Genomic DNA, 70,493 nt, shown 5'->3' on the forward strand with positions numbered 1-70,493 from the left:
GGGCATTGGGGTTTTATCCTGAAGAGAACGGCCATTACTGGTGAAGGGGCAGGGACAGTACCGTGTCAGCCTTGCACTTCGAGGGACTGTTGATGGGGTCATCCGCCAACAGAGACCACGGGGAGAGAAGGGGTTTGGAAGAATTCCAGATAGCAAAATGGACAGGGCTGGTGACTGATGGGGGGTGACAGGTGGGGTGACGGCAGTGTCGGGGAGGAGCCTGCGGCCGGTGACTCTGCGTGGGAGGCGGACCAGAGCACCAGGGTGGTCCCTGGCAGGGGCCGGACCTCGGGATGCCCGCCTGCCTGCGGGTGGCCGAGGAGGAGGGGAAGCCTCCGAGGGGCTCCAGGCCACCTGGGCGGGGGTGCAGGGCCACTGGAGGCTGGCGGGGGGGGGGAGAGCAAGGGGTGCCGTTCACAGTGAGGGAGTGGCCGAGGCTGGAGGTACCAATGGCCAAGGTGTGTGTGCTCCTGGGGCCTCAGTGTGCCGCGGTGTGGAGTTTCCCTAGGCTGGTGGGCTAAATGTGGGTGGAACTGCTATTAGCTTTGTGTTGTTTTACGGCATCCCAGGGGCAACGGAATCCTGCGACGTCAGATGACGCGAACCACGGCAATAACAGTATCTGATGAATATTTGCAATGAACGAATAAATAATGAGTGAATATTTAGTCCCAGAAATTCTTTAGGAGTTGTCTCCAACTTTAAAAAACACACTTCACATGCCATGAACTAATTAAGTGAGCACGAAGCGTCAAGGACCCAGAAATAATCCGCTTTAGAAGCAATGCTTGGTTACGGGGCGCCTGGGGGCTTGGCCGGTTGAGCGTCTGGCTTTTGATCTCAGCTCAGGTCATGATCTTAGGGTCCTGGGATGGAACCCCCCATCGTGCTCTGCGCTGGGTGTGGAGCCTGCTTGGGATTCTCTCTCTCGCTGCCCCTTCCCCGCACACTCTCTCTCTCTCTAAAATAATATTAAATAAATAAACAAAATAAAAGCAATGCTCAGTTAGACTCATATATCAACCACAGAGTCAAACCACAGGGGAGATTTTATTTATTTAATTTTGTCTGTTTGTTTATTTATTTTTGGGAGAGAGAGAGAGAGAGACAGAGCACGAGCAGGGGAGGGGCAGAGAGAGGGGGAGACACAGAATCGGAAGCAGGCTCCAGGCTCCGAGCTGTCAGCGCAGAGACGGACGCGGGGCTCGAACCCAGGGACTGCGAGATCATGACCTGAGCCGAGGTCGGTGGCTTAGCCTACTGAGCCCCCCAAGCGCCCCGTCACAGGGGGAGCCTTTAAAACTGCTGGTACCCGGGCTCCACCCCGGACCGCCTGAAGTCAGGCCCCCGCGCTGGGGCCCGGGCACCCGAGAAGGACTTAGTGCCTTTGGGTCAGAGGTCAGGGAAGACCAAGCCGGATGCCCACGAGTCAGGAGGTCGCGAAATGAGGTCACGCACGTGGAAGGCTTGCGGGGGGTCAGGCGCTCGGGGCGCTGGTAGCACTGATCCTGAGGCTGGGGGCCTGCCCTGCCACTCACGGGACACCCGTGCTGCATGGTGCCCTCCCACTGCGCTGGGTTCCGGGGGTGCCTGGTGGGGGTCTGGAGGCCAGCAGACTCGGGAGAGTGAGGCGCCTCCCTCTCTGGTCATCTCACCAGAGCACGCGTGCACGGAGACTCCGGGTTTAGCTGGGGTGAGGCGATTGGGACGCACTCCGTGACGAGGCCCACATCGCGTATATTTTATGCCGACGTCGGAAAGAGAAGGCCAGGCCTCGTGGGTCTGTGAGCTGGAGAGGAAGTGATTCAGCAAGGCAGCGGTGAGCGCCCAGGGACGCAGGGCTTGGGGACATTAGCATGCTGTGGGCCAGGGTCGGGGGGAGGGGGACAAACGGTCACGGGGTCGGGAAGGGGGCGCAGGGGCTTCTGGGAGGACTCGAGTTGGGGCCAGTGGCCAGAAGTGGGCCTGGAAAGAGGCCCCGGAGGAAGGAGACTCTCTGGGTTTGATTTCGACGTGAGGCCGGAAGTGGTGAAGTCCCTTGGTACTTCCTCTCTGACTCGGTCACTTGCTGACCAGTGAAATGGCTTGTGTGCGGTGACTCCCTGAATAACCCAGGTTGGAGCGGACCCCGATCCAGCCCCTGTCAGGGATAGGGTAGGATCTCCGAAGGCCCTGGGCCCAGGCTCTGGAGGAGAAGGCTCTAGGCTCCCGCAGCAGAAAGTGACCCAGCCGTCCCCGAAGCCCGCGCCCTGGGCGTGCTGGCTCCCCGAGCCACCTGGGCACAGGACCCCCTTCGGACTGTAGGCCCTCTGCTCTGTCAAGGGTCACGGCGATCAAACCGCCATAAAACACACGCGGAGGTCCGTCAGACCGCGTCTGCCGTGCCTGCCCCCGGTCTCCACTGGGGGACCCGCATGAACACCCCTTTACATTTTAGGACCTGGAAAATGATTCTCTGTGAAAACACTGACAAGGCCCCTTTTATCAAGTAACGATGATTATATAATGGTTTTTTTAATTTTTTTTTTTAATTGCCTTGGCTGCCAGGACGCTTGGGCTCATTTTTGTAAATTGCAGGAACTCCCTACCGGCTGCAAGCCTAGATTTTTTAAGACATTTACTTTCTCTTTATTAGGTGCTTTTAAGTTTCCTATTTCTACCTTTGCCATTTTATTTTAGATTTATCTCTGGTTTCAGGAAGGTTTTTAATCATACATTGTGACATATATACAATCATACGTTCTACAGTTGTTGAACCTCACCCCCTTCAGTTACTCTGAGCCAGCAGTAAAATTAGGTCTTTGTTGCTGAGCCCTGGGAGTCGGGCCAAGCGATTTATGGTTGTTGGATCAGATCAGTCGAGGTTTGTAATAACGCCACGGAGTCTAGGGACGCACGGGCTGGGCTGTCTTTTAACCTCAGTCCGGGGAGGAGGCGGGGACACCCCGTTGTACACGGAGTTTCGCAACAACACCTTGTCCGGATTCCAGGGAAGCAGGGAGATCTTCACCGGACAAATGGAAGACTGAGAGCGAGACTCAATCACTTCCTTTCCGCTACAATCCAGGCTTCCCGCTGGCACAGGCGAGGCAGGAAGTGCTCGTCTGACCGAGGCCACTGGCCACCCATCCTTCACCCGCCGGCCAGGCCCCGCAGCTGGGCACAGGGGCACGCTCACCAACTCTTCTCATCAGACAGTTCGGAGCGGGGAGAGAGAAGAGAAGGCGGTGATGGTGTAGGAGGCGATGTTCGGGGAGACCCGATGTCCAGCCAGGCGGCTCGTTTGGCGGATGGGAGAGTGCCGCTTGCCCAGAGCCTCTGGGAGCACCGGCCGGCCGCCCCGGACCACAGCCCGTGTCCGCGGCAGCGCTGACCTGTGGGCCTCTGTCACCGCATCAACAGTGGCAAACGAGGTCAGGACCCGTGGGACCCCTCAGCCTCTTTCAAGGCCAGCGAGACCCCGGCTGTGGGGGTGCCGGGGGACACCGCGCCCTCAGCCCTTACTGAGAGAGCCTTTGTTCCCCGCGTTGGGACCAGGCTGGCCTTGGGGCCCCAAGTTCCAGACCAGGCCCCTCGGCCCACGCTCCCCTCATCTTCGAGTGCCCAATGGATCAGGAAGGGGCTGGCACCCCGAGCGACAGAGCAGAGCATCCAACCTTTGCCGTTTAAGCCAGACACTCGACAGCAAGCTGCCCAATGTCACCAATCACCGAGGGCGCCTCCCCGGCCTTCCAAAATAATAATTAAAAAAATAAATAAAAACGAGACAAAATAAGATAAAGTCACATAAAATATCAGGCCTGCCTGCGTCCCCCCTGTGTCTGGGCTCTGCCGTGGGGTGCCAGTTTGGACAGGTGCCTCTCCAGGTCTCTCCAGGGCTTTGCACAAACTTCCAGTTCTGCCCTTAGCCTGGGGTGGGGGGGGGGGTTGCTTTCCTGTCGACCTTTGGCCCAGGGCACGCTTCTCAGTGCCATCTATGTCTCAGCAGACGCCCGGTGGGGTCAGGACGATGTGGCCTGTTTTCTTCCAGGGCGCCTCTGGAAGGTAGGAGGGATTCCTAAGCGAGTTGGGGTGTCTCCCTCTCAGAGGCTCTGAGCCGAGAGAGAAACCGAAGAGCAGTTCCACACCGGCCTGTCTTACCTGATTTGCATCCAGGAACGCCACACGGTTTATTTACGGAAGCCCCAGCCTCCAAGGTGGAGGGGACCGTGCCTGTCATGAGCTGGGTGCGTTGGTGTGGAGGGGCCGGAAGATTCTCAAGGTCGCAGAGGCGTGCGAGCAAAGGTCTGGAACAAGATGTCCTGGAGAGGAGCCTGGCGGTCTCCTTGGGACAGGACTCAACTCGCCTCATTGAGATGGGGAGCCACGGAAGGGTTTTCAACAGAGGTTTGACCTGATGGGGCTTCGCTGAAGGTCTGGAAGAGTGCCGGGCTGTAACGGAGGCTGGGGCCTGGGTGGGGGTGCCTGTTCATGGGGAAGCGGGAGGGGCTTCACGGGAAGTGGAGGGAGAAGCCTGGGCAAAGAGCAGGTGCCTTGGGGTGGAGGGGGCAAGGGTGACAAACCCCAGGACACCGTCAGAGGGGCCAGAGGGCTCTGAGAGCCGTGGAAAAGGGAGAGGCTCAGCAGGGGGCAGAGGCCAGAGTTAGCAGCTTGTTAAAGACGACGAGGGTGGGAATAGAGGGAATAGACCGTTGGTGGATGCGGGTTCTGATCGGAAGGTGGGTGTGTAACAGTTGTCTTACACATTCTAGTCTACGGCGGGCTCACTCACTTACTTGGTGACTGGTGTGTGTGTGCTCTACTGAGTATTTAGAATAAAAGTGTTTGCACAGAAGATAAGTCCATGATGTAGTTGCGTTTATTTAGAAACTCATCGTCTATAAGCTTCAAGAGACGTAAACTCTTGCCTGGCTTTGTCGCTCACTGACTCCGGGAGGGAGTCGGCGGGCTTGCCTGGACATCAGTTTACCCATTTGTAAAACGATGGTGTTGGACTCCCTACGTCCACATCCTTCCAATTCTCGTGAACGACCACGACAGCGAGTACGACGGAAGCAAGTACAGTGGTTTGTTGTATCTAAGCAAGTTCCCGTTGGCTGATGATACACCCGACTTTCTTCCTTTGTGAGCTGAATGGATCCCTTCACGTTTCCTCTCGATCTCTGCGAGCGACAGGGTGGATGGAACGCTTATTAGAATAGAAAAAAAATCACACAAAACCATGTGACGGTGTGATGTCTTCAGGACGGCTCGGTGTCGCTGCCGTGGTTGAGAAGAATCGGTTATAAGGTCTGAGGCACTTCAGATGGAGATCTCCTGGGGACGTGGGGCTCCCGGGCCTGGTGCGCGTCCCTTTCACATGGCTGTCTCCGTTTCCTCCCCCTCTGCTGGCTTTGCCTGCTCTGCAGCAGCTGGCCTGGCCGCCTTCTTGGCCTCCAGATACTCCACGGTCCCGTAGGCCAGCATGGCCAGACTCAGGACCCCCAGCAGGATGTAGAGTTTGACGTTGACACACAAAAATGTGCTGTATCCAAAGGCGATGACGAAGCCTAGAGATTCCCACAGGCGGTAGTTCGCAAAGGCAGCCTCCTTGTCCTTCTCAAACAGAACGCCGTAAAGAGCTGTGGGGGAGACACGGGCATGAACACGTTGCTTCAAAACCTCAAACGATTGCTTTCAACTATTGCTGAAAACGGTGGCTTTCCTGCTGCCCAATTTTCTCAACAAAATCAGGAATTTTCGCTTCGTACCAAAACCGGAATTATTTCACGATGGGGACTTTGCCAAGTCAGGCGACACATCGTTGGCAGTGAGGAAGCATCGTACGTAAAGGAAACACAGAATTCGCGCGACGTTAGCACTGGTGGGAACTCGGGCCAAGCCGTCACTCGGCGGGTGACTACGTGGGAAAGGAAAAGGTGAGCTTGGAGGCCTGACCTGTGTGCCCCACGAGGCACGACCACTCCCTGGGGTCCCAAGCAAAGACGAACGCAAGCAATCCTAACCCCGGGACATCAGAATGCGACTGTGTGTGGAGACAGAGCCTTAAAAGAGGTGATGGAGGTAGATGAGTTCGTTACGGAGGCCCCCCCCCCACCCGTCCCACATGACTAGTGTCCTTATAAGAAGAGGGAGTCAGGACACAGACGTGCACAAAGGGACGATCGTGTGTGGACACAGGGAGGAGACAGCTGTCCGCAGGCCAAGGAGAGGGGCCTCCGCAGAGCCAGCCTGTCCACACCCGGACCTGTAGGACTGTGGGGAACAGCCTCGAGTGTTGCCGAACCCCCCACCCACCGTAGTCTGTTGGCCGCCCGAGCAGCCTTCTGCAACCTGATACATGCTTCTGGGTGGAAGTAAACGATTTTTGTTTCCAGTTTGCAGGGGTGCTAAGACGTGCGGTGCTCCTGGCTGAGGACTGGAAGCATCCCCACCTCCGTGACTTGAGGGAGCTGGCAGACGTGCGGGGAGGCTGACAGCGTTCGGCGGGGACGGTGGACCCCCAGGGGTCACCCCGAGCATCCCAGCTGATGCCCAGTGCCCGCCTGTCCCGCTCTGTCCTCCTGAGCTGCCCCGGCCACCACACCCTCCCCTCTGGCCGGTGGAGTTTTCTCTTCGCCAGGGACACCTCTCCTTGGGCACGTTCCACAGAGGCCACACTCCGCTCCTGTCTCCTCGGGCACTTGACCCCATCACTGGAGCCCTTCTCCTGCACCTTCAGCCTGTGCTCTCCCCTCCTTCCCTTCAGCTTAGAAACAAAGCCGGGTCTCTCCCAAAGATCACACGAGCTGGATTCGGGTCCCCTTCACCCCTCTTGCCTCCGTCTACACCGCTGTCCATCCACACCAACTACACGGCAGTCACAGCACTGAGGTCTGCAAACATGAACAAGGTGCGATGTCTGCTCTCAGGAAGCTCTCGGCCCGTTCACTGGACTTGGGCTTGGGTTCCCTCTCCTGTGGCCCATGTGTCCCGTCTGGACGGTTCCCTGCCTCGTCTCTCATCAGCTCCAGACCTGTTTCCTCCTCTCTTGTCTTACCTGCTCCGCGTTACCCCACACTGCCGCTAGGGCCATCTTTCTACAGTGTAAACGTGTCATATCCCTCCCACACCGGTGCCTTCAGTGGCCCCGCCTGGCTTTGGGGTAGAACAAATATCTCATCAGGGGGGCAGATGCCGCTGTCACCTGGCCTTGTCCCAGCCCAGCACCACCTGTCGCTGTGGAGCGTGCCCCCCACTCCAGCCCCACTGCCAGGCTCCTATGCCTCGTGCCCTCGCACGTGGCCGGCCAGCGGCGGCACGCCTCTGATTTTTTCGGTCAAGTTCCCCACGAGGCCATCCCGCCCAGCGTCCCATCCTCATCACAGTAATTCCAGCGCTCTCAAAGTGTCAGTAAAAGTACTCGTGGAATGGCCAAGTGGACCCGTGGATGGACGGCGACTTCATGAAGCGAGTAGGGAACCAACAGGTAAAACACCGAGCCCACGTCCCGTGGCGTTGCTGCGCCATGTCAGAGACCCGATGCGCTCGCTCAGAGGATAAATAGTAACACAAGGAAACAGGGGGGGCGATTCCAGGACAAGAGCTGCCTCTTCCTCTTTGTTCTGTCTAGTTATTGCCCAGAAGTCCCCCACCCCGGTGGGAGTGGAGGTAACACAGGCAGGACGTGTAACCAGAGTAGAGAGCATGAGACAATAAGTAGACCAACGTGTCAAGTGTAGTCGTGTAGCTCGGGCAGGAGGAATGGACTGCCCTCTGTCCCCAGCCTCGGTGGGACCAGACGTGATCTGCGCCTGTTATTCCTGGGGACAGCGGGAGTCTGGGAAGTCGTAGGGACTTTCCTGGGACCGTCCTTCCCTTCCTGCATGGCGGGCAGCTGTGCACGGTGGGAGAGAGAGCACACACGGAACTCCCACACACCTCCCTCCCCCAGCTCCCCTCCTTCCCTTGCCCTTTGCCCTGTTCCCTCTCCCTACATTCTGCAGGGGAGGGATGGAGGGAAGAGAGGCCCTCCAGCACCGCGGGGAAGGTTGGGGGCCAGCAGCAAGGTTTCCTGTGGCCCTGCCTGTGAACATCAACACCCAGAAGGTTTTTCTTGGCATCTGGTTACTCGGCTGTCCACCTATCACGGGAGGGACTCAGGAGGGCAAGGCCACCGGCACGATACAACGTGAGACGCACATTATGAACAACATACGTGTGTTTGGGACAACAGGAGGCTGTTTGGAAGGCTCAGAGGAGGTGCCCTTGTTGTCCGGGTCTGCGAGGCGTCCATGTTAGTACAAGTTCACCCACAAAGAGAGTCTGATAACAAGACCTGGGAGTTAGCAGCTCCTCAGAGTATTTTGAACATTTCTCGTCTTCCTATGGATGGTCGACAGATTCAGGAATGTGCCCAACGTCACTCATCCTTAGGCAAATGCAAATCAAAACCGGGATGAGATATCGTCTCACACCTGTCGGAATGACTAAAACCAACAACACAAGAAAGCACAGGTGTTGGCAAGGATGTGGAGAGAAAGGGACCTTTGTGCGCCGTTGGTGGGAAAGCAAACTGGTGGGGCCACTATGGACAACACTGTGAGGTTCCTCCGAAGTTAAAAATAGGACTACCTATTAAACGTCCGACTCTTGGTTTCGGCTCAGGTTACGATCTCACGGTTCATGGTATCAAGCCCCAACGTCGGGCTCTGTGCTGGTAGCATAGAGCCTGCTCGGGATTCTCTCCCTCCCTCTCTCTCTGCCCCTTCCCCGCTCGTGCTTTCTCTCCTCCCTCTCTCAAAAATAAGTAAACATTAAAAAAAGATAGAACTACCCCAAGATTTAGCAATTGCACTGCTTGGTATTTACTCAAAGGGTATAAAAATACCGATTCAGAGGGATACAAGCACCCCGACGTTTATGGCAGGATCATGCCCAAGAGCCAGATGACGGAAGCAGCCCAAATGTCCACTGACTGACAAGTGGATAAAGAAGATGTGGCATGTAGACAATGGAATATCAGTCAGTCGTAAAAGGACGAAGCCTTGCCATTTACCACGACACGGATGGAACTAGGGTGTATTACGCTAAGCGAGATAAGTCAGTCACGGGAAGACAAATACCATAGGACTTCGCTCGTAGGTGGAATTTGAGAGACAAAACACACAATCATAGCGAAAAAAGAGAGAGGAAAACCGAGAAACAGACCCTTACCTACAGAGAACACACTGATGGTCACCAGACGGGAGGTGGGGGGTGGGGGGAGTAGGAAGAAAATCCAAGTCTGAGACACCAGGGCTGTGAGTGGCAGGTGTTTCCATGTTCCATGGCCAACAGGTATGGTGGCCCCCTTAGTGGGTACAGTGCCGGAGCAAACACACCCCAGTTTCATGAATATTCTAGTGACACGGCCACTCTGACTTTAAGCTGATGTGTTTGTCTGGAGGTTGGCATCTTTAGATTTCAAGATTAACCTTGAGTCTGGCGGGTCCAGGCTGACCGCCTATCAAGGTTCTTCTCATCCTCAGTGACTGATGTGATGAGAAAAGCCCTTTATTCTGGAGGCTTCCTCCCCCAGAGCCATAACTCCAGCCTAATCATGGGAAACATCCGATAACCCCAAATGAGAGACAGGCTACCAAATGCCTGACCGGTATTCTTCCGAATTGTCAAGGTCATGAACAACAAGGAAACTTTCACAGATCAGACAAAGGAGATGTGGCAACTCAACGTGATAGGTTGATGGGACCCTGGGTGGGGGCCTGGGTGGGGGCCTGGGTGGGGGCCCCGGGTGGGGGCCTGGGTCGGGCCACGGGAGGGACCCTGGAGGACTCTGGATGGGACCCTGGTTGGGGGCCCTGGGTGTGGCCTCTGGAGCACACAAACTAGAGAAAACCAAATAAAGTCTAAAGTTTAGTTGACTCGTGTACCAACATTACTTCCTTAGTTTTGACAAGTGTTACCACGATTTTGTAAGATGTTAGCGTTAGGGGAAACTAAGTCAACGCTATACGGGAACTCTCCAGACTGTCTTTGCAACTTCTCTGTGAGCTCAAATGATTCCAAAATAAAAAGTTACTTAAAAAGAAAAGGAGCCTTTCTGCCAGCCCCATCCCGCCCCAGGAAGGCGCCGGTGGGTGGGCGCGGGCAGAGGCTGACTCCTGTCCTCGCGTGAGGCGTGAACGGGTCCTCGGGCCGTCTTGTTTGCTTGGAAAAGACGGGTTAAGTGAACTGGGCACACGAGAGCTCGAGTTTTCTGTGTTCATCAACCCAGAACAGCCCTTTGGGCGGCCAGCAGGGCGAGGGAGTATTTTTAGCCCAGACGCTCTGAATCTCAAATGCAGCGCACTGGTGTGTGAGGGTTGCTATAGCAACGGCACCTGTCTTTCCTGAACCGTCAGGGCGAATGAACAGATGGGAACAAGTGGCCCGGATCGAAGGTTCTGCGGGAGCCTCTGGAGCCCCGGGGGATGTCCAGCGTCGGGCTGCAGAGCCCCGCTCCCGGAGGGAGGCCGGGTGGGCCAGGCATCCGGCTTATTCTGCGTCAGTGTTTGAATTGGGAAGCGACGGCGAGAACTCGGAACTGCATGCTGCCTCCCGGATCGGGAAAGGACGGGCTCGCCTCACGTGTTGTCTCGAACGAGAGACACACGTCCAGGGACAAGATGAGAAACCCAACTCGCTCTTTCAAAACACAAGAGAGAGCTGCTCTTGGCGGGGGCCGTGGCGGCCGAAGCTGACCAAACTTGCAGCCTTCATACACACGAAGGCCGCAGGGACGCTCCGTGCTGCCCGGCCGTGAGTTCTAGGCCAGCCTGGTGGAGTCAGGCTGCAGGGGACTCGGGGAGTAAACCATCGCTCCCCGCCGAGGCCACCGCGAGCTCAGACTCCAAAAGAAAGTCTTAAATCGTGAAAAGAACGATTTTCCCCCTCAACCAGTCTCTCCTTGAAAAAAAATAGGTTTGTGCCTGTGCAAGAAGACGGAAATAGCTCATTTTAACTCAAGGCAGTCCTTCCGCTCACCCGCGAGACCTCGCCTGACGTGGTCTGCACAATCTGGACGAGGCCCGGCCTCAGTCTCCCGCGTCCGAGGCCGGGAAAGGAGGGCGAGAGCGGCGATTCCCGTGTCTCGGGGGGAAAGAAAGCCAAGCATTTTTGCCCCAGTCGCCTGAAACAGCTGGAGGCTTACCGTAAGGAGTGTCACGTGTCATGCGGCCCCTTCCCCGGTGCCTCGCCTGACCTTTAACGTGCAGACACGAAGAAAGTCCCGAGGGGTCAGAGACGCCCGCAAGCTGGCAGTAACACGCCCGCAGTCGCCCACCCCTGCGTGCAGGTTCGCTGGGTGACGTGACCTGTCCCCGGTTTACAACTCGGGACCGCCAAGAACGCTAACGCCAGCGTCTGGCGTCCTTCCTTCACCGGCGCTATGGGGACAGTAGACAGGCCGTGAAGCCCGAAGCCCTTAAACGCAGCAGGGTCCGCTCTGTCCGAAGACGTTTTCCAGCTGCCCTGTGAGCTGACAAGCACACAGGTCGTAAGGAAGGGGCCACCGCGGGGGCCGTGAGGGCCGAGGTCGTGGCCGCAGGGGCAGCAGCCGGCCTCCCGCCCTCGAGGAGTCGGGGGATGGGCCCGACCGAATTTCTAGCCCCTGCTGTTCCCCGGGTCAGGGCTGGGTGGTCGCATCTCTAGGGGAAGCGGCTCTCTTCCTGGCCCGTCCTGGGCCCCTGACACCCCCTCCCCATCCCAGGCTGTAGATGGGTCTGTGGGAAACTCGGCTGTCATTTTCACCCACTCCCCAGATCTACGCCCGCGGTCACGTGGCTTCCACCCCTGCCGCCCACGCCCCTGCTTCCCGCTCCCGTCCGGGCGGTGCCTCCCAGGCCCCTCGGCTCTGGCCGACAGCTGACACGGGAGCCCCCCTGACGCCCCAGTCGCTCGGCTCCGGCTGACTCCCACATCAGGCCTCCCTGGGGGCTGGTCGAGCCCCCTGCTCAGACCTCCACGGGGCCTCCCTGGCCACCTGCTGGGCCCCAGCCACTCACTGTGCAGCCGGACCCGCCCCCGCTGCCCCTGCCACCTGCAAGGTGACCTTCGCTTCCCTCCCACGGGGGGTCCTCCTGCTCAGCGGGAGTGAGACCCTCCGTGCACAGCCTCCCGCCCGGAAGCCTTACGACCAACGGCCCAGCGCGGCGCGCCCCTGAAGTCAGGGCCAGGCCCCTGGACCCCTGTGCCACGATGGTCCCTTCCTCTGCTGTGTGTCTCTCGCCACCCATCCCCGTGGGGCCTCGCATCCTACAGACACCCATCACCCTCAGCCCGACCTCTGGTGGCCTCTGTCTCAGGCTGCACCCTGTGTGACCTGGCAAGTGCCGTGTCACTGCCTCCTGGCCTGTGTGTGTGGGTGGCCAAGACTCGGGGTCACCAGCTGGCTCTGCACTCGCTCCCGGCCGACTCCAGAGATGGTCTAAAGGAACGGCCGGGGCTCTGGGCGGCAGCTCCAGGCCTGGGCCCCAGTCCTAACTCTGCCCTCGGGGCCCGGCCCTTGCATGTGACCTTGCCTCTCTGCTTTGCCGCCCCCCCCACCCCGGCTCCCCGAGTGTGGGTGACAGTGAGCCTGCCCGTGGGCTCTGTCCCTGAGTGCCTTCCCAGCATCTAGCATGCAGTATAGCTCACTAATGCGGCCTGTCCCGGCTGTCCCCGCTGTCCCGGCTGTCCCCGCTGTCCCTGCTGTCCCCCGCTGTCCCTGCTGTCCCCCGCTGTCCCTCACTGTCCCCCGTGGTCCCCGCTGTCCCCTGTTGTCTCTGCTGTCCCCTGCTGTCCCCACTGTCCCCGTTGTCCCCACTGTCCCCCACTGTCCCTGCTGTCCCCCGCTGTCCCCTGCTGTCCCCACTGTCCCCTGTTGTCTCTGCTGTCCCCTGCTGTCCTCACTGTCCCCCACTGTCCCCGCCGTCCCCATTGTCCCTGCTATCTCCGCTGTCCCTTGCTGTCCCCTGCTGTGCCCGCTGTCCCTCACTATGCCTGCTGTCCCCCACTATCCCCTGCTGTCCCCGCTGTCCCCCGCTGTCCCCGCTGTCCCCGCTGTCCCCGTTGTCCCTGTTGTCCCCCGCTGTCCCCACTGTCCCTGGCCAGCTCTCTGTGAGAACTCTGCTAACTCCTCTCCTCAGGGTGACAAGTCCTCCTGTGGATCTTTATTCCGACTTCCTTCCTGTGGTCCCCAAAGGGCGGCTGTCCTCCTCGGAGCCAGGGGGACACCTCTGTGCTCCTGTCCCCCTGTTCCTCGTCCTCATGCCCTCATTCAGCTGCTTTCCCCTCTGCTGGCCCTTCCCTCACTCTTCCCCTGACTCGGATCTAGACGCATCCTCGTGAGTGTGGACCTTACACAGAAGCACCTCTCAGTGCTGAGAGCCCCCACCCGCATCCTCTCTGTGTCTCTGCCCCCCGCCCATGTGTCTGCCCTTCCCCCCAATCCTGGGACGCTGCTCCCGAGGCCACAGGCCCTGCCCGCCCGCTGGCCCGGCGGCTCCCGCACGCTGTGCGTTCTGTCCGGAAGCTTGGCCTCCTCACCTTCCCTCCCCTCCTGCTCTGCGCAGCCATGGCCGCCTCCTCCGTGCAGCTCTGTGCTGTCTTTCCCGAGTTAACACCGCAGACGTCCGTCCCTCCGTAACCTGACAGGGCCGGTCTCGTCCTTCCCGGGGTGAGCACTTTCTGCTGAGCGACGCCTCCCAAGCTCCCCCGGCCTCACCTGGCCTCCCCCACCCCCCTGACCCCCCCGGCCTCCCCCTGCCTCTCAAGCTCCCCACCCCGCTGACACCGCAGCTCTATCTGGGGACAATCAGCCGGGGCCTGGCTCAGGCGTGACCTCCAGATGCAGCCCCCACTGACTGCCTCCCCACCCCCGACTCCGTTCTCCCAGAAAGCCGAACCCGCAGTCCCAGTGCCCTTGGTTGGATGCTGTCACGGTAACCTGCCAGCTCGTCCACCGCGGGTATCACACAGCCATCTCCCCATCTGGACCGAGGCCGCCTTGAAGGCCTCTCCAGCCTCCTGGGCCCGGCGCCGGGCACGCTCCTCAAGCAGAAAGCCGGGGAGGGACGGCCATTCTTAGAAGGGAAGGGAGCTGTACCCTTGGGTGATTCTCGTCTTTTGCACCTCGGGTCTGAACCGACGCTCAGAGAAAGTCCCTCAAGTCCACGGAAAGAACGTGGAGCGGGCCTCCCGCTACCCCCCGCCGGGCACGTCATCTCCCCAGGTGGCCCCGGCTGCGGGGTCCTCTGCCACTGTCTGCCCCCCACGGCCCGGCCAGGCGGGAGACGCGGGGGCGCTCACCGTTGTTCTGCGTCTGCCAGACGGCGTCGGACACGCCCCAGAGGCCAGAAAACACGAAGAACACGGCCAGCTGGCGGGGGTGAGGCTCCCACAGCAGGAGGGCGATTATGCAGCACAGGTGGGTCACCGCACCTGTGGATGCAGAGGGGAAACCGCCGGAAGTGAGGGCTCCGAGTGGTTCCGGAGTCTCCGTTTGCTGCACTGTGTAAACGTTTCCTGGGAATGCCCCAAACCCACGTCCTCGCGTGGATTCTGACACCGGCCGGGCCGGCTGGCCCGCGTGTGTGCCCTCCAGAGTCCAACTGCCACGCGCCCAGCAGGGTGACCCCTCTGCTCACCGCAGGCCTCCCCTGCGTCAGGCACCGTGCGGGGGGTGTGCCCTGCGCCTGGCAGGGGGGTCTCTGTGCCCCGGCCGAGGAGACCCCGAAGTGAGGAAGGAGTCGCTCCCTGAGTGGTGGTGGCCTGGGGACGGCACCGCCCTCCCGAGCGGGCAGGGGTGAGAACGGAGGGGCGGCCGGAGCTCCCAGGCTCACTCCTCCTGGCTTTACCCCAGCGGGCCCTGAGTTCTGGGCCACGGTCTGTGCAGACGTCCTGCGGCGTCTGTCTCTACGAGGCGGTGAGAGATGCCTCGTGACGGTCCAGAAACTGCTGTCGCATTGAAGACGGGTGCATCCGCCCTGGCTGTGTGGCCTGGGGTGAGCCACCACACTTCTCTGTTCCTGCGTTTCCTCATCTGCAGAGTGGGCAGTGCCCCCCCCAACCCCCACGGGGCGATTGCAAGGATGACCTGGGAACCTATGCGGGTTACTCCCACCAGGAGCTGACAAACATTTACTGTTTCCCCTTCTCACTGTGTCCCCGCTGCCCCAGACGCTTCAGACCCTAACTGGGTGGCCAGGTGACCGTTGATGCCCGTAGTTCTCGTTATTCGCACCGACCGCTGTGGCTGTGTGTTTCCTCTTTCCTCCCTTCCCAAGAGGGACAGAGGGGGATGCGTCTTTGTGCACCGCGTGAGGACGGGTCGCCTCCTTCAGGGAGCCTCCCTGTGGTGCCCCTGCACCATCGCTGAGCGGAACGCGCCCTTCACTCTGCCGGCCACCATTCCCGCCCGCGTCTGGGAAGCGTGTCCACGTACCTAGCGCGTAGAGGGCGGCTCTGCCCGTCTTCTGGGAGAGCCTTCCGTACAGCACAGAGCACAGCGAGTTGGTGGCCGAGAAGCAGATCATCACGTAACCAACAAACCGGATCCCCAGGGCGCAGGTGACGTAGGACTGCAGGACGAAGCACAGGGGACGTGAGCGGGTGGCTCGCGGGGGTTACAGCGTGACGGCCGCCAGGCGGGACCGGCCTGGAGCCTCGTGCTCGAGCCGGGTAGGAAGTAACAAGGACACACATCTGGACGGGGCTCCCCCCACGCAGCCTTTGCCTCACGTTGTGTGTTCTCACGGACCACGGAGGCGCTACTTTGGGCCCCTCCTCGCGGATTCGGTCGTTTCCTCCTCTGCACGACAGTTGGAGGAAGGCGTGGGGAGCCGTGAACGGGCAGAGCCCCCCGCATTCTTGGGGCGGCGAAGCCGCTCTGAGTGACACCCTAGTGTCTTACCCACGTGCCCTTGCGTGTCTGCCCCAACCCACGGCGTCCAGCGCCAGGACGGCCCCCGACGGGGCGGTGAGGGGATGTCATTGTTGGCTCTGGCGCAGGATGTGGATGATGGGGAGGCTGCGTGGGGAGGGGGCAGGGGGATTCGGGAGCCTGAACCGCCTGTGGTTTTGCTGTGAACCTACGACAGCCCTGGAGACAAACACCTGATAGAGAAGAAGTGAAGAGAATGGAGCGCATCTCAGCGGAGGCGAGAACAGGAGCGTTCCCGCACGAGGCCGTGAGGTCCCAGCAGCCGCGCCCCCGGCCCCGGTGCTGCCACCGCCGACGCCCTCACGCCCGCACCCACCACTCCGGTCCCCGCGCACAGCCGGGACAGACACACAGACACAGGCTGCTGCTTCGGACGGCAGAGGCGGAGGAAGAAGGCCGGAGGTCAGCGGCAAGGCCCGTGGGAGGGGCCCTGACCAAAGGCCAAGGGACGGTTCCGTCATCTGTGGGGACTCTCTGGACCCCACCGCCCTCCGTCAGGGCCGTCCCGGGAGCAGGGTGCCAGAGAGGACCCGGGACGCACAAACCCCGCCCGGAACATACACAGCCTAAAAGATACTGCGGTTTACCTGGAATTCGGATTTAACCTGGGAGGGGGCTTGTGGAGGGCACGAATTCGGAGAAAATTCCGGATTCTGGACAAGGAAGGGCAATCCTTGGGGAGCAGCCTTGGCGCCCCAGCTCCCACCCAGCCCTTTCTGGAAGAGGGGGTCTCCAATGTCCACCGCCCATTTGAGGCAGCCTTTCCGTGGCCCCGGGAGGCTCCTCTGGACCCGACACCACGTGGGCAGGGAGCTAGAGAGACAGCAGCTTGGTGAGCGGGCCACGAGGGAGCGAGCTGGATGGTGGCCGAGCCTTCCCGCTGGGCCCGCCCCAGGGCACGGGCCTCCCTCTGCTGGCCTGCCCCACGGAGGCCTGCCCTGTGCACAGAAGGGGGCGGGCAGCGCGTGGGTCAGGCCTCTAGGGCAGGACAGGGTGACAGGCCCGAGAGCCACATCCATCTCCGGATTGAGATGCATCATTTGAAAACTGGCCCGAGGGGGACTTCCAGGTGTTATTCGTGGATTTTATGTCTTTCCCTACTTTTGACTCTAAACTACGGGCAGTGTCGGGTGCAGGCGAGCGTCCCGCAGGTGTTCTGTGCGATGGCTCGCGCATGACCGGGGCCCCCTTCATCCCCGAAGACACATCTCGAGGGACGCATGGTCCCTGGAGGTAAGGCCCGGCCCCGGGGAGGCGGGAGTGACCTAGACCACGAGCACAGCTCTCCTCAGGCCACGAAGGACCTGGCGTCCCCCCCCCTCGGGAGCCCCGGCCCCCGCCCGGCCCCGGGGCAGGTGGCCCTGAGACCCACGGGTGCAGGTGAGGCCGCACAGGTGCCCCGCGTGCCGCGCTGTCTCGTACCCGGGTGTAGTCACCCGCGAGGAAGGCCTGCTCGAACCCGCTGTACATGGGCAGCAGCACCAGGAGACGCAGGCGCTTGTCTCCAAGGAGCCTGAAGGTCGACAGCAGGGTGGACCAGAAAGGCGGCCCCTCGTCTCCTTCGCGTTTCCTCTGCGCATCTTTGATGGGTTCCAGAAACACGGCCACGAGCAGGACGGCCAGGACGCTGCTCCCTGGAGGGAAGACAGAGGGCGCGAGGCCGAGGTCCAGGACCTGCCTGCTACTCACCCCCCATCTGCCCCCTCCTCTCCTTGGGGGCATCCATTCGGGGCCAGCAACACAAACTCCTCGGCGCCCTTCCCGAGCGACCACTCCCCTGTCCTGACCCTCATGGAATTCCCACTGACGGCCAGTCTCCCTTCTCGGGATGGCGAGTCGCCGCGGTTCTTGTTTGCTGAGTCTCGTGTCTATTCCAGCATCTTCACCCGGAAGCCCTGGGGGGCGAGCTAGGTGCATGAGTGTGGCGCCTCCTGAATGCGATGGGATAGCGCGTGTTTGTAGACAGTAAGTGGCAGTAAGGTGCTCTAAGGAGGCAGATCCCCCAAGGGGACCGGCCGAGGGGAAGGACAGAGCAGAGCTGTGCACCTGCGGGCTTTGGGTGAGGGAGGGCGCCAAGGGGCGCCATTGCAGGTGGGGTGCTGTGCCCGGAGCCGCGGAAGCCCGGGCCCCGGGCGGAGGGACGGCGCGGGGGGCGCCCCCTTCGCGGTGGGTGTGGGTGCGGTAACCGTGCAAACGGGTTTTGTTCAAGACAACTCTTCATTCCCCCCCCCCCCCCCGCCGTGGGGGACACCATGCGCCTTCGTGATTCCCCAGTGGTGACCGGACCTCCGTCTGCACCACGAACCCACCTCGATACCCGGATCGAGGGCTACAGCTCACTGACTCTTGTTCACACGGACACCTCTTTCCTTCCTGGTGGTCTGGGGTCCGCGTATACCCGGTTTTCTCCTCCCTGGCTCCGTGCTAAACACGGTGCTCTGCGAGCCACAGAGGGACTCGGGAGCCGGGAGGCTTTTTCCGTTTCTCTGAGGGGCCGCCAGGGATTTCTAGCCCGATGGCTGAGGCCCGGCAGCCTTGAAGGGGACTCGAGTTATTTTTTTCTCTGTACTTGGTCTCAGCGTCTGCCTGCACGGTGCGCTGGCCCGGTGCTGGGGGAGCGCCCGGCTCACGACCCGCCCCTTCCACGTTGTCGGCAGAGATGCCGGACCCGTCCCCACACACCCCGCACACCCCGGAGGTGCCGATCTACTTCCAAGCCTGATTTCTGTCATTCGGCCGCTTTCCCCTGGGCTGAACACAATCCTCTCTCCCCAGGTCGGGGTAACTCCGCATTTTGACGACACTTTCCAACACACGGCGCACGGAAGTCTGCTGAACAGCCGTCCGAGGTCGTGGGCGGTCACTACCTGTCCCTGGAGACCCGGTGAGTGCCACCAGTCAGAGCCACGTGCAGGGGGCCTCTGGGCATCTCAGCTGCGAAGCGGTTTCCAGAGCGGTCCATGCACAGGCAAGACGGGTGTGTAACCACGTGGAGGAGGCGTGCCGTCAGCTCCCCACTGACTGGGGCCGTGGGCAGGCGCGTGAAGCCATCGGGACACATGACTCCCAGGATAAGAGCCGCGAGGCAGCCCTGCGGCTGGGTCGTGGTACGGAAGCCACGTGTTTACTAGGAAAAATCACACACGGTCCAGGGCCACCCGTGACCCAGAACCTTCTCAAGGGGCGTGAACGTGCGTGTGTCGCACGTCTAGTATACTGGAGGGAGTGGCTTCGAAAGGAATTTCCTCGTGCGGACAGAGCTCAGGGATCGCGGGAAAACACTCTGGGGAGGCGGAGTTCTTTCCTTTAGTCCGTTCTTCTCCATTTCGGTTTGCTTTGTGTGTGCGTGTGTGTTTCTACGGTAACACGGCCTTGCTCACAGGAAGGAGACCCATGAAACCCTGCGTGAGGCCAGGCTACGAATAATCAGAGACGATTTCTTCATGGGACACGTGCACAGTGCCCGTTTGACACGACCGTCTGGACTGCCACTCCCTCGGGCCCCTGGATGCCGTGGGCACGAGTTCTGGGTAACGTCGGGCCTGGGGCAGCGGCCAGAGACCTGCCGGAGGGGACTGAGGGCCACGTGCTGAGCAGGGGAACCTCACACGGGGGCTGAGGATGCAAAAAACGCATTTTCCACGGCCTGTGCTGTTCCTTGGGACCAGGGCAATGCAGGCCGCGGGCCAGCTCCTGCTCCTGGCTGCTTTTGTAAGTAAAGTCTTAATAAAAAACAGCCTCGGGGCGCCTGGGTGGCTGAGTCGGTTAAGCGTCCGACTTCGGCTCAGGTTGTGATCTCCCTGTTCACGGGTTCGAGCCCCGCGTCAGGCTCTGTGCTGACGGCTCAGAGACTGGAGCCTGCTTCGGATTCTGTGTCTCCCTCTGTCTCTGCCCCTTTCCCACTCACGCTCTGTCTCTCTCTCTCTCAAGAAATGAATAAACATTTAAGAAAAAAAAAAAGAAAAGAAAACAGCCTCGCTCTTCATTTTCATGTTACCTGTGGCCTCTCTTCCCGCCAAAAACATCACTGAATAGTTGCAGCAGAAACCACTCGGTCCTCAAGCCTAGAATATTTAGTGTCCGGCCGGTGGGGGAAAAGCTGGAGCACTGCTGTTTCGCAGATGGGGGGACAAACAGAAGCTTTAGCTTTTGTGGTTAAACGCTCGCTGCCCTTACTCTTCATTCTTCCTGCGGATTGGGGCGGGGGTGGGGGGGTCTCACAAGGGCCGGCTTCTCTGCCCACGAGTTTTCTGTATTTCCAAAGGACGCTAATGCTGGAGTCTGTCCAGGAAAGGAGTCTACACCTGTCCAGACCGTCTAGCACAGCATCAAGTCTTTTCACGGTGGGTCACGGCTCGTCCCACAACTGTCTCCGGCTCCTCTGTCCCCTCCAGGGCCTCGTCCGCCGCGGCCACACCAGCGCCTCTGTGCTTCTCTGCCTGGAGTGCCCTCTCCCCCCTCCCTCTCTGCCTGGTAAGCCTCTCCTCGTCCTTCGACACCCGCTCGGTACCACCGCCTCGTCAAAGTTGCCCTGGACCCCAATCCCCCGAGAAGATGTGACCACGTGTCAGCTGGAAACCTCGTTCAAAACACTGCATCGAATTTCTGTTAGCCGAATACACATCTTCTCCTGCATCGGGCTCTGAGCTTATCGAAGGTCCCGAGTTACTAGTTTCAGGACCGGAGAAAGTCCACGTCATGGCGTGGCACTCGCTGGTGCTCGCTCCGCTTTGCCAACACAAAGTGGCTGTTTTACAAGTTCTCACTCAGTGACCTCTGATCTGGAGGTGACTTTGCTGGCAGCTGATGGTCTCAGCATAGGGACGGATTCAGACGGCACACGCAGCCTTGGTAACCTTTGATCCCATTAGGATCCTGGGACTCAGTCCCACCAAATTCAACATATTTCAGACCCGTGATCTTTAAGAAGGACAAAGAATAGATTTAAATTCTCTTCAAACGGTAAAAACAAACAAACCGACCCAGCCAACACAAAAAACACTACTCTAAAAATACCCCCTTTAATTATAAATCTAGTGACTCTAACAGGGAAGTCATTTAGAAAATGATTCACATAAATATTTTCCATTAACATGAGCTTCTAAGGATAAGAACCAGTAGAAGAATGAACTCCCTTTGGGCAGCCATCTTTCCATGAACTTCCAGTGTGTGCGTCCTTCAGCTGCATCGTGACCAGTAGCTGAGAACCCTGGGGTCTTCCTGATTGGAGAATGGTCGCTGCAGGAAGGACCCCGGCCCCACACCAGCAGGAGCCATTCAAATATATTCCTCAGAAAAAGATGACAACTTACAGGGTTTTGGATTTCCAGGGTCACTTGGACATAGTTGACACACAAGTAGCCAATCCATCAATACCGTGGTATACCCTGGTCCTATCCCATATGGTAGCCATCGGCCCCACGTGGCCATCAAGCATTTGCAATGTGGCTGTTGTGACTTAGGAACAGTATTTTTAATTTAGGTAGTAAAAATATAAATAAACACATGGGGCTGACGGCTACAGAACTTTGCGGAAGAAAAATGACTCTGTCATCACAGGAAACTCTATTAGACAGCCCTGGTCTTCTGCACTTGATTTCCTACGAAGAACACATCGGTGCAAAGCTGAGCACACTTTACAGGAATATTTGTACGTTGGGAAGATGCTCTTTCTCAACCCAGGGAAGAGTTAGGTTTGCTTCCCCTGGGACTCGGCCCGCCGTGAGCACATACCCGTGTAGATGCCCAGCAGGGTGTAGATCAGCGTCTGCGAGGGTCGCTGGGTGCTGTTGGTGGACGCTGTGGCCATCAGACAGTCACTGGCCCCACAAGACAGGAGCTGCTCCTCTGGGATGGCCTCTGTGCAGCCGGAAGCAAAAAGATGACAGGAGAACGTGGAAAATTGATAGGACAAGGGGCATGAGGATTCAAGCGTACAGCCAACAGGGGCCTGGACGCCCCAGGGCCAAGAGTCACGATGGGTGAAAGCCACGAGACACGGGTCTGTCTGACCAAGTGCCTCCAGTTACACTTCCCCCGGGCACGTGTCCGTATCCATGATTTTAAGACACGCTGCACAACAGCTACTTGTATTACTTTCCGGACATAATGAAAACATCCAACATTTCCGAACTAATCAAGAAGAAATAAGGTGCTTTAGGCTAGGCGTCAGGACCACTGCGTTCTCTTTCGCACTCATCTGTAGTGGTCCCATGACCTTGGGCAGGTCGCTTTGGCCCTCTCCTGAATGCTGGTTTCCCAGTCTGCTAAAAGAATAAAATGGGCACCACCAGGGGCTCCCAGACCGTGTCAGAGTCTCTGGAGGAGGCGGACGTCATGGAAGAAAGGACATCTGTCGTGACACAGATGTCATCACGTGGAGCGCCACAAGTGCCCCTTGGCCGGTGCGCTCGCCGGGCCCTCGGAATGCCTCGCTCCTCGGGGTCTGGGTCCCGGGGTCGCTTGGAGAATTAAGCTCTCTTGCCCGAATGGCTTTCAACCTGTCCACTCCATTTCCCACCAGTCATGCTGTAGAGACCGAACCTTAGTCCCAGTTTCTGTTGGATTATCGTTGACCTCGACGGCAATAATGAGTAAAAACGGGTGTCTATGACCTGCCGGTTTCCCTTCTCCATGCACTTAGCAAGTGATGGCATCACATGAGGAACAGGGGCAGGGGGATTTGGGAGTCCCCCAAAGGCAGGACTTCATAGGGGATGGCAGGATTCAGGTCCGGGACAAAGAGACAGAAATAATCCAGACAGCAGTCAGGAGTCAGGACCTCTGCCCACCCCCATCGATAAAGGTTTCCTGTAAGAATTGAAGAGATTTATTTCCCCCTGTCCTTGGTTTAAATCTTCAGACGTCAGAGGGCGCAGGCATAAAACAGACCCACACTTTACGTCCACATGAAAACATGGGTTAAGACAACAGCCGTCAAATGTTCAAATCGGTTACGGGAGAACAGGTCGTTTGTGGAGCATTTAAGACACTGGATAGTGGATCAATTCAGTGGGACAATAAATCAGTCGAGCCTGTTCTTAGTGTAAAAGGATAGTGATTGATGACTCCAGGAACCCAAGGTCCACTGGCAGTGGCCCTCTGTTCTCCCAGGACACTGCTCTGGGGGGCTCCCCCTGCCCACGGAGGGCAGGGTCAGAATGGCCAGGGCACTTGTGGACAAGACGGACCCGCCCAGACTCCCCCAGGGAACAGCTGGGGACCAGGGAAGGCTGGGCACAGGCAGTTGAGAACCACGTCTTTAGGTGATTCACCTGCTCCAGTTGTGGAATAAAGACACGTGTAAATGGGATGGGGGGCCCTCTCGGGGGTCATCACGGAGCCCCGTTTCCTTTTACCTTGACTGGGTGTCTGGCCAAACACCAGAGATGAGATCAGGTTGCCCCACACCCCGGACGACTGGAAGATGAGAAAGAAGGTGCCGAAATACTGGTTCACCACGTCTCTGCCAACCTTCCCCGCCTTCTCTGCTTGTGTGTTTCCCATGATGGTGAGGTACGTGCCCTGAGCAGACCACAGCGGAGCTGCTCCCAGACCCAGCAGTATGGAGGTCGGAACCAAGGTGAACCTGTAAAATAAAACACAGACAGACAGTACCTTCCCCCCTCCAATCTTCCCTACCTTTGCGGAGAAGGAAACCCCATGCCTAGCCCGTCGTAAGCCTTGTCATGTTTATGGATTGGTTAGACTGACGGCTTTACCACAAGACCCAGATAAAGGACCCAACTCGGTGCCTTTTCTGGTCCTGGTTAGTTTGCAAGAGACAAATTCATTGCCAGTGAGTTTTCTTTGTGTTTACAAGCAACCACCAACGAGCTGGGATTACAAATAAGGCTGGGTGGTTTTTGAGTATTTCTAACAGCTTTATGTTTAAAACGATTTATTTATTTTTCGAAACGTTGATCGATCGATTGAGTGATTGGTTTACTTTCTTCATTGAGGACTCTGTGTGAAAACTCCATGGCAATAAGAAAAAGAAGAACGTGAAATCACCGTAATCATTATGTCCTAGGTGACGACAGGTGTCCCTCCAAGGGATGTTTGATAGGTGTGTTGCCGGGAATAAGATTGTGGGGCCGGTGCCTTTGGAGCTTGGTCCCAGAGGACGCCTCTCCATCAGGGAGGAGGTAGGTCTCAGGCTGGGCCCCTGCACCCTGACGTGTCCACTCTCTGTGATGGGGTGAGGCCACGGTGTTGGGTCCTCGGGTCACCTTCTGCTAAGTCTCCCGAAATTCACCCTCGACGTGTTCGTCAAGGTCTAGCTCTCATCATTGGGGCCACAAAAGTGTCCCTGGTGCAGACAGGGAAACTCAAGGCCCGTGAAAGACATGAGGGAAGGTCAGGGCTGGGAAGCAAGGGAGGAGATGGGCCCAGCAAAAGGGACGGAGACATCTTGGCGGGAAAAAAGGGGAAGAAAGCCTGTCCTGTCCCAGCAGCAGACAGAAATTTCCGGAAACGGCACTCATTTTAAAGTGAAAGCAGCGGGGAACCCTCAAGCGGGCTCCAGCTCAGTGCTCCTGAGCAGGAACCTGCGTCCTGAGCCAGACCCGGGCGCGAGCCGTGTGGGCTGTACCAGCTGGCGTAGAAGTTGCCCAGGGAGAAGGCCACGTAGCAGCACATGGAGATGACGATGGTCCACTTGCAGCCGAACCTCTTAATCAGGAGCGGTGGGAGGAACATGGAGGACAGGAGCATCCCGCCGTACAGCGTGCTGAGCGCCGTCACCCCCAGCCCTTCCTCGCCATACAGGCTGCTCTGTGGGGACAAACCCAGCCCTGGTCAGAGGGGCCAGTAGCCAAGGGGACAGAGCTCTGGGTCACCACTAGGTCCCTGAGGCCACGAGCAACAGGCTACTCTGAGGAGGTGCCCCCTCCCAGCTGCAGGTGCTCCCCTCCAGCTGACAGATGCTCCCCTCCCAGTTGATAGGTGCTCCCCTCCAGCTGACAGGTGCTCCCCTCCAGCTGACAGGTTCTCCCCTCCCAGAGGATAGGTGCTCCCCTCCCAGAGGATAGGTGCTCCTTTCCCAGCTGACAGGTGCTCAGGTGCTCCCCTCCCAGATGAGAGGTGCTCCCCTCCAGCTGACAGATGCTCAGGTGCTCCACTCCTGCTGACAGTGCTCCCCTCCCAGCTGACAGGTGCTCCCCTCCTCTGACAGGTGCTCCCTTCCCAGCTGACAGGTTCTCCCCTCCAGCTGACAGGTGCTCCCCTCCAGCTGACAGGTCCTCCCCTCCCAGAGGATAGGTGCTCCCATCCCAGCTGACGGGTGCTCCTTTCCCAGCTGACAGGTGCTCAGGTGCTCCCCTCCCAGATGACAGGTGCTCCCCTCCAGCTGACAGATGCTCAGGTGCTCCACTCCTGCTGATACTGCTCCCTTCCCAGATGATAGGTGCTCCCCTCCTGCTGGCAGATGCTCCCTCCCAGTTGATAGGTGCTCCCCTCCAGCTGACAGGTGCTCCCCTTCCAGTTGACAGGAGCTCCCCTCCTGCTGACAAGTGCTCCCCTCCCAGTTGAGAGGTGCTCCCCCCAGCTGACAGGTGCTCCCCCCCAGCTGACAGGTGAGGCCTGGGAGGGAGCACAGTCCGAACCATGAGGCAGCTGCTGCTAGATCCTGGGGAGAGGGAAAGCCCGAGGCCCGGTGCTGGGGTCGCTCCGGGGCAGATGGCCACACGCCTTCTGTGAATCCGTTTTTATCTCTAGGAGAGCTTTGGACTTCTCCCCTTTAAGCTGAGGAAACAGAGTTACTGTCCTCATGGAAGAGATAAAGAAGGGGACACTGTCTGCTCGCAGACTGACACGCACAGTGGGGTGCCCAGATGACCTGGAAGCTGGCACTCTAATGCCTGGTTTCTAACATCCCTTCCTGCCTGGTCGCCCCGGCAAGACGTGTTGTGGCGAGGGACCCTGTACCACGCGGCCAGGTACTGCTCTCTGACATTCCCTCACTGCCGGCCTGCCCCCCGGAATCCCAAACCCTCGGGCTGACTTCTTACTCTGCCCTGTGTCCACCGGTCCAGGATTCCCGCTTCCTTTGCTGCCCGGCCCCCCGACGTGCTCCCACCTTCCTTGTCCCCGCTTTGCAGGGGGTGCCCATTGTTCCAGCGCAGATCAGGGGTGTCTGAGGGCTCCTGGGTAACGTCACCCACGGAGACCTGTGCTCTGATCTGCTGTTGGAATTTTGCCTGACCTCTGGCACACGCCACATGCTGACCCACGATGTCACCCCAGCTGACAACGATACCTTCGAACGCAGGGAAATGTTCTGCTTTTTCCAAATCTCTCCCGATGCCTAGCCCAAAGCAGGTGCTTAAACGGGTATTTGCGGATGAATTAAAACGGATAATGGGGCGCCTGGGTGGCGCAGTCGGTTAAGCGTCCGACTTCAGCCAGGTCACGATCTCGCGGTCCGTGAGTTCGAGCCCCGCGTCAGGCTCTGGGCGGATGGCTCAGAGCCTGGAGCCTGTTTCCGATTCTGCGTCTCCCTCTCTCTCTGCCCCTCCCCCGTTCATGCTCTGTCTCTCTCTGTCCCAAAAATAAATAAACGTTGAAAAAAAAAATTAAAAAAAAAAAAAAAACGGATGATAAAAACAGCTAGTCCCAAGAGAATTCTGACATCTGGCTGGAAGGTGGAAATTGAGCACTCTGTCCTGCCGTGGGGGTTAGCTGGAAATTTCCATTTATGACTCTGAGCTGGATGAGCCTGAGGCTTTGTTTCCTTCATACATGCGCGTTAACCCCTCCTGCATGACCGGGCTCGCCTCCTTGGGTGTGAGTGGGAGGCGCGAGGCGTCTCTCTGCGTTGGGACCTCTTCCGCCCACAGCACTGCCGCGAGCCAGCGAAGGGCATAAGGCACCTGTGATCGGATTTGACTGCAAACCACCGAAAAGGAAGACGGATGCCAGAAGCCAAAATGCAATTTTAAAAGCAAATTTCTTTTCTACGTGAATGGCCACGGTCGAACACCTGTGTTTGCCTGTGTTAGGAGAGCCAGTCGGCAAATACACGTGTGAAGGTAAGTACGTGCGCACGTTGAGCCCGAGTTGTGCAAGATCTGCCTGCGTAAACAATCGGGACATTCGCTCAGCTCATTCAGCAAACAGAGTCTTAAACGCTTACCCGCAGAGGCTGTATGCACCTGCTCTAGTGGAAAAAAAAGGAAATTTCAGCAGCCGCTGCCCTCCAGGAGTGCACAGTGGACAGGAGCCAAGAGGAATCATTAACAGCAGCAAACAGTCCATTGCGGTGGGGAGTGAGTCCTGCAAGGGAAACTCGGGCCAGCCCAGTGGGGTCAGGAAGACTTTCTAGAAGGAGTGAAGACCAAATGAGATCTGGAGGATGAGGGGGAACCTGGGGAAGGGTGGGAGGTGCCGAGGGCAGGAGATGCGGGGATGCGTTTTCACGGGCCTCATCCTGGGCGGAGAGGCAGCACGGAACGTTGCACGATGGCCAGAGCCGTCAAGCTCTTCTGGGAGATGATGCTGGGCAGCCTGCCAAGATAGGTCCCAGCTCAGTACTGGGGAGTAGGGTCGGATCTTTAAGCCCATAGAGAGCCTGAGAAGAGAGTTCAGCTGGAGATTGGCACGCACCGATGACTCTCCTTCACAGAACTACCCATAGTTTGCCCCCTGCGTGTCTGGCCCGTCTTGGTCAGGGGGACTCGGTCACGGAGCGGCGGCTGTGGTCCTGGCATCACGCGATCACAGGCGTCTGCCTCAGCACCTGTGAGCACCCCACCCAGACTTCAGCTCCAGGGAGCAAGGAAGGGAAAGAGGTGACGTCCGAGTGGAGCCGTGAAGGGCTAGCAGATCAGTAGCCACGGGGTGTGAAGGCTGCAGCCGCTGCAGGGGGAAGGCTGTGTAGACGCGTGCCTGGGTCCCGGGGCGAGTCCAGATCAGGGCTGGGACCCTGGGGATTGGGAACGAAGCCCGCCAGTTGAAAGCCAAAGGAAATGACAGGGCCAGACAGGTGCTTCCAGCATGGCGGGGATGCAGTCATGCCTCAGGTCACTTCTGTCCTTGTCATTGAATTCTTTTACTCAAGCCAGTCCTGACCAATGGAGACAGTTATCCCAGTTAAACCGTGTTTACATATTCTGGACCAGCAAAGGAGGAGACAAGGCGGTTAGGGCTGGGACAGAGGGTGGGGGAAGTGGGTGGCGGGATGGTGCACAGAGCTGGAGGTCTGGTCCTCTGATGTCTTCCAAGGAAGAGGGCACCTCAGCAATGACCGTGGGTGCTTCTACTCCCAAGACCCCAGGCAGACTGGGGTGGGCCTGGGTGTGCGGGGGGTGGGGGCCACCTGCTCTCTCTGGGTTGTGGCCCCTGTGTTAAGTACCCTTCCAAACACAAGCAACTGGGCCTCTGGGTGGCTCAGCCAGTCGAGTGTCCACCTCTTGATCTCGGCTCAGGTCATGATCTCATGATTCACGGGACTGAGTCCACCTCTAGCTCTGTGCTGACAGCACAGAGCCTGCTTGGGATTCTCTCTCTCTCCCTCTCGCTCCGCCCCTTCCCTGCTCCCTCTCTCTCTCTCTTTCCTTCTCTCTCTTAAAATAAAATAGAAGATATTTGCAAATGACGTATCGGATAAAGGGTTAATACGCAAAAATCTATAAAGAACTAGTCAAACTCAACATCCAGAAAACAAATAATCCAGTGAAGAAATGGGCAGAAGACGTGAAAAGACACTTCTCCAAAGAAGACATCCAGTTGGCCAAGCGACACATGAAAAGATGCTCAACATCACTCATCGTCACGGAAATACAAATCAAAACCACAACGAGATACCACCTCACACCTGTCAGAGTGGCTAACATTAACAACTCAGGAAACAACAGATGCTGGCGAGGATGCGGAGAAACGGGAACCCTTTTGCACTGCTGGTGGGAATGCACACGGGTGTGGCCGCTCTGGAAAACAGTGTGGAGGTTCCTGAAAACATTAAAAATAGAACTACCCTATGACCCAGCAACTGCACTACTAAGTATTTATCCAAAAGATACAAGAGTGCTGACTCGAAGGGACACATGCACCCCAATGCTTATAGCAACACTATCGACAATAGCCAAAGTATGGAAAGAGCCCAAATGTCCATCAAGTGATGAACGGATAAAGACAACATATACACAATGGAATATTACTCGGTAATCAAAAAGGATGAAATCTTGCCGTTTGCAACAACGTGGATGGAACTAGAGTGTGTTACACTAAGTACAATAAGTCAGTCAGAGAAAGACAAACACCATATGATTTCACTCATACGTAGGAATTTAAGAAACAAAACAGATGAACGCAGGGGAAGGGAAGGAAAGACAAGATAAGAAAGAGAAGGAGGCAAACCATGAGAGACTCTTAAATACGGAGAACAAACTGAGGGTTGCTGGAGGGGAGGTGGGAGGGGCTGGGGGATGGGCATCGAGGAGGACACCTGCTGGGATGACACCTGCTGGGATGAGCACTGGGTGTTGTATGCAAGGGATGGATCGCTGGGTTCTACTCCCAAAACCAACCCTACACTGTGTATGTATGTTAACTAACTCGGATTTAAAACAAAAACAAAAACAGGTCTCCTACATCAGAGCCAAAAATCATTATGGAGCAGAAACTGCAAAAACAAGAGAAAGGAGCTAGTTACTGAGAGAAACAGACGACAGGAAATGAGGAAGAGAAGAGAGGAAAACCATCTGACACTTTTCTACCGCTCATGAAACCTACACGCTCCTTCCAATAAACTTTAAAAAGGAAACAACAACAACAAGTAACTACCTGGGGAAGATACAGCCAATCTACTTTTAGGCAAACGTGACTCTTGTTACAGCCTTTTAGAGGCTTGAGGAGGAGAGAGTGCCATGGGGGTTGGGGTCAAAGCTATGGAGACAACTTTGTCCTAGTTCACTGTTCTGCTTAAAGAAGCTTGGAATCTCAGGGCGCCTGGGTGGCTCAGTAGGTTAAGTGTCCGACTTCGGCTCAGGTCACGATCTTGCGGTTTGTGGGCTCACTCCCCGTGTCAGGCTGACAGGGGCCGGAGTCTGCTTTGGATTCTGTGTCTCCCTCTCTCTCTGCCCTTCCACTGCTCATGCTCATGCTCATGCTCTGTCTCTCTCAAAAATAAATAAACATTAAAAAAATTAAAAAAAAAAGAAGCTTGGAATCTCTATGGTCTAGCAAAATAGGATAAATTCATGTTCCTACCCCAACCACAAAGCCAAAGGCACGAAGACACAGAATCCGCAATGAGTCATCCTGTGACTCTCCCTCTTTTTTTTTTTTTGAGTGTTTTACTTATGTTTGAGAGAACGAGAACGAGCGGGGGAGGGGTAGAGAGAGAGGACAGAGGCTCTGAAGCGGGGTCTGAGCTGTCAGCACGGAGCCCGATGCGGGGCTCGAACTCACGAACCGTGAGATCATGACCTGAACTGACGTTGGTTGCTCAACCGACTAAGCCGCCCCGCCGCTCCCGTGTGCCTCTCTCTTTTCAACTGTGTCAAAGGCAAATCACATCACGAGCCCAAGACCCACAGTCCTTGTCCAAGGGTCAAGCACACACTCCCTGTTGTGCAATCCTGTTGGAGAGGGTGGGGCTGCACGTTTGTAAGCACATAAAAACCACTGTTTGAGAGGATTTGGGAGTGAATCGGTTAACAAGAAATCCTACATTCCTTGTCTTCTGTGACCCTGCGGATTCTTCGAGGCCAAGAGATGGACGTTTGTTCAGAAGTGTCCTCGCTTACCTGCAGACTCTGCAGACCTCCGTAGGCCGTAAAGAGAAGCAGAAATCCAAACGAAACCACAAGAACATTCTTCAGGCTGCTTTCCATCATCCTGATTAAAGACGTCAACCATCAGTGGACACGTAGGTTCGTAGTTCCCTAAAAGAAACCAACGGGGGCACAGGAAAAGCGGTCTGTACCAAGAAGTCACATTCTGTCTCTCGTCGGAGTTAGAGGCACCTAGGTCATTAAGGCTGCTGGGAGTTCATGAGCTTGGTTATCACCGACACCGTGAAACACTAGGGACGCTGCTATGTATTCACCTTCTCTGCAATCCACAGTAACTACAATCCACAGTAATGGGGCAAAAGATCTGACTTCTATCAGCTTGTACTTGAACTTTCCCCCTATTAACTTCTAGCAGATAGAATCTTTAAAGTAATGATTTTCACGTTATATATATTATATAATGTAATACATGTATAATACGATTACATTATATACATATAGATATATGTGTATAATGGTACCTTTCACATTGAAAGAAATTGTCAATGGTGCAGAATACGGATGCACTTGTCTTTTTTTTTAATTTTCTTTTAATGTTTGCATATTTTTGAGACAGAGACAGAGCATGAACGGGGGAAGGTCAGAGAGAGAGAGACACAGAATCCGAAGCAGGTTCCAGGCTCTGAGCTGTCAGCACAGAGCCCGACGCGGGGCTCGAACTCACAGACCATGAGATCATGACCTGAGCCGAAGTCGGACGCCCAACCGACTGAGCCACCCAGGTGCCCCTGGATGTACTTGTCTTAAAGAACAGAGTATAAATGTGAGTTTCAAGACACATAGCTCAACTTCTGAAAAATAGTTAACATGATTGTAAGATCCAAGGGCCAAAGTATTTAAAAAAATTTTTTTAACGTTTATTTATTTTTGAAAGAGAGAGAGAGAGAGAGAGAGAGAGTGAGCGAGAGAGCAGGGGGAGGGGCAGAGAGAGGGAGACACAGAATTTGAAGCAGGCTCCAGGCTCTGAGCTGTCAGCACAGAGCCTGACACGGGTCTTGAACCCACAGACTGTGAGATCATGACCTGAGTCAAAGTCAGACGCTTAACCAACTGAGCCACCAGGTGCCCCAATTCTAGTTTTAATTTTTGAGGAAACTCCATACTGTTTTCCAGAGCGGCTGCGCCAGTCTGCATTCCCACCAATGCATGAGGGTTCCCCTTTCTCTGAATCCTCGCCAACCCTTGTTTCCAGTGTTGTTAATTTTAACTATCCTAACGGGTGTCAGGTGACATCTCATTGCGGTTTTGATTCACATTTTCTAATGATTCGAGACGTGAGTATTTATTCACGTACCTGTTGTCTTTTTGTAGATCTTCTTTGGAGAAGTGGCTATCAGGTCCTTTGCCCATTTTTTAATTGGGCTGTTTATTTGTCTTTTGTCCTTTCTTGCTATTGAGTTTTGTGCATTCTTTACATATTTTGGATATTAGCCCCTTATCAGATACATGGGTTGCAAATCCTTTTCCCATTCCACAGGTCGTCTTTTCACTTTGTGAGTGGTTTCTTCAGCTGAGCAGAAGCTTTTTGTTTGATGAAGTCCCGCTTGTTTATTTTTCATTTTGTTGCCTGTGCTGTAGGTGTCGCATCCAGACATTACCACCTAGAGTCATGTCAAGGAGATTTATTGCTAAGTTTTCTTCTAGGCGTTTCATGACAGCAGGTCTTATATTTAAGTCTTTAACCATGTTGAGTTAATTCTGGGTGGAGTAAGATATGGGCCCAGTTTCATTCTTTTCCATGTGAATATCCAATTATTCCAGACTGTCTTCTTTTCTCCGCTGAGTATTCTTGGCTCCCTTGTCAAACACTGGTTAACTGTATAATGCTTGGGTTTATTTCTGGGCTTCCATTTCTGTTCCATTGGTGTATTCACCTGTTTTTATGCCAGTACCTTACTCTTTTGATGACTAGTGCTTTATGGTACAGCTTCCAGTCAGGGAGTGATGCTTTCTGCATTGTTCTTAGGATTTATTTGGCTATTTGGGGTCTTTTGTGGTTCCGTATAAATTTTGGGAGGTTTTTTCCACCTCTGTAAAAGATGCCATTGGAATCTTGATAGGGATTGCCTTAAATCTATAGAAGGCTTATGGTAGTATTAGCATTTTAACAATATTAATTCTTCTAATCCATGAACATGGGATACTTTTCCATTTATTTGTGTCTTCTTTAATGTCTTTCATCACTGTCTTATAGTTTTCAGAGTACAGATCTTTCACCTCCTTAAATTTATTCTTAAGTATTTTGTTTTTTACGCTATCCCACTTACAAGTGGGATAAATTTCACTTATTTCCTTTTGTGAACATTTGTTCTTGGTGTATAGAAACACTACTGATTTTCAGGTGCTGATTTTGTATCCTGCAACTTTACTGAATTCATTGATTAGATCTAACGGTTTTTTGGTTGAATCTTTAGGATTTTCTCTATATAAAATAATATCATTTGCAAATAGAGACAATTTTACTTCTTCCCTTTTAATTCTGATCCCCTTTATTTCTTTTTCTTGCCTGATTGCTCTAGCTAGGACTTCTATATTATGTTGAATAGAAGTGGTGAGAGCGGGCACTGTTGTCTTCTTGATCTTAGAGGAAAAGTTTTCAAACTTTCACCATTGAGCATGATGTTAGCTATGGGCTTGTTATATATGGTCTTTATGATGTTAAGATATGTTCTTTCTATACCTAGTTTGTTAAGAGTTTTTATTGAGGAAAAAATGTTGAATTTTGCCAAATGCTTTTTCTGCCTCTATTGAAATGATTATATGATTCTTTTTTTTTTAATTTTTTTAATGTTTTTTTAAAATTTATTTTTGAAGGAGAGAGAGAGACAGAGCACGAGTGGGGGGAGGGGCAGAGAGAGGGAGACATAGAATTTGAAGCAGGCTCCAGGCTCTGAGCTGTCAGCACAGAGCCCGATGTGGGGCTTGAACTCACAAACTGCAAAATCATGACCTGAGCCAAAGTCGGACGCTCAACCTACCGAGCCACCCAGGTGCCCCGAAATGATTATATGATTCTTTTCTTTCATTCTATTAATGTGATGTATCACAATGATTGATTTTTGTATGCGAATTATCCTCACATTCCAAGAGGTAAATCCCTTTTGATCATGGTGGACAGTCCTTTTAGTGTGCTGCTGAATTTGGCTTCCTAGTATTTTATTGAGAACTTTGCATCAATATTCATCAGGGATATTGACCTGTAGGCCTTTTGTTTGTTTTTTTTTTTGTTTTTCCAGTAGCATCCTTTTTTGGATTTGGTATCAGGATAATGCTGACGTCATAAAATGAGTTTAGGAACATCCTCCCCTCTTCATTTTTTTGGAGGAGCTTGAGACGAATTAGTGTTAATTCTTCTTTAAATGTTTGGTAAAATTCACTGATAAAGCCAGTGGTCCTGGGCTTTTCTTCACTGGGAGATTTTTTTATTACTTTGTCAATCTCCTTCCTAGAAATTTGTCTCTTCATATTTTTTATTTCTTCCTTATTTAGTCTTGGTAGTTATATGTTTCTAAAAATTTTTCCATTTTTTTTCTAGGTTGTCCAGTTTGTTGGCATATAGTTTCTCCTCATAGCCTCTTATGGTCCTTTGAATCTATGTGGTATCCACTGTAAAGTTTCCTTTTTCATTTATAATTTAGTTGATTTGGGTCCTTTCTCTTTTGTTTTTGGTTAGGTAAGGATTTGTAAATTTTATCATTTCAAAGAACCAAGTCTTACTTTAGCTAATCTTTTCTATTGTTTTTCTTTCTTTATTTCATTTATTTCTGCTCTAATCTTTATTATTTCCTTTCTTCTTCTAACTTTGTGTTCACTTTTTCCTTACGGCATAAAGTTCAGTTGTTTATTTGGGATATTTTGCTTCTTAATATAGGAATTTATTGCGATAAACTTCCCTCTTAGAACTGTTTTTCCTGCACCCCACAAGTTCTGATACATTATGTTTCCATTTTTGTTTTTCTCAAAAAACTTTTTTATTTCTCCTTTAATTTCTTCTTTGATCCATTAGTTGTTCAGGGGAGTGTTGTTTAATTTTCATGTGTTTATAAATTTTCCAGTTTTCCTTCTGTTATTGATTTCTGGGTTCATGACATTGTGGTCAGAGAAGATACTTGATATAATTTCAATCATTTAGAATTTGCTAAGACTTGTTTCATGGTCTAACATACAGTTTATTCTAAAAATGGCCCACGTGTACCTGAAAAGAATGTGTATTACAATGCTCTGTACATGTCTATTAGGGCCATTTGGTCTACAGTGTTGTTCAAATCTGTTGTTTCCATATTGATTCTCTGCATGATCTCTCCACTGTTGAGAATGGGGTAGTAAAGTCCTTAACTATTATTGTATTCTTACTGATTTATTCTTTTACCTCTGCTAGTTTTTCCTGTATATATTTAGGGATCCAATGTTGAGTACAGAAATATTTATAATTGTTATATCTTTTTGATGTATTGACCCTTTTATCATCATTTGATAATCTTCTTTGTCTCTTTGTTACCGTTTTTAGTTTAAAGTCTGTTTCGTCCAGCGTAGATATATCTACCCCTGCTTTGTTGTTGTTACCATTTGCTTGAAATGTCTTTTCCATTCCTTCACCCTCAGTCTGTGAGTGTCTTTAAGGCTAACATGAGCCCCTTCTAGACAGCATATTGTTTGATCTTGGTTGTTTATCCATTCAGCTGTTCTGTGTCTTTTAATTGGAGAATTCAATCCCTTTATGTTTAAAATAATTATTGATAGGTAAGGACTTACTATTGCCATTTTGTTGTTTCCTGTTTTTCTGTTTTTATTTTTATTTATTTATTTTGTTGTCTTTGACTGCTGACAACTTAATTACAATTTGTCTCAGTGTAGCCCTAATTGGGCTCAACCTATTTGGACCTCATGGATCTGGATGTCCATTTCTCTCTCCAGGTTTGGGGAGTTCTCAGTCATTGTTACTTTCAATATACTTTCTGTTCCTTTCTCCTTCTCTTCTCCTTCTGGAATTTCCATAATGTGAGTATTGTTTCTTTTTATCGTGTCGTATAATTCCCATAGGCTTTCTTCACTCTTTTTCATTCTTTTGTCTCTTTGCTCCTCTGACTGAATAATTTCCATTGTCCTGTCCTCCAGGTCACTGATTCTTTATTCTGCGTGGCTGAGTCTACTCTTAAAAACTTCTCTTCTGTTGAATTCTTCAGCTCAGTTATTGAATTTTTCAACTCCAGGATTTCATTTGTTTGCTTCGATGGTCGCTATCCCTTGTTGAACTTCTTATTTTGTTCGTGCGTTGTTTTCCTAATTTTGTTTAGTTGTCTGTCTGTGTTCTTGCACTTCACTAAACTTCCTTAACAGGATTATTCTGAATTGTCTGTCTGACGGCTCATAGATCTCCATTTCTTTAGAGTCAGTGATTGGAGCTTTATTGGTTTCCTTTGGTGGTGTCATACTTACCTGATTTTTCATGATCCTTGATTCACTGCAGTGGTATCTGTGCATTTGAGTAACTGAGCTCTTCTAGATGTTCCAGATTTGCTTTGGCAGGGAGAGTTCTTCACCAGTCAGTTCAGTTTGAGTTTCTGGGTGTGTCTGCTGGTAATGTCCTCGGGCAGATGGGCCCTACTATTACGGTCTATTTTTGGCAAGACCGCTTTTCCAGCTCTGTGGTTGGGTTGTGCTACTGGCTGAGAACTGTTGAATACGACTGCTGGTTTGTTTCCCTACCCAAGTGAGGCTGTAGGATGGGCTCCATGTCTGACTGGACTCTCTGGTCAGATTTACCAGCTGGCCAGGGCTGGGTAATATTCAGTACTAGCTGGGGCTGTGAATTAGCCTCCCTGCCTTGGCAGGGCTGCAGGACCAGGACCTGTACAGCCCATGGTCTGGGGACCTGAATCAGGCCAGAATTCTCTGGTCAGGTGAGGCCACCGGTTAGCTCTGCAGATGGGGGAAGTCACAGGCTGGACCCTCGGTTCAAGTGCCGCTGTACGTAGGACTATTGAGTGGGCTTTTCAGCTTCTCACGTGCTTCGGTTAGGTTCCCTGGCCTGACGGGCTGAAAGCTGTCTTCAGTGATGAGCGGGGCTGTGAATTAGATGGGCAGGGATGCCCAGGAACAACAGGGGAAACAGCTCTAAAGCTGGTAGAATTCTTTGTTTCTTAACTCAAGCCAACCCGTACGCAAGCTCCCTGGAAGAACAGGGCCCCTAGCTTTGCTCTGCGAACTATCGCCTCTGTCTGCCCCTCTCTCTGCTCTAGCACTGCTGGGTCACATGGCTTCCAGGCGTTGTCACCAACCCTTCTGTCTATACGGGGCTGGAAGACACTCTGCACCGCGGATGGGGCTGTGTCTCAGCCCCTGTGCCCGGACGGGAAGAGGAAAAGACATTCCAGGTTTCTCTCGGTTTCCCAAACAAGCTGTCTGGTTTGGAGGGGCTGGGACTCGGCTGTGCATTAATGTCCCTGCCGTGTGCCGCACGGGAAGCCCCCACAGTCAGTGCTGGCTTTTTCTGGGGGCCGTCAGCTCTGCCCGCCCGCCTCTGGGCTCCAGCAGCACTGGGTGCACGGCTTCCAGGACTGGTTGCCAGCCCTTCTGCTCAAACGGGGCTACAAGGCAGCCTCCACGGTGAGCGGGGCTGTGACTCAGCACCTTGCCTGGGCACGGGCGAACTGGGCTCCAAGGCTGGCAGGATCCTCGTCTGAGGATCCGAATCAGGCAGGTCTGCACCCCATCCCGTTCCCCGGGCAGACCGCGCCCCTGACTTTTGCAGTTTTGCTGTGGAACAAAACCTCTCACTGGGATCCCTGCTTGGGCACCGCAAATATGAACTTGGTCTGCCAAGATCCAAGTGCCCTCGCAAGCCCCGCCCCCCTCCTCCCTGACAGTCACACTCCCAGTGGTCGAGCCCTGCACATTCCCCTGCATTCCCCACGGTATGAAATCAGATTAGGGGCTCCCACAAAATGACTCACGTGCCGGGCAGCCTAGCTGTGAGCCCAGGTTCCCTCTTCCCACTGGAGGAACCAGAGGCTCGGGGGAGACCTGTCCTCATGGCGCTGTGCTGGCCTGGGGGAGGGGCAGAGCGGCCAGCGTGTGGCCGTGTGGTCGTCTCTCTTACCCTGTTGCTTCGGGATGGCCTGGTCTCTGAGGTGCGGGCGGTGCCTCGGCCCCACTCCCTTGTTCCGGGATTCTCTCACTGGTGTTGTTCTTCAATAGTCGTGAGTGGCTCTCGGGAGAGGGAGCGAAGTCAGGGACAAGCTATGTTGCCATCCTAGTGACGACATCCAGAATATCTCCTAAGGGAGGTCCACTAGGACCGTGCCCAGGCCGTGCCTGTGATGAGGACAAGTTTAGAGGAGGCCACAGTGCGTTCCTCGTAAGCAGAGGGCCCCAGCCTCAGAAGTGTGTGCTCCCTAATTTACACACTCCTGCAGGGACGAGCATGGGAAATTCCAGAAACCCGAAAGCTGTCTTGACTTGTCAGCCAGTTTCAACATTATTAGCAATAATAATAACTGGAACTGTGAACCCGGGCCCCGGGGTGAGCCTCAAATGGCTGACGCCTTCGGGTGTCAAAAATACCCATAACCACCTCTTTCTTTAAAATTAACAGGGGCACCCGGGGGGCTCAGTCGGATGAGTGTCCGACTTCGGCTCAGGTCATGATCTTGCGGTTCATGAGTTTGAGCCCCGCATCGGGCTCTGTGCCGACAGCTCGGAGCCTGGAGCCTGCCGCGGATTCTGTGTCTCCCTCTCTCTCAAAAATAAATGAACATTAAAAAAAATAAAATTAACATCAGCACCTTATCACTTGGAGGAGAAAAAGATGGTTTTGTAGATCTGCTTGAATCCTCAGGACTGCTCACTGGATATTAAGGTGAAAGACTCAGTGCCTGGCACACCGCTGAGACAAAGAATGTTCTAGAGACTCATGGGGTCTGACAGGCAGGAGATTTTCCCAGCCACTAGGTGCCACTGTTGGGCTAACACTGAGCTCCCCTAATGCTCCCAGGGGGCGTCCTAGAAGGTCACACTTTAAATCAGCAAACTTCCAGCTAAGTAGCTAAAGACAGCCTTAATTCTCGGAAGTCTAATCAGGGATCGGCTCTTTTAAAGAAATTACTTCTGGAAGCCAATTAATATCAATTTTCTTGACATTTAAACCTGATACCTTTGTTGATAAAAGCAGCACCATACAAATTCAAATTTGTCGTCATCATTTACTTACACTTTCCTCTAATGAAGACGAAAAATGCGTATGTAAGGACGGGAGCAAATTATTGCTTGAAGTTCGGAATTCTTATACTTTGGAAACAAATGTATTCGGTGGCTCCTTTTTTTTTTTTTTTTTTTTCCTGGAAGAGCAATTTATACTCTCTGATCTCTGGCTCCAGAAAGCATTCTCTGCATCTCCTAGCCAGGGTTTCAAAGCATCCGAAGCCTCGAAGGGGCAGGCTGGCCGGTGGGTGAGGCGGGTGCCTGTGAAGAGCTGGTAGGCGGTCCTCTGGAGTGGGCTGGGGTCCTCCTGGGTCCTGTCCTCCCTCGGCTGAGGCCCCTCCTGCTCCTCATCACTTATCAGAGAGCGGAGACCCTGCTCAGGACAAAGTCAGCAGAAGCAGGGCCCGGAGAAGGACCTGAAATATCCCCAACTGTGTTCATGCTCACGCTGTTCCCTCGGAGCCGTGCTGCGATTCTGGGTCCTCCCCGCCCCCGGGGTCCCTCGCACCCACTCCTCCTGAGCCTCAGAGGCCTGACCACGCAGCCCGCATCTTCCACAGGAATCTGCAGAGCCCCCGAGCCGCGGCTTCTGGAAAGGCTAAGCAGCGTCACCTTGTCCCAGAGAGAAAGGCTGGCGGGCCACGCTTCGCGCTCGTGTGTGCGCCTGCCAGCGTCGCGACGTGGAACGAGTCTGAGAGGGGAAACGTCCCACACCATCCTCTTGTCTTTGGACATATATTCTTAAAGATTGTGTTTAATGTTTCGTTTTCATTGAAGGAGAGAGAGACAGAGAGACAGAGTGCGAGCGGGGGAGGGACAGAGAGAGAGGGAGACACAGAATCCGAAGCAGGCTCCAGGCTCTGAGCTGTCAGCACAGAGCCCGACGCGGGGCTCGAACCCACGAACCGTGAGAGCATAACCCGAGCTGAAGTCGGACGCCAAACCGACTGAGACCCCGGGCGCCCCACACTCTCGTATTTGGGAGGGGAAGGGAGGCGCCAGGTTTAGCCCACACGCGTGCGTGCACATGCACCCACGCCCCTTTTGTTTTTCACGTGCACGCTCCCTTTCCCTCCGATGGGCCTTCTGCTGCCCGAGCTCCAGCACCAACTTCCGCAGTCATTCAAGCTACTTGCTGGGCCTGCCCTGGGTCGGATACGCCCGTAGGACCCAGAATCGTATCTGGACACTGACGGAACACAAGGGCTTTGTTTGCAACGAAGCAAACAGAGAAATCAAACAAGTTCAGGTGGGGTACAGACCGTCCCCCAGTAGAGCAGGTCATATGACGGATCGTATGCGGAGGGCGATCACGCTCGGTCCCCGCCCCCATCTCCATGAGGGTGACAGAGAGGCTGCCCGGCTCCACCGATGCCCACCCAGAGGGGTCTTCCCCCACAGAGAGTTCCAGCCCCACGTCTTGTGAGCCCAGCAGAGCCCGAGACCTTCTGCTTGAACAGGGTCCTGGGGAGCCCTGTGAGTAGCTAAGAAAGCTGGGACAGTCAAGGGCCAAATACACCTTCGCCCGTGATCCCCGGGCGAGCGGCAGAGTGGTGGTCATGTTGGAATGTTCTGGGTAGTTTTCAATCCATTAGTTTGTCTGCACAGGCAAAGCTTCGGGGATGTAAAACTACCTTGGTAAATCTCCAGGGATAATTTTGTGCCTTTGACCCCACAACACGCAAACGTCCATAAAGTTTGAATTATGTCCCCAAAGTCAGCAACGTCACACGTGTGGATTTTACCTAGTTCTGTGCCTCCTTCGCTCCCGTCGTTATCGTGGCACACGGCGTCCTGAATCGTGGAGACCGCTGGGTGTTTTCCTGGTTTGCCTTTGGTCGCAAGGAGCGCGAACGACTCTATTCAGTAGTACCTCGGGAAACCCTTGCGCAAGACCTGTTTTCGCTTCGGCAAGTCGCAGGACCTGTTTGCAAATTGCAGCTCGTCCAGCGGCTGCTTATCTGGGAACTGCTTGGCTCTCTGGGAAAGATGTGGAAAGGCAGACCGGATGAGAGCGTGGTGTGGCCGAGAACATTTTATAAACCCTTCTACGGAACATTATTGCTTGGTTTTTGAACAAAAGTAGCGCGAGCCCATTTTAATGGAAAAAGTCATCTCCATGGGGCCCAGAAACAAAACAAATGAGCGGATAAAGAAGAAAGAGACGAATCAAAAAACAGACTCTTGAGCACTAGAGGACACCCCGGTCACCGGCGGGGAGGGGTGGGGGAAGGGATCAGTGGTTTGGCGTGCGATGTGGCGACGAGGACTGCGTGGTGTGTGGATGTCGAATCGCTCTCTCCTACACCTGGGTCTAATATAACACGGTGTGTTGACTCTACTTCAATGAAAAATGAAGACATTTAATAAGAAAAAAGAAACCTCTCGGACACATGTGCATATGCGTACGTGAGTACCAATATACACACAGGTGCACGCGTTGCACACCCGCATACAATGAGCCTACAAGCAGACTCAGGCCAAACCCTTCTCTGCACAGCACAAGTGTGGGCGTAGGGGGCGAACGTGCCCTCTGTCCCATGCACCTGTATACGGTTCCCCCATTTTTAGGAAGACCATTTAATTTGAAAAAGCATAAAGATTTTTACTTTGTTATTATTTTTTTTAGAGAAGGGGAACGAGGGTGTGTGAGCGGGGGGGGGGGGGGGGCAGAGAGCGACTCTCAAGCAGGCTCCGTGCCCAGCACAGAGCCTGACGCGGGGCTCGACCCCACGAACTGTGGGATCATAACCTGAGCTGAAATCGAGAGTCAGGCGCTCGGCTGACTGAGCCACCCAGGCCCCCCGAGAGTAAACATTTTTAAAGGAAACTATATTTATAGAAAGGGTTTTGTGACAAAGAACTCTGAACATTAAACTGAAACTCAGAATTATTTGTAGCCTCTGACTTCATCAGCACCCTCTCTGAGGCGTTCTCCCGCCTCCCCGGCCCCCGAAGCCCATGCAAACAGGTTGTCCAAGTAGCTGCCACCAGACACCGCTAGCCCTGCTCGCAGCTTCCTGTGCTTCCAGACGGAGCCTCACCGCCACCCCCCGCCCCTGCACGAGGCGCGGGCGTCCCTCGGAAGCGTGGCGGAACCCCACTGCCACCCTGCTGCCCGTGACCGCTTCGTCCCCACCTGCTTCCACACGGGGTCAGCAGCTCCTCGAGGCCCGGCCTGTCTGGGACGAGCCGGAGAGAAGCAGGACGTGCGCTTGAGCCCCTGGAGGCGGCCCGGCCGACAGCTGTGCACACGGCTCCCTGCAGACATTCCCTCCAGGGCCGCGGGGACACGTGCGGTGCTGCGGCCTGAGACCCCTGGCTAGGCCCGCTCGCCGCGGTGGCCACACGCTGCTCTCTGCCCCCGAGGATCAGCTGTCCCCCCCCCCTCCACCCCGTCTGGGAGGCAGCCACGCACCTGCTGCTGCCACTCAGTCAGGAAGTTCTCCCCGCGCCTCCACGACTGTGGCGGGGCCGTGGGACCAGAGGCCGTGACACGGTGGGGAGGCACAGAGAAATCAGGCTGATGACGTGTCCGGGAACGGGGGGATCGTGACTCACAGGTGAGCAAGGGCTCTGAGCTCACAGCGCACGGCCTGCGGGGCAACTCGGCCCTTGGGGGCCAGGGTCCCGCCACCGGGGCCCCGTGTGCCGCGTTCCCAAGGCAGTGCGCCCAGCTGGTGTGAACCTGGAGCCTTCCACACAGATGTCTCCCTGAGGGTCCTTCGCCAGCCGGGAGTCAGCAGCGCACCTGCTGTGTCGGCCGACCTTCCGAACCCCACGCGGGCCTGCCCCTCACCTCGCGACCGGATTTCCTCGGGAAAACGGGCTGTGCGTGGGTTCTGCGAGCCAGGTCGCGTCTTTCCAAGTCATCGCCGATAGTCTGTGTTTTCTAACACCACATGTGAGTGATGGCATGGTCTTTACGAGTTCCCGGTGGCCGTGGCTCGTGCTCCGTTTTGCGAAGTGGGATGGGAGCGGGGACCGAGGGAGGAAGGTCACATTCGTAGCCTTCGGACTAGTTTCTTGTCCGGGTCTTTCCGCTCGTGGCCCCGATGCCTCAAGCAGCGTCCACACAGCATCGTCCCCGCTGAGTCCACACCGCGGGTGTTTACCGTGCTCGACCCCCGTCTCAGCAGCACTCGGCGCCGTTCTCGGGGTCTGTGGCAGAAAACGAGGCTTACGATTTAAAAATAAACACACGGATGGGGCGCCTGGGTGGCTCGGGCCGTTAAGCTCCGACTCTTACTTTCAGCTCAGGTCGTGATCTCACTCAGCTTCTGACCGGATTCCAGTCGTGCCTGCCTGAGTCCCTTGGGTGCATTAGGTAGGGTTAGACTTGGCCCTGAGGGACCATAAATTCCAGGAGCTCCCCCTGGCCATGAGTGTTCCCTCCTCTCTAGGCTAAAGGAGGTCTCCCTTGGGGGCAGCACACGGGTTGTCGGGGACCCGGTCTCCTTCTGTCCCGTCCTCAGGCCATGGCTCACAGTCGCTCCAATGCTGGCTTCGAGAGCCATCCAGATACCTTCCAGACAGCGAGGAGGCTGAGAAGGCAGACCCCTGCTGCCTGCCACCTTCTTGAATGCTCCACACTGCTTCGTCTTTTCACACTCTCTAGACACGCAGGGAGAAAGATGCTTCAACCCCAAGGAGGGCCCAGCAGGGACAGCTTCCAGAAGTCATTCCCAGTGATAGATTATTTAAGTCAGTGTCATTTCCCGCCATTCCGGTGCACAAGTCTGGGGCCACTTGTCACCCTCCCAGCCACACCAGCTTTAAGACTCGCGTCAGATGTGCCCCGGAGCTGCGTGGACGTGGGTGCTGTGCCCGGAGCTGTGGAGAGTATGTGGGGCCAGCCCCACGCGCCCCAAGCACCTCTACTTTCCAAACTTCCCCAGCGGCCCAGTCCCCTCCCACACCCCCACCAGCGGCCTGAGCTCAGACGAGGAGGTGCGAGAAGTGCCTCACTCAGTGGGGTTTCCAGAGCGTAGGCTGTGTCTGTTGCTGTCCCCGGAATGGCCAGCAAGGGGGCCCGTCCGAAGTACCTGCTCCCCTCATCTCTTCATGGGCAGGAGCCTCCTGTCAGCCTCCCAGCAGACGGAGGGGTGTGGAGGGAAAACCACGGCCATCCGAGCCCGCAGACCCGGCTTTGGGGACAGCCCTGCACTCACCACGTGGGGTGTGTAGAGCTCTGTAGTGACTCGTGCTGCCCCACGGGGCATGGCGGAAGCCTAATTTTCAAAATGGCAGAATCATGACGCTCACACAAATTTGACTCTCACGCAAATTTTCAACGGCCACACAGCAAAGATTTTATCCGGACCATTAATCAGTGAGGAAACCAGAAAGTTGTTAAAGCCAGTTCCAAAGAGAATTGGAAGAACAGAACGCATGTACAGCTGACCTCGAATTACACGGGGTTTGGGGCACCGACCCCTGCCCAGGCGAAAATCTGGGTATGAATTTTGACCATCCAAAAACTGGATGAGTAGCCTCCTGTTGACCAGAAGCCTCGCCGATCACATAAACAGTCGATGAACACATATACAAAATATAATACTTTTTCTTACAATAAAGTACGCCAGAGGAAAGACACTATTAAGGAAGTCATAAAAAAGAGAAAATATATCTACGGTACTTGTAATTGTTGAAAAATCTGTATGTAAGCGGATTCATGCAGAACCTGCGTTGTTCAAGGGTCCGCTGTGTACGTGTGTGTGTGTGCGTGTGGACATATACCACAAATACACATACAGAAATATAGTCAAGCACATTGAAATAAATGTTCTAGTAGATGCAAAACCAGTTAATATCTAGCAGGAAGGTAGCCTTTGGGGTTATCTTTCCTATAGGAAATCCACTGACTCTCCACTGAACAAAATTTATTTTGCATCACTGTGGACAGCAATAATTTGTTTACTATCCATTTTCAATAAGTGACTCGCTATCCCTCCAGGGCTGTAAGGCGGTGAAACAGCACCGATCAAAGATGCGCTCTCCCAGAGAAGCATCCTGGAGGGTTTAGGCACAATCCCAGGATTCCGCTAAAGGGAAACCAGATAGATCATTTCTTTGTCTCGTTGCTATGTCTGGGCGATTTTTTCCAACAGCAGCTGGCTAACCAGATGATCTGCATATGTTATTTAATGATGTTCTCACGATAAGCCTGTAAGGTAGAGGTGTTTTCCCCGCTTAGCCGATGAAGCAGTGTAAGTTTACTGAACTTACAGTTTGCCCAAAGCCACCCAGGTAGCAGATGGCCCTGGAGACCCTAAGTAGCTCAAAGACACTAACAGTCAAATGACTGACAGCTTGCGGAGACACGGGGTCGAGGGGATGTTTTGGGGCACATATGCGACACCACGCCCTTGGGTATGCTCTGAGTATCAGACTTATATTGAGTAACAATATGAATTTTAAAAATAAAAACCATTTGTGAAGGAAGACAATGGAGGGTCCGAGAGCTGGCCATCGATGTGGGCTTTTGGACAGCAGACCGAGGCCCGTGGCCTGTGCCTGACCCCAAAGCAGGTTTCCTGCCCACGTGGAAGATGCTTCTCTGCTCGTCACTCTCCCTTCACGTGCTTTCCAGTTTGCCAAACACTTTGTGCCATTTGTTGTGTACGACTGGCCGCGTGAAGGGGGCGGGTCGGGCTGGGCTTCTGGAGTTTAGGGCAGAGAGCGCGGACCCTGGCCTCACGTGAAAGCCTCGCCTTTCCCAGCACACTGTCCCATCTGCGCGGTTCCCGAGTTTCTCTTAGTGGCCTTTAGGTCTCCTTAGTCTAAAGTTTCAAGTCACAGACTGATTTCTGATAACTACACGTGCACGAGAGGGTCACGGGGCCTCGGCTACACGGAAGGGGGGGATTGTGGCTGCTTCCCAGGACCCCGGGTTCGGGCAAAGCCTCCCTTGTCAGGTGGGAGCCCCTTTGGCTTAACAAAAAGTTACGTGTTTGTAAACATTAAGTGTTCTTTCAGAAATACAGAACTGAACCCAAATGTTTTTCAAGTGCATGTGATCTAGGATAGTTGTTGGTAAATAAAAGCTAGTTTGTGTTTTGTTGGTTTAATTAAAATAGGCGTGTTCAGAGCTATCAGCATCAAATGACACAACTTTTGTTCTACCTGAGTTTACTGAGAACCATATTGGCTTGCATGGCCCCTTTTGCAGACTTTGTCATCAAGAGAAATGACAAGACGATGGAGAGTTGGTTTAACGTCTCATAAAATTTTCGTGAACGATCTAACTATAATTGTTAAAAACAAGTACATTAAACAGATGTAAAATAAAAGTTAATAAATATACTTTTGAAGAATAATTGTGTTTTACGATATGTCTACTTAAAAATATTTTCCAGAATCTTGGGGCACCTGGGAGACTCCGTCGGTTAAGTGTCAGACTCTCGATTTCCGCTCAGGTCATGATCTCACGCTTTGTGAGTTCAAGCCCCGCACCAGGCTCTGTGCTGACAGCATGGAGCCTGCTTGGGATTCTCTCTCTCTCCCTCTCTCTCTCTCTCTGACCCTCCCTCACTTTCAAAATAAATAAATAAACTTAAAAAATTATTTTCCAACATCTTCTTGGTAACTTGAAACCTTAAAATTTAAGATATTCATTAAATATTCAGATCTTCTCCAAATAAGATAAAATACTGCAATGAAGGTTATCTACTTTTGGGCTTCTTATTAAATTGCTGAAGACGTTTGAGCCGATTTGTAAACATTTTTTGTGCCGATTTGAAATATCTGCTATGAGGAAGCATATTACTTCTGGAAACTATGAAATGTGTTCATAAAGTAGCCAATCCACAGAATGCCAGTGTAACCAAGAGTCCACAATCTTTTTCTTGACCTTCAAGGTCAAAAAATGAAGGATTTTAAGGGCTAAAACTTTGAATCAGTACCTATAATGAACACCACCAGAAATCATAAGGCTGAAAGGAAACAATTGTCTACAGAAAGTAGACTGTGAATCTTCCTGACCTCAAATGAACTCTGAGACTTCCCAGAAGGACCCTGGCGGAAGAGATGTCAAGCTAAGCGGGCTTACGTTGGCATGTTAACAGCGTGGGAAGCAAGCACTGTCAAACGAGGGGATACACATCTCCCTAGGTCGCGTGGGAATGGATGTGCGTCACCACCGTAGGTGTCCAGAAATCACCTGAACTTCATAGAAATGTGTCCGTACCCTCATTGTCCAGTCATGATCTTAATTGTTGACTGCCTGAGAAATAACTAGGTTTCCTTATCAGATGAGCTCTCGTCGTATTCGTAACCAAGGCCGTTCTAAAAGTCTTTTTGTCACTTGTAGCTATGGCTTTGCTCCGATGCTTTCGCAAAGTGCCTCGCTTTCACACAGACACGGAAAGACTCTAACAAACACAGGTTTCTGACAACGCTTGGATTATACCACCGGGCTGGAGCAGAGACTGCCCTCCAGCCTCCCTGCACGGACCACACCCCAGAGGGCAGCCCAGCCAGCGACTCGCACCTTGGGTCCACGTGTCTCAGTGAGAAGAGGCTCCTTCAGACTCTGGAAACTCACAATGGCTGGGGACCTGAGAGGCCATGAAGCAGATCACTGTCCTGACCTCACAGATCTGGACCCTCATCTCCAGTGTGAAGCCTTTATCATTCCTTTGGCCGTTTCGCTATTTGACTTTTCTGTTAACGCAGGGAGGACACTGCTCCTTAACTCTGGTAACAGTCGCTGAATCTACCGCCAAGGTCGTAGCTGCACGACAAAGGTCACAGGGCTTTCTCACTAAGGTGGTTTTAGATAATAGGATTGCTTTCGAGTACTTACTGGCTGAGCCAGTGTGCACCACAGAACATCCCTCCCGCTGCACCTGGACAGACGCACTGGTGTCGTGACAAACACAAGAAATGACAAAAGCCACTCGGTAAAGCCAGGCAGATGCCCCTTCAGGCACATTCTCCCATTTGTTTGATATCAGCTGGTCTGGTTCACAGCGGCCTGGCCGAGGCATGTACCAAAGGCTCTTGGCTTTGTCTCCATCACGGCCACCACTGTGGTCTCTCAGGCACCGCGTTCTCTGCTGGTTCGAAGCGCGAGTTCCCAGCCTTCAGCAGGACATCACACGGTCCGGGCACGAAGAGTAAAGGAAACCAGGTGGATAGGGAAGACAGCTTTTCTGCAGACCTGGCGCCCTACCCTGCGAGTCTCACAACAAGACGAGAGTCGCTCAACTCGGATGTGCCCAAGAGTGGCGCTGATGCCAAAATCGCGGTCAGCCCCTCGAGGATGGACTGTGACCACAAGGCAGACATAACAATGAACTTAGTTTACCCAGGCGGCCACGAGGAGGCTCTAATACGTCTGCAGCCTAAGTAACAAAGCCAGATCTAAGCCCAAAATGTCTCAGGCTACGGAGTGAAAACATAAGGACAATGTGTCAGAAACAGCCACTAGGCTCTATGCTTCAGCCCATCAGTAATTTCCTTATTTTGCCTTTTCTCTGTATCAGTCTCTGCCAGGCTTCTGTCCATGCAGGGCTGCCAAACACTTCTGGTTTGTTGCTGCCCAGTTGAAATCAATTTTGCTCAAATGAACTCTTAAAATGTTTATTATGCCTCAGTTTACCTTGTAACAGTGACGTCCTCACATCGCTCATCAGGTTCCTTACCTCTGGCAGGTGCTTGGTAAGCTGAGAAGGAGGGGATGACTAGCTCTCAATCTTATACATTTCCAGTTACAGCATGCAAATCATCTTACGACTGTAGTTGTTTATTCAAACCCCCCAAGGGAAGGAGGAGAAGTCTGAATTTCCATCTCTCCTTCATGAGAATGACACTGACCTTGGGTCACATAGGGGAGGAGGAAACAATTCTTCCTCTACACTTCTAAGTTCTCATCTGGAAACCCTGTAACAGGAGACAGGTTTCAAAAGAAAAACAAATGCAATTTTGTTAACATGTAGTATATTTCCATGGGAGGCACCCAGGGAAAAATGAGCAACTCCCAGAAACGGCTTAGAACTCAGGCTGAATTAAATACCATCTTTAGCTAAAGACAAGAGAAGGGGTGGGGGAGACCAGTCATGGGCAGTGACCAGGAAGAACACGGTTAGCAAGGGTCAGGTTGTTGTCTTCTCCACTGACAAGATTCCCTCGTGATTGAGTCACCTCCTCTTCCTGGTACAGGAGGGAGACACCCTCACAGATGGACATTTCCCTTATAAATGTAATTGTCCCCTACAAAAGGGTAACCTCTCTGCTTCAGAGCTTCTCCCGTGTCTGCTATTTCTCAAAAGAATCAGCTCAAAATAATCCTTATGCCAAAGAGACACATTTTGGGATGGCATATTCTGCCACTCCTTAGTGGGGACCTTCTGGTACCTGCAGCCTCTACTTCCTCTGGTACCCATTCCCCCTGCAAGCTCCAGCTCTGGATTTGGGGTCCAGACTCACCCGGGGCACAGGAAGGTCCCACCAACCCCATCCACCTGCTGCAGAGAAGCTTAGGCCTGGGTGGGTCCCCACACACTGGTCTGGGAGGTCGGGTCCCGAGGCGCTCAGGGCCTTGCACTTCATTCTTCTGGGGGCCAGTGTGAACCCAGCCTTTGTGCCGCACAAATGGAGTTGCTTAAGGCTTCCAAACTAAGCCTGCCTTAGGCTTTCTCGGATCTCTTTAACTGGAATAATCGTCATTCCAAACAGCAGGACCAAAATAGGGGAGCTCACCCATGCCTGGTTAGGCACAGGAAGTCTTTTGATGATGAGAAACTTGAAGAACAGGGAGCGAAGCTTTGAAAGGCACGGTCTGATTTAGATGTGAGGGCACCCACTGCCTTCTGTGGAGACAGTCATCAGGACACGGTGGCAACGTGTTTAGCATTTTTCCCTGTACAGCACAGAGCTTTTATCCTCAGAAACAAGTATGAATCTGTGCCCACCCCTGCTCTACCCTCTCAAGTGTCTGAAAGGGTGCCGTTTGGCCTAAGGCAGCCACGCAGGGGCCATGAGGCTGCTGGCCAAGCCAGGAGGTGAGTCTGCTTCTGAACACCCCACGCACAGGTGCTCCTGTAGCTTCAAAGATGAGCTTCGGTTCTCAGACCCCAAACTAGCAGGTGTCCAGGAAAGGCCATGGCAGGAGCCGAGAGAGACGGGCACTGGGTTTTATCCAAAGCAAACGCTTTCTTGAGCTTATGACGGCCTTTGCTTTCTTAGACTTCTTTGAGAGCATGTGTTTTTACACTTCTTCACGATAAACTGTGTGTTGCTCGGTAGGGTCTTTGAGGTATTTCTTGTAGTCTTATCTTCCCAGCTGGACTCCACTGAAACACAGATTCAGATTCACCCGGGATGCTTGGGCGTCTCCCCCTGGGACCGGGCGTTGTGTGCTGTCTCACCCACTTCTCTTGCTACTCTCCAGCGGGGCTCCTGCTTCTCTCCTGCACCTTGTGGGCACACAATCGGTGCTAACTAAATGCTTCGCCCTCTGCTGTTTCTGCGGCAATACCTTGTCCGAGGCAAACTCTACAAATATTTTCTGCAGACGTGCTGTAAGTGTTGGACACATCATTAGGGTCCTATTCAGAACAGAATCAAGGAGAGAATATGTTTTCTGATTCCTGGAAGCCCGCAGCCTAAGACGGTCACGCACGTAGAACAGAACGTTGGCAACGAATCACAAGTCCCAAGAGTACGATGTGTTCTGTGCATTGTGTCAACGTATTATGTCTGAAAGGTGATTTTCAGGAAGTGTCTCAGCCTGGGGCCGCCAGTCCCACCTCCGTCTGGGTGTTCCTGAACAAACAGCACCCGGTGGTCCCTGGATGGTCCCACACAGAGTAAGAATTGTTCAGTAGTGTAAGGAAAAGGCCTCCTTTCTGAGAGTCTCGTGAAACTCCTTAACTTTTGAGGGGAAAGTTCTTCTCTTCCCTACAGCTGATAATATTCTTAAATTCCTCCAATGTCAATGTTGCTAGAGCCCATCCTTGTCCTCTGTTCCCTGATCCCGGAGAATTTAGCTCAGATCCAGATCAAAAGAAAGACGCCTTCACAAGGGGATGCCAGCGCCCGCGGCTCCCGAGGGCCCAGCGTGTGCTCAGAGCGGAGCAGGAACCAAGGCGAGGCCGCGAACCTCGAACCTCGGGGAGGGCTGCGTGTCCCACTCATTCTGGGTGGAACTGCCTGGCCGACTCTGCTGGGGGGCGGGTGCTGAGGGCAAACCGGCTGGTCCGGCCAGTCCGCACACTTCTGTGACTTCCACAAAGCCAGGCCCGCTGCCTCTGACTATTCGGGAGACACGAAATGTGGGCCACCTGGCCACATTTGTACAGACGTCGCAGTGGCTCCTCCGGCCGCTGGCGGGGAGCCAGAAAGAGCCAACCCCCCGGCCCACCGGCCACAGCTGGCCTCCCGCAAGCTGCCGGGGGGTCACACGGCCCCTGCTGTAGGAGTTTTCCCAGCTGAAGGCAGCTGAGAAAAGGCGGACGCAGAGAAACCCGCTGCCCTCCCCCGACCAGGAAGGGCAAGGTGATTCTTAATCACGAGAGGAGCCTAGACTCCGCGCAGAGTTGGCACCGGAGGACCCGGATCGCGGACCCTGTGTAGACAGCCCCACCTTCCCTCCTCTCCCGTGTATTGGCCAGCGTGGAATCCCCAGGCCCCTTCCCTCTCTTGTCCCTTGTCTACAAACGCACCGTTCCTCGGCAGAGATGTCGCTGAAGCCAGGTTCCAACCACCCCCTGCGTTACTGGTCCCGAGCTCCCCCGCGTGCTTGCTGGGCTTCTGTGGTTTCTCTCCTGCTCATCTGTCTTCCTCAGCAACGACCGTACGACGGCAGAGACCCTGTGATGCCGGGGGGCAGGCAGTGGTCACCAGGTGTCAGGAAAGTCCACGTCTGGGGCACCACTTCCCAGACACGGCTCTGCGTTTTGGGGGCAGCCTTGAGAATCTTCTGGAAAATGGAAGATCAGACTGTCATAAACAGATGGACAGACAGAAAGTCCACGGAGCCCCACGTCCCTGAAGCAGCCAGCCGCCTCCGCAGTGACCGATCCTTCCAGATTCTTCCAGGGCCTGCGGCTGTCCCAGGGTCCGGGGAGGAGGCAGCATGACGGGCTGACCCGGCCTAAGGGCGACACCCCGAGACTGGGGGTTTAGCAGGACAACCAGGTGACTGGGCACAACACAGATTCACAAGACCCAACGTTTACGGACGGTATTAGCCCTAGAGAAGCTTCTCACGGGTCATGAGGGCTGCATTTCATGTATTTATTTTTTAATTTACATCTAAATTAGTTAGCATCTAGTGCAACAATGATTTCAGGAGTAGATTCCTTAGGGCCCCTTCCCCATGTAGCCCACCCCCTCTCCCACACCCCCTCCAGCAACCCTCTGTTCTCTGTATTTAAGAGTCTTTTGTGTTTTGTCCCCCTCCCTGTTTTTATATTATTTTTGTTTCCCTCCCCTTATGTTCATCTGTTTTGTCTCTTAAAGCCCTCAAATGAGTGAAGTCATCTGATTTTTGTCTTCTCTGACTAATTTCACTTAGCATAATACGCTCCAGTTCCATCCACATAGTTGCCAAAGGCAAGATTCCATTGTTTTTGATTGCTGAGTAGTAACTCCATTGTATGTATAGACCACACCTTCTTTATCCATTCATCCATCGAGGGACATTTGGGCTCTTTCCATACTTTGGCTACTGTCGACAGCGCTGCTAAAAACACGGGGGTGCGTGTGGAGGGCTGCATTTTCTTACGTCCCTAGTGTGTGCACGCAGCCGTCCCACCACCGGTTTTGCTAGAGGAGAGGAAACAAAGCAGAGCAAGGCTGAGAAGGTGCCGGAAGGTGCCCACCCAGCTGCTGCTGAAGTCTGGGTTTCAACCTTCCCCTAGTGGATGCAGACCCGTGAGAGAGCGGCGTTTGGGGGCAAGAGGAACTGTCCCACCGAGGCCGTGCTACAGGAGGCGACAGGAAACGGCGCTCCCATGCCGACCTGTGCTCCATGTGTGAGTGAGAGACAAGGGCCCCGGGGAAGGGGTGGATAGGAGGAGCAGAAGGGCGTGAACTGGTCCTGTGGCCAGGCCGGGGATGGACACGAGGTCACTGCACACAAGGACATGACCCTGGACCAGTGTGAACAAGGACACGAGGTCACTGCACCCGGAATCTTTCTCTGATGCCCAAAGGGTCAGCAGTGGCGGGAATCCAATCCTGGACCCCGGAGTGCACAAACCACGGGGAGGAAAGGAGACGACACACAGACACAGGTGCACACACAGACATGCACACATAGACACATAGACGCACACATAGACGCACACACAGACATGCACGGACAAGCCATGTGATGACAGAGACGGTGACCAGGGAGATGCGTGTGCAGACCAAGCACCGCCAAGGAATGCAGCCCCACCAGAGGCCGAGAGAAAGGCCCGGAACAGAGGGCTCCTCCAGGGCCTTTGCAGGAGCGCCGCCCAGCTGACCCTTGCTCACATTTCAGCCTCCGGAGCTGGGAGAGGATAGGCCACCCCGCTTGTTGGACCTGGCCGCTGGCCCGGGGAAGGTTTCCGAGCCACGCCTGGGCCGCCACATGAGCGGAGGCTTGCCCCGCAGGAACGGAGGGTGGCGGCCCCCGAGATGTGTCCCCACGCCGGCAGCATCGTGTCCCCTGAGAACCAAAGCTTGGGTGGGGCGCTCCGGGTGACTCGGGTGCGGGCCGAGTGTGGGAATGCGGGCGGGAAGGACGCCCGCACAGCGGAGCCGCGGGCAGGGTCCGCTTGTGACGCCACGCTGACGCTTAAGCGTGAGGGCTGTGGCTTCTCCCCCAGCGTGTTAACACCTCCTGCGACGGACCGACGGTCTGCAGGCCGGCTGCGGGCTCAAGTGTCAGTGCGCGCTGTGCGGGGACGGCCACTCCCCCGTCTTCACCGCTGGCTCCGTCTCTCAAGCCCACCCACCTCTCAGCTTCCTGATATCCTTGCCGACTCTTGAAGGGGTTCAGGACACGCCTTAACTATGCCCCTAACTAGGCCGACTGTTCCGCTCGAGGGAAGCAGCAGGTGCTGGGGGGGCTCCCTGCCCTCCCTCGTCCTAGCTAAGCGCAGGTGATGAGATTTCCTGGACCCTCCCCCACCAGGAAGAGGACATCCTGGTCCAGGAGGCGACAATTGCCGACGGTAATCCCGACACGAAACGCACCTGGACGAACGGACCTGCTAAAACAACCCATCCGCTGTCGCTGTCGCCCGCCTCCCCGGCGCCCTGCCCACCCCCCGCTCCCCCCCGGCCAGAGCGGACCCCGCGTGAGCCCGCGGCTCCGCGTTCCTGCGCAGGACGGCGCGCGTGCCCTGGTGTGCACCAGCCGGTGCCCGTGCGCTCCTTCACGGCTTCGTGTCCCTTTCTGCAGGTTCCCGTGCACGCAGACTGACTGCACGCGCCCGCTTTTCCGCTGCTGCTGCTCGCGTCTGCTCTCAGGCGGAGTCTGGCCGCCGCGCCGGAGGGGACGGGAGCCGGTCTCCCGGCTCAGCCAGCGCACCCTCCGGACACCAGGGGGGTCCCCTTCGCAAGACCCAGCTTACGGAGGGAGAGCCTCGCCTCAGCCCGCGCACGCCGTCTCATCGCGACCGGGGCGTTCGGAGTTCATGTCTATGCGAGAGAAGGGGCGGATCCCAGCTGGCAGCGGGTGTGGACCCCACACCCAGGAGAGGAGGCGTTCGGCGCGAGTGTGACCACAACGATGTGACTTACGGCACACAGCCGGTGCATAGCGAGGGAGTCGTGGGAGATGCACACGTGTGTGCATGATGCACACGCGGAATGTGTGTGTGAGGTGACAAGTGTGTGTGCGCGATGGAGACGTGCTATGCGTGTGTGACGTACGTGTGGTGCCCGTACGCGTGATGTATACGTGGTAATAAGCGTACGTGTGTGTGACGTGTACGTGGTATAAATGTGCGTGTGTGACGCCTACGTAGCGAATAAATGCATGTGTGACGTTGTGCGTAAGCGCGCGTGTGGCGTACACCCCACAGAAGCATGCGTGTGACGTCCACGCAGTGTGTGCGATGTTCACACGGTGTGGACGCGAACCCGTGTGCATCTTCAGGGGTGCGCTCTGCATCTGAGCCTGGGCACTTGGATGTGCCTGGTGGTTCTCCTTGGAAGGGCTTCCTCCGCTGGCCTGTCCCCGAGTCCCCCTCGCGTGCAGTGGGGCACCTGCCGGCACCCACCTCAAAGGGGGCTCTGGGCTTCCAGACGCTCTGACCCTGAGCGAGTGTCCGTACTTCCTCCGTCAGGCGGGGACCTGGTCTGGGGGTTACCGTACGGCCACCCCCACGAGAAGGAAGGAAGTCGTGCCGCCGTCGCAGGGACGAGCCTGGGGGCGTCGTGGCAGGTGGGAAAGCTCCGCACAGACAGACGGACCCGCACGCTCACCCGCCTGTGGGATGGAAATGGGCTGACGGCCCCAGGCAGTGCAACGGTGCCTGCCCGCCCTGGGGCTGGGGTCCCGACTCCCAGGTGAAGGACGAGTAGGTTCTGGGGGCCGGTGGTGCGGCACGCCGAGTGCCGTTCACAGTATTGTGAACTTGAACGTGCCCGGAGACCAGATCCTCAGTAAGTGTGTCAGATGGATGTGTTCATCGCCTCGGTCGCGGGAGCCGTGGCCCAGGCACCCCTGGGTCAGAACGTCACGCCTTACACGGACAGGTTTCGCTTGTCAGTTGTTCCTGCGTAAAGCCGGGCCAAAGTCAGTTACTTTTTAAAACACGGGGCCCCCGGGGGCGGGCTCTCTTCCCCCCCCCCCCCCCGGGGCCGCGCTCAGCGTGTCCTGCCTGAATGCGAGCTCGGCGGGGATGCGTCATTACGAGCTGTTGCGGTGGGATTTCCGTCTGGCTCCCGCTGGGGCAGCTCGTCCCCCCGGTAACGGTGGGACCCAGGCTCTTCCAGCAGTTGGTGGAGGTTTGTCGACAGACCCGCGTGTCCCGGGTGCGACGTGAGGTATCACCGCAAAGGACAGAGGGCAGGGCGCAGCCACGGGCAGGTGCGACGATTTTCCTCTCACACACGTGACCCAACGCAGGGGTGGACGAGGCTCCGAGAAAGGCCGCTGAGGTCATGGGCAAGGTGGAGAGGCCACGAAGAGGAGGGAAGCAAACATTTATCAGGCGCCTACGAGGCCAGACGTTGGCCAAGGAGCACCAGGAGGTTCATGTCCTGTGACCTTGGCTGGGACGCAGCAGGGAGTCGCCCCTCCCCGTCGTGCGGAGGGGAAACGGAAGCTTCGGAGAGGGCGTGACAGCCCGTGTTTGCAGCAGGACTCCCTCCCCCAACGCGTAGACTCTCCATACTCAGCGCTTGTCCAAGAAAGTTCGGTTTTGCTTAGAAAAACCCAGGGTTCCCCATCAGTAAGTGACCTTCTGTCAGTCATGCTGGGGTCCCGTGGTGTCCCCTCCCTTGTGGTCATGCAGGAGTCCTCCAGTGCCTCTACCCTTCCACCCCCGCAGGCCATCCCCCCCCCCCCCATTTCAGTCAGAGAACGAGGCAGGAGAAGGGTCCCCCCTCCCTTTCGGAAGGTTCCAGATAGACCCAGCCAGCAGGAGCACAGGTTCATCTGCCCACTTTCCGTCAGCCAGACGCAGTACCGTGGGCTGGCCTGCCAGGTGGGGAGTGGAGAATGAGGCCACCCACACGCGGCTCTCGGGGTCACACGCCCAACCCCCTCAGCCTGACACCCCGCCCACGCTTTCTCTCAGGCTTAAGTTCCGAAGCCCAGGGTCCTCCCCTGTGGAGCGGGGAAAATTCCAGAAGGAGCATGAGAACGCCCATGGCCGAGGTCTGCCAACCACTAACGCAGGGCAGGTGCCTGGGAGGACGGCTGGCGGCTTACCTCTCCTAGGGGTCAGGGACCGGGAGCCTCCCCCAGCAGGCCTGCCCCCCACCTCCCAGGCGGCGCGTGGAGCCCGGCAGAGGGGACAGCAATGCGGTCTCTCTCCCTCCCGGTCCTCCCTCCACGTCTGATCTCCCGCAAATCGGGCAATTTCATGAAGCGCCGTGGAAAAGCCACCAGGGCGGCAGGTGAGAGCCCGTTTTTCACTAACTCGGCCGGAAACCCGAAGTAGGAGAGCGTAGAAACCGCGTGCTGTCCCTGAACAACGGACAGCTACTTCAAGGTGGCTTTCCAAACCAAACGAGGCCGTGTCCCGAGTGGCCCCCTTGGGTCTTGAGCAGAAACGGCCGGGGTTCCCGTTAGGCCTCGCGCACGATGGCTGGGGAGCCCTCAGCTCTGCAGGGAGGGCCTTCGAAGCAGCCAGGTGCGTATTGAAGATTCCAGTTCGTGTGTGGTTTCCTGGCTCATTGGGACAAAAACAGGGATCTCTCTCCCCGGAGCCCCTACTAACTGTCCACCGATGTTGTGCACTGATGGGGAGTGAGGCGCCGTCAGCCCCTCCTTGCTGTGTCCCCAGTCACCTGTGCAGAGGCAGGGAGGGCCTGGGCGGCTTCCAGACCGCGGGTCAGTGTGTGCATGAGGCTCCGATCCAACACGAGTCTCCCTAGAGCCGATTGGAACTGCGTGACGCATCAGCGGAGACAAGTAAACAAAAAATCCTGGAGGCCGTAGGCCGAGCGCTGCCGTCCGAGCCTGCCCACCTCAGCAGCGTGGACCGGGAGAGGGCCGACCTTGAAGGTGCACATCGGCCCCTCCCTCCACCCAAACGCCCACGGATGGGAGCCCTTTCCTCCTGTCTGAGAACCTCGCACTTGATCCCGTGCTTGGCTCAAAAGGAACCATTATTTCAGGCTTAACAAGTCTGGGCCCAGCTTATTAACATGCTGTTTGTGTTGTGAAATCGGAATCCGGTGCAGTCCGTGAGGGATGGTTCGAGGGGGCCCCAGAAAATCGCCCACCTATCCCTGAATTTGCTGTCATGTTTTCTGAAATCTCGCCATTAGAAATAGACTCTTGTTAGAGCTGTAAGGGGGCCTGACGGACGTGGCCTCGCCCTTGAGGGTAGGGGACCACAGCTTCACCTCCATGGGACCCACACGCTCCACGCCAACAAATATTTTGTGACCCTCCTTTACGGTCTTGAGATGGAGTCACAGATCTCGCCGCTGCGAAAAGCAATCTGATGCCTTCCTTTCGTAGGAAGGAGAAGTGGAAGGAAAGTCAACGTGGTGGCTCATGTTTTGTGTCAACCTGGCCGTCCGTGGTGCCCCGAGTAGACCCCATCCTGGCTGTGTCTGGGACGGGGTGTTCTGGTGAGATCCACATTTGAGTCTGTGAGTCTGTAACCCAGATGGCCTCCCCAGCGTGAGGGGCCTCGTCCGGCCTCGTGGGGGCCCGAAGAGAAAAGGCAGAGGAGAATTTGCGCCCCTTTTCTGGTTCGCCGTTGAGCTGGGACGTCTCCTCTCAGCTTCTGCCCTCAGACTGGCCTGCCCGGATTTCCAGCTTGAGGTGGCAGGTCGTGGGACTTCTCAGCCCCTGTGACCCTGTGAGCCAACTCCTTATAAATCTCCTCTCACGTATAGCTTCATATTTATCCCATCGGTCCAGCTGCTCTGGGGAACCTTATACAATAATTTAATAAAAGAATGTGTATTTTTGTATGTGAATGCTTGGGGACAATAATCTGGAAGATTCCATGGAGTAGTCTGCTGCTGGTTGGCCACTCACTACACGTGAGGTCACCAGCTACAATAATTAGCGTTGTGGGCCGACAGCAAGACATCACGGTGACTCGAATAACGCAAGTTAGTGGAAGTTTCTGACAAAGTGCACGGCAATGCGCCTTCACGTCGGGTGCTTGTGGATTCGAGGGGACATTCGAAGCGTGTTAAGACTGTTCATGAAGAGGGGTGCCTGGGTGGCTCGGTCAGTGGAGTATCTGACTCCTAATTTCTGCTCAGGTCATGATCTCGGAGTTTGTAGGTTCGAGCCCAGCATCAGGCACTCTCAGAAAGGAGCGTGCTTGGGATTCTCTCTGTCTCTGTCTCTGTCTCTGTCCCTCCCCACTTTGTGCGTGCACATGCTCTCTCTCTCTCTCAGAATAAATAAATAAACTTAAAAAAAAGACTGTGCATGAAAACTAGTGTTTGTGGGTAAAACAGGCTTCGATTCTGTGCACACAGTTAGAAGCAGGTTTTCTACCTGTGGGACTATCCCCTTCGCGACAGGAGGTTTAGCATTCTTGCCACAGACAACTGGGAACGTGACACCGTGCTGAAAATGTCCCCTAGGGGGCAATGTCACACTGGCCTAGGAGCACCGGGATGGGCCACAGAAAGTGGAGTGGTGGCCCCAGGAGACAGAGGATGAGGGAAAAGCCGTCACTGGGATGCTAGCGAGGGGGGGATACCCGGCAGAGGAAGGTGGGCAGAGCCCTTAGGAGGATGCAGGGTCCAAGTCATCTGTGACTCTGATACTGCCCCCTTGCAGCCCGTGTGCCCGTGACCCAGCACGATTCTCATCCTGCCATCAGTCCACACAACTCTGCGTCCACACTGTGCCCCGCGGGCCCCTGGAAAACCCCTGATAGGAATGAGGGGACTCATTTTGTGCTGACACAGTATTTATAAGCTTAGGGAGAAGTGGCAGGAGAAGGTGTGTCCCCTCCCTTCCTGGGCGACGTAAGGGGGACCCGGAATAAAGTCCATGCAGGCCCTTTGGGATGCCTTTGGGGAGCCTGGTCCCATTCCTTCGCCTCAGGCTGAGGATCCTTCTAGAACATCTGCAAGACCCAAGATGTGAATTAGCTTCCTCTCTCCAAAAGACCTACATAGAATTTCACAGCAGGCATTAGATCTCCCCCACTTACAAATTCTTGTTTAGAAAGATGGAAACTGGGGGCATAAAAAACAAAGGTAGGGAACTAAATATCAGGTGCTTTGTATACACAGTCCCATTTATTCGTCAAAACATCCCTTCTGCGGGGCACCTGCGGGGCTCAGTTCCTTAAGCGTCCGACTGAGGCTCAGGTCGCGATCTCACAGTCCGTGGGTTCGATCCCCACGTCGGGCTCTGTGCTGACGGCTCGGGGCCTGGAGCCTGCTTCGGATTCTGTGTCTCCCTCGCTCTCTGCCCCTCCCCCACTGTCTCTCTCCCTCTCTCAGAAATAAATAAACAATAAAAAAAAATCTGCGAGGATCAGAGGATTTCAGCCAGGGAGCTGCCACCAATACCTGCGCCCCTCTTGCAGAAGAACTAGCTGGAGACCACGGCTTCTCACGGCTTTTCGCTTGGCTTCCCGTCTCCTGGGGCTGAAAGAGACACCTAGCAGAAAATAAGAATGAATTTTTAGGCAGAGAATCTTACGCACCTCAGCTCTTGATATTTTGCTATGGAGTCCGGAGTAGGATTTGTCTTCCATTGGTCACCTAAAACAAGTAAACCATCTGGGGGGTCCTCATTTTGTTTTGCAACAGGCACAGGGCAAACTGGCCAGAACCAAGGCTTTGCTTTGGGCTCCTGTGTTCTTCTGACCCGTGTGGGGGGCCCCAGCCCCGGGACCGACAGCTGTCCCTACAGACCTACGCTGATCTCTCCAAGCGAGGTTTCAAACTGGTCCTGATCTTTCCAAGTGGGGTCTCAAACCGCACAGAAAAGCCAGATTAGACCTGAAAAGTGGCTAATTCAGACACAGGTCCATTTTTTTTTTAATGTTTATTTATTTTTGAGACAGAGAGAGACAGAGCATGAATGGGGGAGGGGCAGAGAGAGAGGGAGACACAGAATGGGAAACAGGCTCCAGGCTCCGAGCCATCAGCCCAGAGCCCGACGCGGGGCTCGAACTCGCGAACCGTGAGATCGTGACCTGAGCCGAAGTCGGAGGCTTAACCGACTGAGCCCCCCAGGCGCCCCAAGACACAGGTTCTTTTACATCAGCTGGGAGTCTGCTGAGGTCATTGCTAAAAAGAACAAGCAGAAAAGTATTTTGATGATGAACGTCATTGTTTTAAGTATTTAAAATGTAAGGAATTTAGATTTTAATTTTTTAACTTAAAAAATCGTAAAAAATAATGGTATAATGATATCAACATTACATATAATACCTCTTCGGTACTTGATAATAGCACCATGTATCAGAATCTCAGAATATAAAGTACGTATTGCTATCATTATTACGATAAAGGGTTTTAGGATAAATAGAAGTATTTGACAGTTACTTGAAACTCATCCATCACCAAGGCCCCTTTGGATGACTGAAGTGTATTACAACCTTAAACTTGAGACTTAGTAAGTGATGCGGGAAACAAAGGCCGAAGGAAATGGCAGACAAAATTAAATTTCCTTATAACCTGCAGCCCATTGAGGAATTCTTGAGGCCGGCAGAGTAAAATGTATCTCCAGGAACTCCTTTGCTAGAAGGAAAAACAACCTTGGCTTGACAATAGCCAGGCCTCCAGGAAGCCTTGAGCTTGTGAAAGCCTCTTTGGAAACTCCCTCTTGGCTTTATCTCCCACTCCATGGAACAGTCACCCTCCCCCCACCCCCCCCCCACACACTTACAGGGCAGCTCTTTCTGCCCACGGATCCTGTCCCCAGGCTTTAATAAAATCACCTTTTTGCACCAAAGACTCTTCAGGAATTCTTTCTTGGCCATCAGCTCCAGACCCCACGAACCCCACCATCAAACCCCCAAAGCCTCATCATGGATAACCCCAAAACCTTGGCCAAGAGTGGAAGGAAGATGTGGCGAGGAAAATGGGGTGGGGAGTGTTTGAGGGTCAGTCCTTGTCGTGCCTGTGCATTCTGACTCCGCTTCTCACTGTCAACCTCGGGGATTTCTCAGATGAGTAGAAAAGGGAAAAGGTTCATGGACGTGTAATACGTGCTCACCCAAGGGAAAGAAAACTCTGAATTAAGTGAAACGTCAAGAACCCAGACCTGCCCGTATCACTCAACACACACCTTGTGCATGCTCCGTCCGTGTTTTCCTGTGAACTTGGGGGTGGCGGGAGGAGAGATACCTTTCTCCCTTTCTGTATTAGTTATCTGCTGCTTCTTGACAGCTTACCCCAAACTTTGCAGCTTAAAACGATAAAAGTTTGTTATCTCAGAGCCTGCAGGTCAGGGTTAGGTGGCTTCGTGTGTGTCTGACTCAGAGTCCCTCCCGAGGGTGCCGTGAAGGCCATCTGAAGGCTGGAGGACCCGTTGCTAAGATGGCACATTTGCATGGCCTTTGGGAAGAGTTCCTGGTTCTTCACTGGCTGCGGGCAGGAGGCATCCACTCCTCACCGCACCGACCTCTCCCTGGGGCGGCTTGAGTGTCCTCACAACATGGCGGCCGGCGGCCCCAGGGTGAGTGTTCCCAGGAAGGGAGCAGGGAGGGAGCCCAAGGCCTTCTGTGATTAGTCGAGGACGTGATGTAAGGTTAGCTCCGTGGAATACTACTGGCCAAGTGCAAATCACTCAGTCCCGCTCACGCTCACGTCGGGGTTATCAAAGAATTAGTCAACGTGCCTTAAACTCAACACCCCTTCCACAAGGACTCTGCTGCGGGACTGGTGGGCTTTTCATTCTCAGTGTAACTACCTCTTGAAAACGCTGAACGAGCACTGACTGTACCACGAAAATGCGGGCGTTTGGCTTTTTCTTCATTTTGTGCGAAAACCAGGTTAGGGGATTAGGAACCAGAACGTGAGACTGGGCCGTCTTTGGTTTAAACTAGAGAGTAAGTGTTTCCACCTTTGGAATGCTGAGTACTGCTTTCAGCAAATGAATAACGCTACAGTCCTTACTGTTCAATTTGGGGAATTTGGGGGTCTTTGCCTCAAAACAGTCTCAATTCTAAAGGCAGGATTCATTTGGTTTAGAATGGAGGCCAATTCCTTTTCTGTTTACGTTTCCTAATTGTGTCAGAATATCAAAGCCAACGCAGCCCACACCTATAAATTGTGGTTTACTTTAGGAAGTGGGCCTGAGCAGTAACGTCGTGGCTTAATTCCCAGCTCCGGCCTTAAAACAGCTCTCATAACCGTCAACGTGGCATGATTGATGATAGAAAGAGAAACATCTAGATCTGAGGTGTACCCACTGGAACCTCTGTCATTTTGGGGGGCATCCTTGGATTCAAAACCGGTGTGAGTTTATAATCATACCCTGTAAATTAATGAAGCATTTGATAAAGCGTGCAATTGTGCAAATGCACTGAAAGGCCTTGGCAAAGACCGCGCAGTGGTAATACGCCCTTTCTACTCCACTCGCATTTTCCACGATCCCATTGACGTGGATCATTACGCGTCTTCCAGCGAATATTGTAACTCAGCACATTTCCTAACCCACCAAGGACAACGTGGAACCCTAAAACGTGACTCTTCCCAATGATCAGACCAGGGCATAGTCACACAGGCAAATGTGAGAGGCAGCTGAGTCGAAATTTGAATAATTAAAGCCTTTCCAGTTGAAAAACGCATAAAATACGGGACGCTAATTATTTCAAGTACTGACTGCGTCTTCTGAAATCGAGTGCAAGGGCAGCTCGCGCGGCAGCCAGAAGAAACTGTACGATAGAGGGGCTGGGGGGGTCCTGCTCGGGTGGCCCCTCCCCCTGGGACGCGAGGCCCAAGCGTGGTCTCAGGCACCACACCTGCTCCGCGCACAGGCCCAGCTCCCTGCGTCCAAAAAACCCGCTCCCAGCATGCCCTGGAGTCTGGTTTCAAGTTTCAGAGCCGTTATTTTGGGGACTTGATCTGAAGCTGGGAATTTACACGGAGGATGGAAGGGCTGGCTCTTCCTCCTCACCAGAAAGGCATTTTTGAGGTTGCTTGATTAGCAACACAACAGAAAATGTCCTTGGCAGTGGGGAATTCAGCCCCAGAGGCACAAAAGGGAAAGGCAGGAGGGGGGGGGGAGGGGGGGGGGGGGGGGGGGGGAGGGGAGCGGGAAGGGAGGGGGGAAGGGAGGGGTCGGGTCCTGAAGCAGGGCTTGGCTGACCCTGGCTCAGTGATCCTGCTGCCTAATGAGACCAGCCTTCCTGTCTCTCAAGCACGAGCAAGGAGAGGCAGACGAAACGGGGTTTGGGGGCCACAGGCGGGAACAGCAGCTGACAGAGACCCTCCCGTTGGGCCTGGACACCGCCCCCCCCCCCCCCCCCCCCCCCCGAACCAGTGCAGCCTTTGGGAGATAAGCATTTTAATAACTTCCTGGAGGCTGCTGTGTTTTAAAGCTGATGTCTCTTGACGGATGCCTCGCGTCCTTCCGTAAAGGACTGCACCATGAACAAAAATGACTCGGGGAGCTGGGCTTCATGTAGCAACGCGAGCACCTCGTTGTTGACCTCCAGGGCGCGCCCTTTAATGGGCCAGTGTGTTGGAATGTTTGGGTCCCTGGGTTTTCCTCCCGCTTCTCCTGCACTGCTGTGGGGATGAGGACGGTCTGTGGTCTGTCCCAGATCTGTGTTCCACCCCCGGGTCCACGTTCTCGTTATCTCTACCTCTGAGACATCTGGCAATTTAGTGACTCACAAGACACATCAGCCACGAGTTCCAAGTGGTCACAGATGGGAAGGAACACACACTTCTGGCATGAGCTGTACCAGCCTGAGTCGGGGCTTCTAGAATCCGTAACATTGGGACACGCTTTGCAGAAGAAGCTAGCCTATTTGGTGTCGATGAAAGACACTCAGCTTATGCAGCTGAAATCGTGCCATAACCAAAGAGCCTCGAATTAGGACCCAGAAGGCCTGGCTTTTACACTAATGATTATGTGACCATGAACGGACCCTTTGTCTCTCTGAGCCTCAGTTTCCTCATCTGTGAAATAGGGATATTACTACTTCTCCTGGTGCGGTAGGCTGGATTAGTAATCCCAATTCTTCTATCACCTGTAAGGGATTATATACCTATCCTTTGCCACATGGGTTAGTAGTGCTTCCCCGAAGAAAATGAGAAAGAAAATGTCCCAGGCCATTGATATTGGGCGAGGCCAGGGGACTTGCCTGCCAACGGATCATGGACAGAAGTGTCCATGTGGCATCTTTGGGAGGAGGCTTCAGCGGTTCTTGTATGCTCCTGCCCACTCTTTTGTGCTCACTAGGGGGCTCCACCAGAGAAGAACATGCCTGCTGAGCTGCCTTCCTTCAGCTGCAGCCCCAGAATAACATGGGGGCAGACCTAAATGCAGCCCGCAGCTTGGAGCCAGGCCACCCAGCCAACTCGGCCAAGCACAGTGCGGAGCAGTTGAGCCACTATTGATCCAGAGACCCATGCAAATGAAAATCAATACTTGTTCCTAGAAACTACTGAGTTTGGGATGGTTTGTTACCGGCATTACTGTGATAATTGCTGACTAATATGCTAGACCCCTCTCAGATTTTTGCAAGATTCTCATAAAACAATGAAAATGCTTTATAAACTGCTTTATGAAAGTACTCAGCTGGAGTGAACTCTCTGTAAGGCAGAAACTTTCATTATTGTACCTAGAAGAGTTCCTGGCACAAAACAGTAGCTCAATAAATATAGTATTAATTGAATTGAAGGATGAATAGATGGCTGGCTGGCTGGCTGGCTTCTTGGATGGATGGATAGGTGGATGGATGGAGGGAGGAGTGGACAGACAGATGGTGGGTGGATGGATAGATGGATGGATGGGTAGATGGAGGGATTGGTGAGTGGATGGATGGATGGATGGATGGGTAGATGGAGGGATTGGTGAGTGGATGGATGGATGGATGGATGGGTGGATAGCTTCTTGGATGGATGGATAAGTGGATGGATGGATGGAAGGGTGGATAGAGGGATGGGTGGATGGATGGGTGGATGGATGGATGGATGGATGGATGGGTAGCTGGTTGGCTGGCTGGCTGGCTAGCTGGCTGGCTGGCTGGCTGGTGGCTTCTTGGATGGATGGATAGGTGGATGGATGGAGGGAGGAGTGGACAGACAGATGGTGGGTGGATGGGTAGATGGATGGATGGGTAGATGGAGGGATTGGTGAGTGGATGGATGGATGGATGGATGGATGGATAGCTTCTTGGATGGATGGATAAGTGGATGGATGGATGGAAGGGTGGATAGAGGGATGGGTGGATGGATGGGTGGATGGATGGATGGATGGATGGATGGGTAGCTGTTTGGCTGGCTGGCTGGCTAGCTGGCTGGCTGGCTGGCTGGTGGCTTCTTGGATGGATGGATAGGTGGATAGATGGAGGGAGGAGTGGACAGACAGATGGTGGGTGGATGGGTAGATGGAGGGATGGGTGAGTGGATGGATGGATGGATGGATGGATAGCTTCTTGGATGGATGGATAGGTGGATGGAGGGAGGGAGGAGTAGACAGAGGGATGGGTGGGTGGATGGATGGATAGATGGATGGATGGATGGATGGATAACTTCTTGGATGGATGGATAAGTGGATGGATGGATGGAAGGGTGGATAGAGGGATGGTTGGATGGATGGGTGGATGGATGGATGGATGGATGGATGGATGGGTAGCTGGTTGGCTGGCTGGCTGGCTGGCTGGCTTCTTGGATGGATGGATAGGTGGATGGATGGAGGGAGGAGTGGACAGAGGGATGCGTAGGTACATGGATGGATGGAGGGGTGGAGGGAGGGAGGGGTGGATAGAGGGATGGGTGGATGGATGGGTAGATGGAGGGATGGGTGGGTGGATGGATGGATGGAATAAAATGTGTATTAACCTTGGAAATTCTGCCATAGGCAATTTTCTCCGGGATTTAAATCACTTATTTCTGTTAAATATAAATATCCCCGAGAAAGATAAATTTTTGTTTACCATAATAGTTTCATTGGAGGATGTTCAATGCTAGACACTTGGAGTGAGTATAGAAATCGTAGAAAATCAGAGGTAAAGAGCAGGAATCTGAAACACGGATTTCCCGCTTTGGCTCAGGGCTAGTTTATATAGAACCTTTGGCAAAGGCTTTGGGAGTTTTACTAAAACTAGTGTTCTGCCCCAGGGACATTGTATTTCATAAAGTACATGCAGTCAGATACACACTAATGTAGTTTATGTATGCTAAATCTGTGTGTCTGTCTATTTATCTTCTATGTCTGTGCAGAGAGACATTTGTTGGAACAGCCAAGGAACTGATGTGGTTTCTCCCCCCGAGGCTCTACTCTGGGAGACTAGAAACAGAACTTGGAGGGGACTATTTGACTTGTTCCAAGTCTAAGCACAAAATACGTGTGCTTCGGGAAGGCAGTGTGCAGAAATGTGGGCTGGAGCCTTTGTTTCTAACGGTGGTGGTGGGACCTCGAACGAAACAAAATAAGGCAGTTGGGTTAAATTCTCTGAAATTTAACTATCCTCTGTAGCTGAGAGTGGGGAAAAAAGTGTGTTTCCTTGAATCGTTTGGCGACTGAACCAGGCGAGTGCAGGCCAGTGTACAATCCCTTGGAGGACCCACCTGGAGATTTTCAGTTTCCCAATCGGTACAATGATGGCTTCTATGTTCACATCATCCCCCTATCCCACTACCCCAGTGCCCGGGAAAGGTGTTAAAATGGTTTATCCAAACATACTTGCTAAGAAACCTGCGGTTCTCAGAGGAAAGACTGACTGCGGCATGTCGCTTGGTTGATTAAGAAAGATTTGCATCGTGGCGTAAGGACCACAGGAAGCCACGCGCGGCCACAATATATTGCTTCTGGGTGTCTGTTTTGTTTTGTTTTCTCTGCTCTTTTTTGCATTGGTCGGAAGTTTCACTAAACTTGGGTGTTCCTCGGGGACAAATGCAGCCATCTGGATGTGTTTTGCAAACTCTGTGACCTTCATCACATGCCAGATGGCATCCAGGCCAACCGCACTCATGCTTCAGAGGCGGATGGGGGTGGCTCAGCTCCTCGTTGGGGGTTTACGATCCAGGACCCTTTGTTCCCTTGTTTGCGGGGGCAAGGACCGTTTGGAGACCTGTCCAGCTGTGGCAAGGTTCACACCGTACCGCGCCCCCACCCACGCACGCTGTGGTTTATTTATGCTTCGGTGCAGACACCCAAGCCTTTCATTCTAACGGCTCTGTGCTCACCCGGAATCACAAACGGGGCAGCACGAGCCCGGCCCGAGGCCCCCGGGTGCAGGATGGGGACGGGGAGGGAGCACATCCCCGGGCCGTCTGTTGCCCTCGCCGGGACCAGCACTGGCCCTTGCTGCCTTCAGCTTGGAAGGCTCGCCCTCCCCTCGGCCGCTGAGCCGGAACTGTGTGGGCCCACGGCTGCTGGGTGTACCTGCCTGCGCAGACCGTTCTCAATTCTGGAACGCTATCTTCTAAGTCATGGGTCAGGGACGGGGATCCAAACCTAGACATTGCATTCGTAGGGCCCAGGTCCAAACGCTGCACTGGAACGCGGTCCTGAGAGAGACATATGCTGTTCAACCCATTCCCCGCGGCGACACTGGGCAGGCGACGAGGCCCGAGCCTGTCCGGACCCAGAACCATGGGGTTCAGGTGTTTGGGAAGAAGGCCAGGGGTGTCCAGCCAGCATCACAGGGCTTCCCTCCTCCTTCTGAGCTGTGGCCCGCAGCTTGGAGTTCACCTTCCCTAATCCACTGGGCGTCGTGGCTCAGCGTGGCAGCTGGTGGGATGAGACCCCTGAACCTTACTGCCGCCGGGGTGCTGGAGGCCTCCTCCAGCCCAGGGCTCCAGGGACTCGTGGGGAGAGGGGGGGTGGGCAGGGAGGAGGGGGCCGTGGGAGATGGGCAGCGGGTGGCTATAGGCAGAGACCCCTCTCTCCTCCTCTAGTCCTTGTCCGGCCGCGCGCCCCCTCTCGGCTGCTCTCCCTGCAGCACTGCGGGTGGTGACGGGTGCCTGTGTCACCAGCAGCGAGAACAAGTCCACCCACTGCCCTCCAGCGACCGGGGCGCGGCCACCCGGGGGGAGATCAGGGCTTCCTACCAAGCTGGCCTGGAGGAACGATTATGGAGCCTGATGAAGACGGAGTGCACCGGGCCGCGCCCTCGCCGTCCTTTCCCGTCTCCCTTCACCACACTGGCTGTGTCCTGTGGGGCCAGGCCCCTGCGCCCTCACAGCCGCCGGCCGGGCTCTCTTCGGACAGTGGGGGTCAGGGGCTCTGGTCCCAGCTGACACCTGTGAGGCACGTGGCTTTCGCCTTGAAACTCACCACCCGTGCCTCAGTTTCCCCCACTGTACACAGCACAATAGCAACAGCGTCTGCTCCCAGGGTGGCTCAGGGGACCGAATGGTTGAAAGACAAAGTGCTGGAAATAGGTGGGTCTCAGAGAACATTCCGGAGGCTTCCCTGCCGCTCTACCCTCAGCCCCCGTGTATCCCCGGCAGATACGAATCCTCTCTACCTCCCTCAGCCCCTGTGCGTCCCCCTGATGGACCTCCTAGCAGGAGCCACCACCGTGGTCCTATCAAGGGCATCCGAGCACAGGCCCTTTACGCAGCCTATGTCATTTACTGCACGAAACTATTATCACACCCACTAAGAGATGAGAACTAAGACCCAGAGGGGGTAATCGTTAACTGAAGCCACACAGCATAGCCGGGACTTGAAGCCAGCCTCTCCGGACCCCAAAGCCTGCATTAGCCGTTAGCTCCTGGGCGCCAGTGTTTGACCCCCTTCCACGGGGCAGGACCCACTGCCTTGTCCTGACGGCTCCTCAGGATCTAAAACCTGTCCTTCCCCCAACCCCCTTTCCTGGACACTGCTCATGCCTGCCGTGGAGTCTTAGGAGCAGAGCGTCCGCCCTCCGTGCACAACAGTCAGCATCCCGTGGACAGGTGGATAGGCACACGTACGTGCCCAAATGTGCCAAGAAAGCAAATAAATCCTCCGTTGTCCTCTGCGCAGCCCACCAAATTTTCTTTTGCTCTCAGATTTTCTCTTCTCAGGAGGAAACCAAAAATCTATACTCCGGGGGGACTTGCAGAAGGCGTGACCCTCTCTGAGCCCAGTCTCAGCGTCCCCAGGGCGCACCATCCATCAGACGGATGCGAGGTAACGAGTAGGTGGGGTGTTCTCTGCAACCCGGGGAACCGCAGGTCGTCTCCACACGGTGCCCGTGGCGAGGCCCCTGCGGTTATTGTTCCTACCACGGAACGATTTTTACTGGTGTTTCCTCGTGTCTGGTGTCCGTGGCCAAACTGTGTGCAGAACCATACACGTCACTCAGAGTATCAGAAGTTTTGCATCGTTAGCCCGTGGGTCTGGATAGACCCCGGTCCGCACACAGCAGGAGGCTAACAATTTATATGGTAAACATGTTAACAGTAAGAAGGTTAATGTCATAGCTAGAAACCTGAGAATAGATTTAAACCAAGGATTTTAGAACTAAACCGCTTAGCTAATATTTCCCGGAGACTGAGTGTGAGGTCACTTAAGGCTGACGCTTGGGTTGATTAGCTTGTTTCCAGCAACATGGAGCCTTCTGACTTAATTAGCCGTGAGTGGGCGTCATCCCCACAAGACCGTCCCATATGTGGAACAGATTTTCACTGAAGAGTTCTTGTGGTGCGGTTACGAATTACTAGTCTCTCCTTCTGAACGGATGTTTTCTCCCTGAAATATCACAGATGAGCCGTATTTCCTTGTTGCTGGCATTTAACTGTTCTATCTGGACCTTAGGTAAGGAGTCTCCTCCACATCTCACGAACCCGTC

General features: G+C 54.5%; 1 protein-coding gene across 1 annotated transcript; it reads right to left on the minus strand.

Moving 5' to 3' along the window:
* Positions 1–4,848: 4,848 nt before the first annotated feature.
* UNC93A (unc-93 homolog A) lies at positions 4,849–30,804 on the minus strand. The gene is made up of 8 exons (XM_030314642.2): positions 30,688–30,804; positions 24,534–24,715; positions 23,299–23,528; positions 21,674–21,799; positions 17,363–17,574; positions 15,443–15,578; positions 14,308–14,439; positions 4,849–5,621 (listed from the first exon to the last, which is right to left on the minus strand). The coding sequence occupies exons 1-8, from the start codon at positions 30,775–30,777 to the stop codon at positions 5,356–5,358; spliced, it is 1,374 nt and encodes a 457-aa protein (XP_030170502.1). The 5' UTR covers positions 30,778–30,804; the 3' UTR covers positions 4,849–5,355.
* Between the last annotated feature and the right edge of the window lie 39,689 nt (positions 30,805–70,493).

Source organism: Lynx canadensis, chromosome B2 (assembly GCF_007474595.2).
Source record: "Lynx canadensis isolate LIC74 chromosome B2, mLynCan4.pri.v2, whole genome shotgun sequence".
In the NCBI taxonomy this organism is placed as follows: domain Eukaryota; kingdom Metazoa; phylum Chordata; class Mammalia; order Carnivora; family Felidae; genus Lynx; species Lynx canadensis.

What these genes read in the sequence shown, in the direction of transcription:
- UNC93A (XM_030314642.2), bottom strand. Translation starts at nt 30,777, where the DNA reads ATGATGGAAAGCAGCCTGAAGAATGTTCTTGTGGTTTCGTTTGGATTT. An exon ending in GAGGTCTGCAGAGTCTGCAG is followed by an intron (nt 24,716 to 30,687) that starts GTAAGCGAGGAC and finishes TTGTCCCCACAG; the next exon opens with AGCAGCCTGTATGGCGAGGA. An exon ending in GGCAACTTCTACGCCAGCTG is followed by an intron (nt 23,529 to 24,533) that starts GTACAGCCCACA and finishes TTTATTTTACAG; the next exon opens with GTTCACCTTGGTTCCGACCT.